This window comes from Harmonia axyridis, chromosome 2, assembly GCF_914767665.1.
Source record: "Harmonia axyridis chromosome 2, icHarAxyr1.1, whole genome shotgun sequence".
NCBI classification, from domain to species: Eukaryota; Metazoa; Arthropoda; class Insecta; order Coleoptera; family Coccinellidae; genus Harmonia; species Harmonia axyridis.
The window spans coordinates 3,119,487-3,180,434 of record NC_059502.1 but is presented as its reverse complement, the minus strand read 5'-3'; the positions used below and the strand labels follow the sequence as shown (position 1 = coordinate 3,180,434).

The 60,948-nt window shown below is 37.8% G+C and overlaps 1 protein-coding gene across 1 annotated transcript; it reads left to right on the top strand.

Annotated features, from left to right (window-relative positions):
• Positions 1-18,291: 18,291 nt before the first annotated feature.
• On the top strand, positions 18,292-19,108 carry LOC123672634 (V-type proton ATPase 21 kDa proteolipid subunit-like). The gene has a single exon (XM_045606821.1). The coding sequence runs from the start codon at positions 18,311-18,313 to the stop codon at positions 18,935-18,937; it is 627 nt and encodes a 208-aa protein (XP_045462777.1). The 5' UTR covers positions 18,292-18,310; the 3' UTR covers positions 18,938-19,108.
• Positions 19,109-60,948: the final 41,840 nt, after the last annotated feature.

The window sequence follows — 60,948 nt, the reverse complement described above, 5'->3', positions numbered from 1 at the left end:
ACAGCATTATTTCCTCTTACATCACAATATACACTGCGCAAAAAAATTAACACATTATGGAAATCTCAAATTCATTCTACAATTGAAGGTGTTCTCAATGATAATTTTTTATCAGGATTATGCATGTATATGTTATCCACTTTCAACGTTTTTCTTTAATACAGATGTTTTTTCCCAGCAGGAATAAAAAAAGATGAGATTATCAGATTTTGAATGTATTGGCTCCATTCTGAAATCAGTTGTTCTCGATCAATTCTAGTGATCAATAGTTTTTCTTTCGTTTGATTTTCTACACTCGATCGCTATGCAACGCGAAACACGCAATTTGACCCAAGAGGAATGTGCCCAAGCGGTAGTTTTGCGAGAAGAAGGGTGGACATACACACACAGTTTCCCATACAAGTGTGTCCAGAATGTTGCAGCGATTCAGGGAGACAGGTATGAATGTCCGAGGACCAGGACAGGGTAGACCACGGGTAACAACTGCCATTCAAGAACGTTACTTGAGAGTTTCTTCGTTGAGACAACGGTTTGCAACCGCTCGCCTCCTCAAAATCAGCTTGAGCAAACTCATGGGGTGCAAATTAGCACTCAGACAATAAGAAATCGCCTCAGAGAATATGATTTAAGGCCTCGTGTCGCGGCAAGAGGCCCAGCCCATCGAAGGGTGCATTTTGATTTTGCGAGAGAGCATATCCATTGGGAAGAGGCTGATTGGGAAAGAGTTCTCTTCACAGATGAGTCTAGATTCTGCCTCTACCATTGTGATCGACGTTCCCTTGTATACAGACGTCCACATGAAAGATATGCTCAGTGTAATTTCCTGAATACTACTGATTTCGGGGGAGGATCGATTATGGTATGGGGTGGAATATCTTTGACTGCTCGCACAGACCTAGTGGTCGTTGATAATGGAGCTATGAATGCTGATAGGTATATAAGGAACATTCTTGAAGAGCATGTAGTGCCATTTGCCCCATACATTGGTGAAAATTTCATTTTTATGGACAATAATGCCAGACCCCATCGTGCGCGCATCGTTCAGGAGTACCTTGAAGAGGTTGAAGTCTCTCGAATGGAATGGCCAGCAAGAAGTCCAGATCTCAATCCGATTGAGCAGGTTTGGGACAACCTCAATAGAAGGCTGAGAAGTTCAGAAAATCATCCAGCTACTCTTAATGACTTAGGAATCCAACTCAGAGAAATCTGGGAAGGATTAGATCAGAACATTTTAAGATCACTCATTTTGAGTATGAACCGTCGTTGCCGAGCTGTAATTAACGCAAAGGGTGGAAATACCAAGTTTTAAATCACTTAGGCTCACGAATATCATAAAAAAACTTACACTCACAATTTTCTGGATGATACTGCTTGACCTTGACCACATCGTGTGGTATTGTTATGGAATGACAAGCACCTTCGCCATTTTGCAATCTGATTTCTCGTTTTCCATCAATTTCAGCATGGAAGTGAATAAAGTTGAGGAGCAATTCTATTAATTGACTCATTTCTATTTCATTTCAGCATGAAAATCCAAAAATTTAAGAAGAATATCGAAAAAAAGTATTGAAAACTCTGATACAACTCTCTTCAATTGCAAAAAAAAAATGATTCTGAAGACATAATATTCTTAAAATTGGAAATAAGCTTTTGAGTGGTTATTTTGCACATACAAACTGAATTTCGACTAACTCGGTTCTTTTTCAAGGCAAAATTGGGCATTTTTTCGATATTTTGCTTCAATATTCAATGCATAATGCACATGGAATAACTTGAACAAAAACGAAACTGTTGAAAATCAACACCAGAAACACAAGTCGTGAAATTATTATGAAAAGCTAATTTTCATTTAATTAATAACAATACCTTCTAGCCCAAAAGTAGGTTAAGGACATAGTTTTATAGAAAATTTTCTTCTAACAAGCACCCAAGAATTTACACCGTCAAGAATCTTCATCTTATTTTGGAACACCTTGTATAAACCTCGTTTAAGTAGAAAAAGTATTCAAAAACAACTTATTAAGTTATTGCAGTAGGTTATCAATACAAAGCCTCAAAACAATGTAATATAATTATCCCTAAGTACTCACTGATGGATCTATTTCATAATGTGAAATTCTGGTCCTTGTAAACTTCTAAAGAAATGATTCTTCTCCGAAAACCTATGAACTTTGATACATTTTGATTCATTTTTCTTCCAGAACTTCGTTGCCTTCAATTATCGTCATCACTGCTAGCAATTGACTGATGAGACATCATAAATCTATAATAAACCACCAATTCAGTATCATCAATACCATTAGATAGAATAAATAATAATATCAAACCAATGGAAAAGATGCATAAAATACCTCAGAAATACCTATCTGGAGAAAAACGCAATAATTCAAGTAAATTTTTACATATTTCTATAAGTCAGTCTCATAGACTACTCAATAATTCAATCTTGTCAATAACCATCGATTAGTGAATATAAGTAGAGAGTTGAAAATCGAAAACATTTGTCACCAGACGAATTTGTGGTTGAATTTCTCTGCTATGTCATCGAATGACTGAATGTGCTATGAAAAGTTGCTCAAAGCATGCGTTGATTTCATGAAATGACAGAGCAGAGAAATTCAACTACAGAATACTGTTTTGGATGTTCATTATGCTGGTTATGGCTCAATCATAGATTGCAGGTTATCAAAACTCCGCCTACCAATCGATGGTTGTTTGTGAACAGAATTAGTCTATGAGACTGACTTGCAAAATTAATTTTCATTCCAGATACTTGCGTTTAAGGTATTTTAGGCATATTTATTGTAGAAGTTACATTTTGTTCTATTATTTATTATCAAACATAGTGTTGATGAGGTCCATATATGTTGTTTGTTTTAGATTTGTGATATCTCGGCAGATTCACTAATTACTAGTAGTGATGTTGAAGATACAACGAAGTTCTGGAAAAAGAATTTATGACGACGGAAAGTCCTACAAGAATACGTGGAGATTTATGTGAATCAATGAGTTAGTCCCCAGATGGATGTTTTTAAGGTATTTCATGAATTTTTTTTTATGAAAATCACGTTTGATAATATCATTTATTTAGCAAATGGTGTTTATGATACTGCAAATATTTTCTGTTATTGTCTCAAACCCCAATATGCAAATTTTCAGCTCAAAATTATGATTAGTTTTCCATAAACGTCTTATATTCAGTCGTTTTCTGTTCAGGAAAAAATTGTAACAACGTGCTATATAATTTTTTCACAATTCCTGTAATTTTGGAATTTTGGAAATGGACGTCGTCAACATCAATATCTTCCAATTCCTGGCGTAAAAAAATCATTAATCATACCTAATTCCCAAAATTGACAAGGAATCGACAAATCTGGGTTTTTATCAACAGTACGAGCTACAGCAGCAATATTCATATTTTTTTTGTGATTTTTAACAATTTTAATGCGTTGTTGAAGCGTGTATTGTTCCATTTTTAGTAATGATGTTGTTTTTATTGAAGTCAAGAACTTATGAGCTTCGTAACATGAATCAATTGTGCCCTTGGAAGCTACAAATACGTATAAACAGTTATTTGGTTTATAATGTCGCATGGATCTACAGGGTGTTTCAAGTAAGCGGGTCACTGGATTTTGTGGCTTATCCTTTGAGCAATATTGAAAAGTGACCCATCACAATGATACTATTTTTACGGGCTATCCAAATCTGTTATCGGAAAAACTATCGATCCAAGGCATGGAAAGTTATTGAGGAAAAACCGTTTTTCAAAAAAAAAAAAAATTTTTCCAAATTTGATTGATATTCAAAATGAGAAGGTCTAAAGACTATTTCTCAGCAATTGTTTCTGCATTTGGATTTCCAGTTTTCGTGAAAACAGAAGATTTTTCTTGCAAAATATATTTCATAATATTTTTCCATTTTTTCTGCATGCTCAATCGATTCTTAATCCGAATATGTAAATATAGTGATAGTTTTATGATTATTTCGAGCAACTCTATTCAAAATTAACCTGAGGAAATTCAGATTCCATATTCGGAGAATATATCCATGTGTCTGTGGTTCAATAAATATTTGGTTGTGAAATTTTGAAGTTTTCATTATCGATTATAATAAAAGCTAAAATTAAAGCTTTTATTATGATCCCTCTCTTCTTCTTCTTCTTTTAAACCATGATAGTTGCTTCTATTATAATCGAGAATGAAAACTTGACAATCAAATATTTGTAGAACTATAGACAACATATGGCTATATTTTCCGAATATGGAATCTCAATTTTGAATGGAATAAATTGAAATAAATAAAAAACTACCAGTATATTTACATATCCGGATTCAGAATCGATTGGCCATTCAGAAAATATGGAAAAATATTATGAAATATATTTTGCAAAAAAAAAATTCCATTTTCTTGAAAACCGGAAGTTCAAATGAAGAAAAAATTGGTGAAAAATTCGTTCTAGAACCCCCTATTCTGGAAACCAAACAAATTTGAAAAAAAAAATTTTTGTTGGAAAAACGGTTTTTCCTCAATTACTTTTGATGTCTTGGTTCGAAAGTTTTTCCAATAACATATTTGGATGGCCCGTGACCCGCTTACATGAAACACCCTGTACCATCGCTCAAAAGCTCCTTTTTTCACATCAGTGGTTTTCAAATTTTTTTTTTAGTTTTGCGAAAGTTGCCCTGAGTTCGAATACTAACATTAAAGTTATCTGAATCCTTAGTCCTGTCATTCTCGGAGGAAACTACCAGCTAAGACATCATTTCCAAATACGCATCCCGCTAACGACGAGCCGAAGTGAAAAAGCGAGATGGAACCTTCCTAGAAGGTGCACCAATATTGCTAGTTATATGCAGCTTAATGACCTGCGCGTTTTAGTACCTGCCTTTGGCTTAAATGGTAAAAATGACAAATACCTTGTCGTTTTTCTACGCGGCAAAACCCGCGTATCATCTCATTTTACGAGACTGGCACTGGATGAGACGCACACTCGAGCGTAGGAATCATTGGAAGCCATAGACAATATAAATTAAGCCAAGTCGGGAAGCGTATTCTCTCTCTGATTGTCATTTCCCGGGTTGACAAACCCTACAGGAATTTCTACGGGGGACGGTCAAAAAAACATAAAACTTTGATAAACAGCAGCTTTTAAAGTATTGGTTTGAGTCAGTCTTTATTTTATTTGAATTTATTTCAAGTCGGGAATGAAATTTAATTCTATAATAGTATATTCTAAAACAAGTTGCAGAATGGACTCCTAGTTCAACATGAATGCGATGAGTGTTTGATTTGCCTTCTGTAACGAGTATTAAACGGTATTTTCTCTATTTCAGTCAATTTCGGTGGAATATTGTCGAAATTCAATGAGAAATTCAGATTATAAAGGGTGTTTTTTTTAGAGCTATAGAACTAAATTGCAATAAAACAACGATGGATTATTCGATTGACATGAATTTTATTTATCCGCAAGATAATCTTGTGGCATTACATTTTAAATATGATTTCTGGCATATGACCGCCACGGCTGGCTCGGATGTAGTCCAATCTGGACGTCCAATTTTCGATGACTTTTTCCAACATTTGTGGCTGTAAATCGGCAATAACACGGCGAATGTTGTCTTCCAAATGGTCAAGGGTTTGTGGCTTATCCGCATAGACCAATGACTTTACATAGCCCCACAAAAAATGGTCTAGCGGTGTTAAATCACAAGATCTTGGAAAACAATTCACAGGTCCAAAACGTGAAATTAGGCGGTCACCAAACGTGTCTTTCAATAAATCGATTGTGGCACGAGCTGTGTGACATGTTGCGCCGCCATGTTGGAACCAAAGCTCCTGGACATCCTATACCGATTACCATTGACTGTAACGTTCTGGCCATCATCGTTTTTGAAGAAGTACGGACCAATGATTCCACCAGCCCATAAAGCGCACCAAACAGTCAGTTTTTCTGGATGTAACGGTGTTTCGACATACACTTGAGGATTAGCTTCACTCCAAATGCGGCAGTTTTGTTTGTTTACGTAGCCATTCAACCAGAAGTGCGCTTCATCGCTAAACAAAATAAAATGGACGTAGTGCGCGATACGTATTCCGCACAGAACCATTATTTTGGAGATAAAATTGCACTTTTTTACAAGCGTTGTTTAGGCGTGAGTCTATTCATGATGAATTGCCAAACCAAACTGAGAAACCTTCGGGTTGTCGTGAAGCAACTTTTCCTTAAGCAGTGGTGAAATTGTTGGAAAATTTGATCTGATGGGAGAAATTAGTGATGTGAAGAATCGAAACCATGTGCGTCGCTCAAGGACAAATGAGAATATTGCTGTTACAACCCTTAGTGTTGGCGAAAACCCAGGTTTGTCGATTCCTCTTCGATCTTGAGAATTAGGCATTCCATAAACGATATAACACCGTATTTTGCCTGATCTTAACGCTTTTAAAGATCATTTAACACAAAAATTCAAGTCAGTCGATCACCAGTAACGCTGATTGCGTCCTTGAAATGCACCAAAATGATCCGGATTTTTTGATGAAAATCCAGTTGAGTTGAGGCCCATTTTTATCTCAGATGGCTACGTTAATAAGCAGAATATCACAAGGCCTACGAAATCCCTAGTCGAATGTAGCTCATTAACGAAGTGAACCTCAACATTTCAAATTTTTGGCCCTTCAATTTGAAAGTTACAGTGTATATGATCGGACATAAACGAATTTGGGAGAGATTCATCATCAGTGAGTTGAACCTTATCGTTTGAAACTGTTCTCGGCACAAAATACGAAGAATACAGATTTTTGTGAGGAAACGCTCAAAAATGAATACTACTAAAACAAACACATTTCCAAGAGAGGAGGTGAGTCAAGTCTCATCTGCCTCATAGAAGCAACCACTGTAACGAAACTGCGAACCAAATCGAAATAAAAACATTCCCAAAACCCTAAAGTTTGCACCTCCACACACGTCCAGATTTCTGGTACCTCAAATCCCCCCGTCCGTCCCCACCTTTATGCCAAGACGGAAACGCGCGGAATCTCCATTTCATAAGACGCATCCAGCATCATCTATACCGCAATTGTTTCCCATATCGATCGAGGCGATAGCGATCCGCCGTTCCGTTACGGAACCCAACCTATAAAAGCCTGAATCGGTTTACGATTCAGGGTCCGGTCATTTCCCCGTTTCTTGGGCGACATCACATCGCCGGAGAGGTCCCTCGCTGAAAAAATCCATAACAACAATCGAATTTATGAGACGCAGCTCTGCGTGTAAGACGGCTACGTGCGCTAAATAAAATATCGAAAATTCCAGTTTTCTGCGTTCGGGATCTCCGTAAAAGCGGATAAATAGCTTTTAATTGTTGTAACGCACGAACGGCGCGTATTTCAGCCGATGTATTATGCATACGGCCAGGCGCGCCGTGTTCGCGGATGTTCCCCATGGGTCGGTACTAGGGCCCGTCTTGTTTACACCCGTCCCGCTCGCTTAGGTGGAAGCGGGAGTGGGGGTTATGGGGATATGTTCGTGGGAAGGATGTATGGGCAGGCTGAAGGTTTTGTTTGATTGATCATTCGTTCGTTTATACAGGGTGGCATAGTGTAACTCGAAGTTTTTATTCGATTGTTGTTGGAGAAGAATTTGCTATCATTTTTCACAAATGTCATCAATTTTTTATTGTTGAGAATGATATTGAATGATGATTATGAAGAATGTTGAATCAAACTTAATAGATACGGTCTTTAGGGAATTGAACACAATAACTTTCGAACAAAATTTGTTGGAATCTTGAGATTTTCAGGGTAGTGTTTAAGTTCGTTAATTTTGGGATAATTGAAGAAAATACCCATTCGATTGAACTCATTGGTAGACATTTGTCGTGAAATAGTTGAAGGAATGTTGTGAGGATCGTAATATTAGCAGGAGCCAAAAAATAAATTTTCTGAAAAATGTCGAAAAATGTTTAATATGTATTTGTTCCTTTATGGTTTTTTTAAATTGCTTGAGAATGTAAAATATGGTGTACAACTTTGCCTCCGACGCTTTACAATAGATTGCTGTAGCGGGTAGTGGTAATCGAAATAAATAGATAGTAGATGTCATACAATAAGCTTAGGTATTTGTAAACATAACGCCATCGGAATATTAGTCGATTTGTGTCTGCATCATAAAGTTATTCTCGGTTAAGCATGTCAGCTTACGAGCCAATTTCTCGTCATTTGCGGGAGGTTTTAATTTTCTGCTTTAATATGAAGTAATCTGCGGCTGAGGGTCATCGAAAGCTCTAATAATCTCTATGATGAGGCCGCTATTAGTGAAAAAACCTGGCGAGAGTGGTTTCAACGCTTCAAAAACGGTGATTTTGACGTCGAAGACCAGCATAGCGGTGGAAAAGGGAAGGTTTTCGAAGATGCAGAATTGTAGGCATTAATTGATCAAGACTCGTGTCAAACGCAACAAGAATTGGCAGGATCATTGGGAGTGACGCAACAAGCCATTTCAAAACGCCTGAAAGTCATGGGAATGATTCAGAAACAAGGAAATTGGGTGCCGTAAGAGTTGAAGCCGAGAGATGTTGAACGGCGTTTTTTTGCTTGTGAACCGCTGCGTGCAAGGCAAAGACGGAAGGGATTTTTTCATCGCGTTGAGACTGAAGATGAAAAATGAGTTCATTACAATAATTCTAAGCGCAGAAAATCATGGGGATATCCCGAATATGCTTTCACGTTGACAGCCAAACCGAATATTCACGGTTTCAAGGTCATGCTCAGTATTTGGTTGGGCCAGCTCGGCGTAGTGTATTATGTGTTGTTTAAACCGACTTATACATTCACAGGTGATCGTTTTCGATCGCAATTAACGCGTTTGAGCCGAGAATTGAAAGACAAACGGCCGCAATACAACGAGAGACATGATTAAGTGATTTTACAGCAAGACAATGCTCGACCCCATGTTGCGGTCAAGACATATTACCAAAATATAAAAGGCAACCCCCGTATTGGGTACCACACTGAGTTCAAACAGACTGTAGTTATCCTTATGATAATGCAGGGAGCTTTTTTGCATTTTTATGCGTCAAGACTCTTTCCCACAATGGAATAAGTGGATCCACTGTCCGTTCTTTGAAATTTCAGACGAAAGCCATTATTTATGGTGCAATATTCGAGTCCACGTTAACAGATTATACGTATGGCGCTCCTCCTATGAGAGCATGAATGATGAAATCTTCAATGCAAATTTTTCGAACCATTACCCTGAGGTACACCTGCCTAATCCTAAATTACAAGACCAGTTGTCCGTTACAATTTCCATACATGCACTTCTTCCTTAATAACATGTCGAATGCTTAAGAAGATGACCTATCAACGTGTTGCAGTGGCGTGGAAATACACCTTGAATGATTTGATGGTGTGTGTTGATTGCAGTTTTGAAGATTTGCCAGAAAATTAAGGTTTTTCAGTCATTTGCAACAATTTTGGTTGATGCTGGGTCAGATATCAATGCTTTAAAGACACGTGAGGATGGAAATCCTCAAAGGTTGTCGAGATATAACAGGCCAATTGAAAAGTCCCCGGTCTACCATAGTAAAACACTTTTTTTTTGGCGAAATTCTATTATTCAACATGGTTGCCTTCGAGGGTGATACAGCGATTATAGCTATCTTCCAACTTTTCGATACCATTTTTGTAGTACGATTTGTCTTTCGCTTCAAAATAGGCCTCAGTTTCGGCGATTATTTCTTCATTGGCGCTATTTTTTTTCCAGCGGGCATTCTTTCGGAGTCTGAGAACAGGAAAACGTCGCTGGGGGCCAGATCTGGCGAATTCGGTGGATGCAGAAGCAACTCGAAGCCCAATTCATGCAATTTTGCCATTGTTTTCATTGATTTGTCACACGGCGCATTGTCTTGATGAAACAGCACCTTCTTTTTCTTCAAATGGGGCGGTTTTTTAACGATTACGTCCTTTAAACGATCCAATAACGCTATTTAGTAATCGCTGTTGATGGTCTGGCGCTTTTGGAGTTAATCAATGAATATTATACCTTGCACATCCCAGAATACTGATGCCATAACCTTGCCAGCTGAATGTTGTGTTTTTCCTCGCTTTGGATTCGGTTCATCGCGTGCAGTCTACTCAGCTGACTGTCGATTGGACTCCGGAGTGAAATGATGCAGCCATGTTTCATCCATTGTTACATATCGACGGAAAAATTCAGGTTAATTGCACTTAAACAGCTTCAAACACTGCTCAGAATCATAAACACGTTTTTGCTTTTGATCGATTGTGGGCTCGAGCGGCACCCATTTTGCACATAGCTTACTCATGTACAGGGCCCCCGCAAGGGTCATCAACGCCCGCGTGCCGAAAATATTTTGGCGCCCCAAAAAGGGGGGAAGTGGAGAAAAACGTCGCAGGATAATCGGCAAAAAATGTTTCAGTTTTTGTTAGGAATTTATTTGTAGAAGGGTCAAAAAAACTATCAGCAACCTTTATTGAATGCCTTAAGAACTTTATGCTGTCAGTTGTTGCATAATACATTTTTCAAATGTTTCATTATTTTATTCAAGCATTCGATCAAAACCACATTTTATTTTAATTTTGTAATGAAACTGCAGAGTTTTCAAAACCTGAGCTTTATTCTTCTTTAAATTATTCATAATATTATATTAAAATATTAATATTATTATTAATAATTATTAAATATTATTCCATACTCCCAGCCATCTTCTCCCTTTGTTGAAGTCTAGCTTTTTTTTGCTCTCGAAATTTTGCACCAGAAGGTCGTTTTCTCTTGTATGGCTCCTAGAATTTAAGAAAAACTTGATCCAAAATTGGTAAGGACATTCACCCATGATTTACTTTGCGCCATCCCTTTGAGAATAACCCGTATGTTTTCATTTTTATGAATTTAAACCTTAAATCCGAGCCTTTAAACCTAAACGGAGTTAATATTAATAATAATAATAAGTTAAGACCGATCTGAAGCACATACCCTGTTCCTGTTATAATAAGTATTTTTTGGCAAAAGTGAAATATAATTTTTTTAGAATGTCAAACGGCTACGAACATCAAATAAATAATACAGATCCAGGGTGCATATTAAAAAAAAAATTAAGTATAATATGATGGTGGCCCCAGGTAACAAATTCAAAATCAATTCAAAGTCGATTCAATTTTTTCACGATTACAAACAATACTTCCCTATTTGAAGCAAATAAAAATAATATTATAGTATATAGGAATGGGCTAATTTAGGATGTGCACCATTTTAAACAGAAAAAAAAAATATCGAATTTTATAGACTAATAGAAATGCTAATACTGTATGTGGATAGGTACTTACCATTTCATAAAATTTAATTTAATCACAACAAGAAACAGTAAAACAAACCACAATTACACAAAATACAAATCTTTCCAATTATCTGAGTATTTTAATTTTTTGCGTCCTGACCTCAACCCCTAAACGTTTCGAAACCAAATAACTATTCTTTTTTCTGCTGTTATAGCATAGCAAGCAGATTTTGGTAGTTTCAGAAATTCTCTGTAACATGTAGTATTTTTCCTACAGATGGTGGCGAAAGTTTCAGTAATTCCCCTGGCTAAAAGCTATCGCTTCGGTATTTATGATTGTTTATGTGTACCATATGCGTTTTAGTGATGATCGAAGAAATGGTGCCCACCGTCCGGTGCAAGGTGGTCCATAAAGAAATCCCGTACCGACAAAGGGATGATTATTTATGATTTGTTTACTCGAAAAGAATCGTATAATTGCAATCTGTGGCCGAGTTTATTTTATAGGGATTGTGACGTTCGGGAACTTATTTGGATGTGTGAAAGATGTCTTTGAACGTTTAAAATTGTTGAAAAAATAAAAAAAAATTTTTTTCAAAAACTTTTGGTCTTTCGGATTTTCATGCGGTCTATAAGAGATTTTGGCGCCCCTTAAGAGTGGCGCCCGCGTGCGGTGCACGCGTTGAACGCGCGGTTGCGGGGGCCCTGCTCATGTACTACTTCGTGAATGGTATGATGTACACGTTCAGATGATATCTTGACAATGTCTGCTATCTCGATCAACTTCACTTTACGGTCATCCAAAATTATTTTGATAAATTTTTTGATTTTTTCTTCGGTGACATCCTCTTTTGGGCGTCCACTGCGTTCGCCGTCTTCGGTGCTCATTTCACCACGTTTAAACTTAGCATACCAATCAATGATGGTTGATTTTCCTGGTGCAGACCCCCGGAAACTCTTCATCAAGCCAAGGTTTTGCTTCAACTGAATTTTTCCCTTCAATATTTTATCGGCACAGGAAATATTTTTTTTTTCAAATAACCAAAGTAGCTATACTCACAACGTAATATCTCACAAACTAATGGTTGGACTGCTGTCAAATTTTGACACGTATCGTTTGAAGGTTGCTACTAACTAAAGATCATATGCATTTAATACTAGCACCGCCATCTGTGTATCAGACCGGGGACTTTTCAATTGGCCTTATAGACCTTATCTTTCACGTGGTCCCAGAGAAAAAAGTCTAAAGGTATTAAATCATAAGATGTCGGTGGTATCTCAAAAAAATATTATTCATTTATTATTACAATTTTTTTCGGAGATTGAATCAAAAATTTTAAACCCACTTATAAACTACGGCACTGTCGCTCCACACTCCCCCTTTCGATATTGCACAAGCTGAGGGGGCCTGATATCAGTAATTCCTCGAAAAATATCGGGTTACGAAACGCGCAATAATTCACCATAATTTCAAGCCCGGCTGGGTGTAACGACGACGGCGTAGGCCAACGGCCAGCCGAAAAAGAAGAAGAAGAAGAAGAAGAAGGGGGCAGTTTAATGGAGGCACTTTCGCGGCGCTGCGAACGCCCCCGGCGCTACCTGCTTTTTCGGCCCGATCTTTACGTTTCGAAGGTTATAATTTCGCGTTAGATCGTTTAAGGGATTTTTAATTCGGGTGGGCGATCCCCGACAAAATTTTTTCGCCCTTTATTATGCGGCACGTGATTTAATTGAGCCTCATTATCCAATTATGACGGTCGTAGCTTTGGGTTGGAGCGAGTTCCTCGAATTGTTGAGAAGAGATAAATCTTATTTGATTGTTGGGATTGGATTGAATGATGATGGGGTGAATTTTGGTTAGAATATGTGTTTGATTTGAAAATTAGGGATTTTTGTAGGTGTAATTGCGGGTTTTATTGGTTTTTTGTTGTGGTTGAATTCCGAATTGTTTCTTTGTTCGTTTTTGTATCGTTTTGTGATGCATCACCTCGTGCATCACATCCCTAGATGTAAGAATGGAAGCTTAGAGCTTAGATATCAAGTTTTGTATAGGGTGCTCTTTTTCGAGGTATATAACTTTAAGTTGGCATTACTGTTTGGTTTGGCAATTCATCATGAATAGACTCACGTCTGAACGACGCTTGCAAATAGTGCAATTTTATTTCGAAAATAATGGTTCTGTGCGCAATACGTATCGCGCACTACGTCCATTAGCGATGAAGCGCACCTCTGGTTGAATGGCTACGTCAACAAACAAAACTGCCGCATTTGGAGTGAAGCTTATCCTCAAGTGTATGTCGAAACACCGTTACATCCAGAAAAACTGACTATTTGGTGCGCTTTATGGGCTGGGGGAATCATTGGTCCGTACTTCTTCAAAAACGATGATGGCCAGAACGTTACAGTCAATGGTGATCCGTATAGAGCCATGATTAGTAACTTTTTCATTTCTGAATTGAACAACCATGATGTCCAGGAGCTGTGGCTCCAACAAGACGGCGCAACATGTCACACAGCTCTTGCCACAATCGATTTATTGAAAGACACCTTTGGTGACCGCCTAATTACACGTTTTGGACCTGTGAATTGGTCTACAAGATTTTGTGATTTTGATTTAACACCGCTAAACTACTTTCTTTGTCCAGATAGGACTATATCCGAGCCAGCCGTGGCGGTCATATGCCAGAAATCATATTTAAAATGTAATGCCACAAGATTATCTTGCGGATAAATAACATTCATGTCAATCGAATAATCCATCGTTGTTTTATTGCAATTTAAAGTTCTATAGCTCTAAAAAAAATACCCTTTACATTCAAAATAATATGGTAAAATTGTGGATTTGAAAATATATCACAATCCGACAACGTAATCTAACCATGTAAAAATTGCCTATACTTCTATCTATGTTTATTAACAAACCGAGTACCATCATCACTATGAAAACAAAAAAAAAATGAAAATATTACAAATATTTTCTAGTGTTCGGCAGCACTGCAAAAAACAGATAACGTGATTGGCCGAGAGCTAAGTAACACGTGCTAACGGTCCGATTCTAATTCGTTAAACGACTGACGTTTCCGTGACTTTTCAAGTCGAAGCGAAATGTAACAGAAATGGGAATAATTGTATTGTGAGGGCTAGGCTCATTTTCAACACAGCTGGATGCCCCGATTGCAAAGACTTTTCTTGTTTGCAATTACCGGACGTTTCTGAAACGACACGAGAATAATTCGAATGACTTAAAGGCAGAAACACACTTGTGTTACGTATATATTCACAAATCCACAATTTCATTATATCCTTATGAATGTATATTATATTGAATGAAATATATTCATTTGAGTGATTCCCGATTGAATATGCAAATTTGAATATTTGGAATCCGATATTTTTCCTAATTGTCGAATTTACAATACGCAGAACATTTATTATATTCTGTATCTACCTGCTGAAATCCAAGGTTTGGCAACTTTTGCTCTCCTAGTGTCATCGGTTGTTTCACGTCGTTTGGCGCGCTTGAAGTTTGTTTTCTGAATTTCTGATATATTGAGGTATTTATTGCAATATATTTTGAGTTAATGTGAAACGTTGTCTCACTATGAGACATAAGAAGTGCGTTCTTTGTGGAGAAACTCGCGAATTGAGTGAAATATCGTATTACTGATATATTTTTCTTTCCCCGCGCTTCATGCCAAATTTGATGGTTCATGTTGGGGACAAAATTTGCTTACTGAAAATGACATATGCTCCCTCTATATTTGTTTATTACTCTGAGGATTCATCATTAGTAATTTCAACTTTATCCTTTGATCATCAGTGTCTCAAAATACGAAAATTACAAACTTTGCAACGAAATAAAAAGATATCTATTTGGAGACGAGCGCTCAAAAACTGATAGGTTTGGCAACACCGATCGTATGGAAGCCTGAACCATACATCCTATGGTTGAATGGATGCCAGGAGGCTCAGCATCAGCGCCGTCTTTGGGCGCACGAAAAAACTATAAACAAATCCAATTACCGGGTAATTTAGTTCTGAATTACCGACCAGAAATCCATGTATTCAATTAGTGGGCGGTGTTTGAGGCTTATTGGTTTCCGAATGGAGAGTGTTAATGTTTTACCGATATCTTAGGGTCAGAGGTCGGGAATTTCGGGTGTTTAGGAGGCGCCTTTCTAATTCTAGAAGATTGATGTAATTGTTTTTGGTCGTTTATGGCATAACACGTAGTTTATCATCGATGGTATTCGTGTCGGTCTATGTTTCAGTGGTAGTCGGTTCGAGCCACAGGCCTGAAAAGAAATTCTCTTAATACAACGTTTAAATTTGAAATTTTTTTTAGTTTTTATAGATAGTATAGCAAGGAGTAAATGACTGAAATTTGGAGAAAGAAAAAACGAAGGGTTTACAAGTTTTTTTAATGAATTTGTTGATAATGTGTTTGTCCACCGTGATTATCTATACACTCCCCAACACGTCTCGGCATTGATGCTATAAGATGGTTTTTTTCTTCTTGAGGAATACTATCCCAAGCTATCTGTACTTCATGTCTCAGAGCCGCCAAAGTTCGTGGGAGCTGGGGTAAATTTCCAAGCCTTCTACTCATGATGTCCCAAATATGCTCTATGCGGCCATGGCAAAATATTCACATAAGTCGCTTTGAAGAAGTTTGAACTAACTCTGGCAATATGAGGTCAGGCAGCATCTTGCTGAAATTTTGGATTATCGAGCCGGTTAAGGTATGGGAGAACATATGGATCCACTATTTCTTGAATGTAACGCTGTCATGTCACCTCAATGAAGACTAAAGGTGACCTACTTGCATGTGCAATAGCACCCCATACCATAACGGCTACTGTCCGGTGTACATGACGCTTAACATCAAACCGAGGTTCACGTATTTCTTCCCGACATCATCTAATCCTTTTTCGGCCATCATGTGCACCCAAGGAGAATCGAGATTCATCAGAAAAGACGACCTGATTCCATTCCACATTCCAATGTTGTAATCGTTGCCGGCGAAGCTCAACCGTCAGAGGTAACAGAAAATGAGGTCGATAATGCTGCAGTCCCAAAAAATAGCTGAATCATAAAACTGAGAAAAACATTGACCCTTTTGAAACACGAAAGAATTTTTATGGAAAAATCACATTGTAATAAACTGTTTTTTAGCATGAATTGATAATTTCGAAATTAATCAAATTATGTTACGCTACTGCTATAGTGTCCCGTCAGATAAGGAGTGACGAATGTTGGCATCAAAACAAATGCATCAGTTACAAGGCGATTTCCGTTAATCTTATTGATGTTCTAAGATATACTCATTCCTAAAGATTAACTATAGGCTACACAGAAGCTTGTTTGGCAAAAATCGAATGAAAAAATATTTTCTGAGACAATTGACTTAAGAAAATGAAGAAAATCAAACCGTGTAGCATTGAGTTAATGAAGAATACTTCTACGATAAGTTGTTGAGGGAATCGGTACAATTGATCATAAAACAAAACGAAAAACTAAATAACCAACAGTTTCCTTGATCGTTATCAACAAACAACCTGTACACATTCTTACATAGTCCGACAAACGTCTTTTAAACGAATACATTGCAGCTCCAACCTACCACGCTTATAAATCTACTCTTCAGCCCATTGATAATGCAAACACTCAATAAAATTCGCAATAAATAAGACTCATTACCAGGGAAAAATACGAGATATTGACAATAAAGCTTATTAACGGCTCGTTTTAGCGCTTAGTATTTTATTGAATCGGGCGTTTATACACCCAATTACATAACGCAGTGTACTTGGTGTTCCGAATAAATTTGTTGCTGTACCAACCACATGGGAACGGTTACATGTCCCATGACGTGTAAACCGTTCGGAACATATGCCGTCCATATAGTTTTCTATGCCCTAGGAGCGAAAATACGCCCAGGCGTATTTTTGCGGTAGATAGTGGGGACAAGAACTGACCCACCCTGGATTCCAATATGAATTCACGTTAAGTCAGTTTGAAACCGGTGTTTTAGATCGTATTCGAGCAGAAATTGAGTTTTGGTCATTATTTTGATGACGTGGTATTGTGATCAAGGGCACAGAGGAATTTACTGAGGCAATAGCATCCTAGACTTTACATTTTATAAACAGCAACAGAATGAACATATTGCATATTAGGTCCCGGTCTGTCGCACAGATGGCAATGCTTGTATTAAATCTATATGATTTTTAGTTATTGCCAACCTTCAAACGATACGTGTCAAAATTTGACAGCAGTCCGAACATTAGTTAGTGAAATATTGCGTCGTGAGTGTAACTACTTTTGTTATTTGAGAAAAGATGGAAAAAAAATTCGTGTGTTTATAAAATATTGCTTTTTGAAGGGAAAAAATACAGTTGAAGCAGAATCTCGGCTTGATGAAGAGTTTCCGGGGTCTGCACCAGAAAATCAACCATCATGAGTATGTTAAGGTAAGACGTGGTGAAATGAGCACCGAAGACGGCGAACGCAGTGGGCGCTCAAAAGAAGCTGTCACCGACGAAAAAATCTAAAAAGTTCACAAAATAATTTTGAATGACCGTAAAGTGAAGTTGATCGAGATAGCAGACATTGTGAAGATATCATCTGAATGTGTACATCATATCATTCACGAATATTTGTACATGAGACAGATGTGTGCAGAATGGGTGCCGCGCGAGCTCACAATCGATCAAAAGCAACAACGTGTTAATTATTCTGAGCTGTATTTGAAGCTCTTTAAGTGCAATAATTTGCATTGCATTTTTGAAATTAATGTATGAATTGATGATTTATTTTAATTGCAATAAATCTACAAGGATCAAATATGCAGATAGTAATCCACTGAAGTTCTGTATTCACCTATACTCATTTCCTTGAATGAAATAATAGGAATGCCGAATGGAACACACTCACACCATCTGGCTCTGTGACCGCAAAACCATAGACAACCCTTTCTAACCTCTACATCTCCCAACCAAACGTCAACAATCCTGAAAATGTCGTCGATACGTTATCCCATGATATGCATCTTTATACTATGCTTAGTTACCTCAGTGACGTTAATATCCTTATTTTATATGCTGTCTGGAAAAGGCAGCCAACTGGACATCGGATGGTTCCTCACCAAAACCTCTCCCTACATGTGGTGTTCCATAGGAGTTGGATTTTCGGTATCCTTATCAGTCAGCGGCGCCGCCATCGGGATTTGGACCACTGGGGTCAGCATAATGAGTGCTGGCATAAGAGCTCCAAGGATCAGCACCAAGAATCTGGTATCCATAATTTTCTGTGAAGCTGTGGCTATTTATGGAATGATAATGGCTATAGTCTTGACCAGCAACTTCGTTGAGATCACGGAAACTTCTTTGAAAAATCCGGAGATAATGCAGAATAATATGATGGCTTCCTATTGTATATTTGGAGCTGGACTGACTGTAGGTTTGGTTGATTTTTTTTGTGGAGTGTGTGTGGGAATTGTGGGTTCTGGGGCTGCTCTTTCGGATGCTGCCAATAGGACTCTTTTCATTAAGATTCTGATAATTGAGATTTTTGGCAGTGCTATAGGGCTGTTTGGATTGATTATAGGGATTTATCTGACTTCGAGGATGAATATGATTTTGTAAGTTTGATTGATGTAGATTTATAAGTGTATTTAAGGTGAAAAATGTGCAATTAAGATATCTGATAGTGAATTTTAGTGAATTATTTCCCTCAAAAATTCATACTAGTCTGTATGAAGATTTTTCAATGTTAATATCGAATTATTACACTATATGTTGAATTTACTTTCGATGTTGTGAATATTTGCCCAGAATTAAAATAATTTCAACTATGACAATCAAATTACTACCTTTGTCAACCACAAGTTGAAGAAAACTGTGATAGTGAGGCAAAAAACAGAACACTAAAAAGTTTTCATACAATCAAGATACTCTATGGAATGATATTGAATTGAATATTTATTTATTCATTCTTTGAAACCACATACTGTAAAAGGTATAGGATATGTCTCAAATTAAAGGGAAATAAGTAAGAAAACATCTTATGTAAATTGATTGATCACTTAGGTATTCCCCAACACTGTAAAAAGCTTTCTGTCTAATTGATCTCTTGATCTGGTTTATGACAGAAACTTTATTCATTCAAGAGGATGCATTCATTATTTATAATTCCCTCCATAAAACTCTTTATACACATCAATATGACCTCAGCGAAACCGAAATTTGTTGCTTTCTGGTGAGATAATTGCAAGGAGCACAATACGATGCGTTCTGCAACAAAGGTGAAGAGAAAGTATGAGGGAATATCTGCCAATAACAATAATTGACCTCCTGAGAAATTGAAAAAAGTAATAACAGGTCCGTCCCAATTATCGCTGTTAAAATGAAAACTTCGTGATACAATACCCATATTTTATTATGAAGGGTCGTACGTGAAATGTCATGTCAATACTGACTCCAAGAAATAACAGGATGAAGGATGTTATTTGGGATTTTCAGCTAACTTAATCAAATACACTTTCATTCTTGGTAATAGTGGAAAGTTTGAGTGTGTTGGGAGCTTGTTAAAAATGAATTTAATCCAGAACTTGTAATGCAGAATGAAAAATACCAGACTACAATACATTATCAATAAAGTCATCAGTCAATATTGAGAAAATAGTTCCACTTACAGAGCAAGACAAATAATTTTTTATAATCAAAATATGTCAGTCACCGGAATAATTTAAACAACACTATTAGGCCAATTGACAATTGAAAAGTCTCCGGTCTGATGCACAGATGGCGGTGCTAGTATTAAATAAATGTGATTTTAAGTTAGTACCAACCTTCAAACGATACGTGTCAAAATTTCACAGCCGTCCGACAATTATTTTGTGAGAGATTGCGTTGTCAGTGTAGCTACTTTTGTTATTTGAAAAAGATAGAAAAAAATAATTTCGTGTTCTGATGAAATATTGTTTTTTGAAGGGAAAAAATACAGTTGGAGCAAAATCTTGGCTTGATGAAGAGTTTCCGGGGTCTGCACCAGGTAAATCAACCATCATTGATTACTATGCTAAGTTTAAACGTGGTGAAATGAGCACCGAAGACGGCAAACGCAGTGGACGCCCAAAAAAGGTTGTCACCGACGAAAAAATCAAAAAAGTTCACAAAATAATTTTGAATGACCGTAAAGTGAAATTGATCGAGATAGCAGACATTGTGAAGATATCATCTGAACGTGTACATCATATTATTCACGAATATTTGTACATGAGAAAGCTGTGTGCAAAATGGGTGCCGCGCGAGCTCACAATCGATCAAATAATGATTGTTAATGATTCTGAGCAGTTTTTTAAGCTGTTTAATTGCAATAAACCTAAATTTTTGCGTCGATATGTGACAATGGATGGAAGGCTTCATCATTTCACTCCAGAATCCAATCGACAATCAGCTGAGTAGATTGCACACGATGAACCGAATCCAAAGCGAGGAAAAACACAACAGTCAGCTGGCAAGGATATGGCATCAGTATTCTAGGATGCTCAAGGTATAATATTCATTCATTACCTCCAAAAGGGCCAGAACATCAACAGCGATTATTATAAAACGTTATTGGATCGTTTAAAGGATGAAATCGTTAACAAACGTCCCATTTGATGAAAAAAAAGGTGCTGTTTCATCAAGACAATGAACCGTGTCAAAAATCAATGAAAACCATCCTCAATTTGGAAACATTGTTCTGGCGTTAAAAGATTCATGATTAATTGCAAAACCTTATTGAACAGAAATGTCAGTTTGACATTCTCAACTGTCAACCATAGACAACAACCATCGAAACTTTTCTTAATTTTGCCATTGCCTGCTACGCCGAGTTGTGCTACGCTCGGATCGTTCACGAAAGCGCAAATTCTCCCGACGCTCATAACTCCAGTCACTCTGTTTGAGTTGTTAACAAACGCAATCCGTTTCCTGCCTCTTCTTTCTCTCCCGTATAGCGCAATTATCGTACTGCAAACGGCATCGGCGATCGCGTCCATTCCGTTAAGTTATCGGGCATAAAGCATCTATAATAAGAAACGTTACGATATCATTACCGACGATAAGATGAAATTAGTTTTCGATGTATCATTATATCTAAGTCGAGATCATGTTCTGCGATCGCAACGCAGAGGTTAGCACCGGTAATTATCGTGCGTGAGCTCGGTTCACTTCTCGCTTATGATGGATGCGGGGAACTGGAACAGAGGCGTTATGGGCGCTACCATCTCGTGGTGCCAGGTGAGACGCCAACTTTTGTTGGGTGTTTGACGGTGAGAATCGAATGCGAGTTTCGAGAATTTTTCGTTTTTGGATGTTCTCGATAGTTCCCGAGAACTGTGGGTTGTTATGTGTTCTCGCAAGTTCTCGAGAACTTTTGGTTTTACTTGTTCTCGCAAGTTCCCAAAAACTTATGGTTTTGGCGAGTTCTTGGCAGTTCTAAAGAGCTTTTGGTACTCATTTGTTCACGACATTTCTAGAGAACTGTTTGTTCTCAAGTGTTCTCGGAAGTTCTCAATAATTATTAGTTCTCACATGTTCTCGGAGTTCTAGAGAACTTTTGGCTTCCACTTGTTCTCGCAAGTTTCCGAAAACTTTTATTTTTTACGTGTTCTCGGCAGTTCTAAAGAATTTTCGGATTCCATATGTTCTCGTCATTTCTAGAGAACTGTTAGTTCTCAAGTGTTCTCGAAAGTTCTCGAGAATTTCCAGTTCTCACATGTTCTCGGAGATCTAGAGAAATTTTGTTTCACGTATTCTCGGCAGTTCTCGATAACTATTAGTTCCTATATTTTCTCGGCAGTTCTCGAGAATTTTGGTTCTCACGTGTTCTCAGAATTCCTCGAGAGCTCAAGTATTTCGGAAGTTCTCGAGAATTTTTAGTTCTCACATGTTCTCGGAGTTTCAGTGAAAATTTGATTTTCAGGAGTTCTCGACAATTCTAGAGAACTGTTAGATCTCTAGTGTTCTCGGAAGTTCTCAAGAACTTTTAGTTCTCACATGTTTTCGGAGTTCCTGAGAACTTTTGGTTTTCACTTGTTCTCGCAAGTTCCCAAAAACCTTTAGTTTTAACGTGTTCTCGGCAATTCTAAAGAACTTTTGGTTCTCATGTGTTCTCGACATTTTTAGAGAACTGTTAGTTCTCAAGTGTTCCGGAAATTTAGAAGAACTTTTAGTTCTCACATGTTCTCGGAGTTCCAGAGAACTTTTGGTTTTCACTTGTTCTCGCAAGTTCGCAGAAACTTTCTCGGCAGTTCTCGACAACTATTAGTTCTCATGTGTTCTCGACAGTTCTCGAGAATTTTTGGTTTTCACGTGTTCTCAGAATTTCTCGAGAACAGTCATTTCTCGAGTGCTCTCGGCAGTTATAAAGAACTTATAGTTCTCATAAGTTCTCGGAGTTTCGTAGAGAGAACTTTTGGTTATCGCTTGTTTTCGGCAGTTCTCGACAACTATCAGTGTTACTTATTCTCGGCAGTTCTTGACAACTTTTGATGTGTCGTCTCCATGGAAGTTCTTGAGAAGTTTTGGTTCTCACTGGTTCTCAGAAGTTCTCGAAAATTTTATAAGTATTCTCTAGAATAAGATTAGTATTCAAGAGAGCTTCTGGTTTTCGGTCGCAACACTTATTCATTACTTTAGTGATGATAAGTCAGGTATTTATAATTGATCTGAGTTTTGACATTATTTTGGATGTAGATGAATATCTATAATAACAATTTAAAGCTCGTCGAGAAATTTCATGTGACCATAGAAAATCAAGAAAGAATATTGAAAATAGGGAAAATACTGAAGTAGCAGCGGGAGCTTTTGTCTCGAAAATTTCAAAACAAAATTCAATTGATCGACTGTGCCAGCACAAGATCCCTTCAGAATAAAGGTCAAAACCGCCATAAAACCTGCCAAAATTGCAGATATCTTTCGATCGCCAAAATTGATCTCGTCCTAGGCATAATTTATTAAAACGTGACGGTGTTGACCCAAATAGGCTCCCAGATGAACAGCGGCGTCCAAGGGCTCAAATTATCGTAATGAACTTTAATGATTGGACGTAGCCTGTTGCTTCGGTAATCCATGTAATAAATATCAGCGGGGACAGCTTAATTAAGTAATATGATCACCGGAATTGGAAATTTGGCAAAGAGCCATTATCCTGCGAAATAATCCTTGTATACCACCGTATATTGCACCTGAAGTTTGAGGGGTTAATAACTAATTTCACCGAAGAAGAATGATTGAACTGGCAACGCAGACTTGTTGAAGTGAAATTATGTTGAACAGTTCTCATTTTGAAGGGTTTTCCAATAAGAATGTTAAAATTTGATAGGGTTATATTATAATCGAAGGGCGAACAGCTTTGGGAAGTCATTGTACATTTCATGGAAAGTCCTGTCAATTTGTGTATGATTTATGTAACTTTTATTTCTTTTTTTATATCACCTGGATGCAAGACGAAACCTCATCATGTTTCTAGTCTAGATCAGAATTTGATCTTCAGGAAACGTTTGTATTCGTTCCCGCCCGAAAATTTTTATGTCCAAAATTTTCACACAAATTTCAAATGCCTAGACCAAAAAAAAAAATAACAAATTAAAGCTCACATGTATGGGGAGTTTATACCATTCTTTCAATTGATATGATTACGTAGATCACTGAAAGGCTTGAAGTTGGGCAAATAGTACACATTATTTCAGAAATAATTGGTTATAAACTGATATTTTGGAAAAAAATTTCGATAATTTTCTCGAGGCTGTCTTCTCTTCTGGACTTAAGATACGTACTTGAAACCTCATTATGATTTAGATCATAACTCGATCATCAAAAAACGTTTTTATTTGAGAGGTCGGTGACGAATATTTTAAGAGATAAAACTATTTTAGTGTAGATATTGAATTTTTACTGATTTTTTAAAAATTTCGAGTTGAGTTTTCTCTCAAACTGTGAGTTCTACGAAAACTCGATAGGTTGTGTGGAAATTGACGATCTCTCATTAGCCAAATTCCATTAGACAAGTTATCACCCAAAAATTTTTATGTCCAAAATTTTCACACAAATACGCAATAATAGAGCTTGATAAATCAAAAAAAGTTAAAGTTCCTTCATGGGGAGTTTATACCCTTCTTTCAATCGTAATGACTACGTAGATCACGAAAATGCTTGAAGTTGGGCGATTAGTTCAGAAATAATTGGCTATAAACTGAAATTTTGGAAGAAATTTCGATAATTTTCTCGAGGCTGTCTGCTCATCTTCATTCAAAATACTCTATAGTTAAAAAGCATTAACTTATCCTGTATGAGGACAATTTTCATCATTATCTGCATCAGAAATGACCGTTTAACGCATCCTCAAAGGAAAAACTGGCCCTTAATCCGACCCCTGTCGAACACCACGACGCGACGTCCATAATCAACAGCGAAAAACCAGGTCTCAATCCAATATGTAACGCTCACATTCTCAGCATTTTCGTTCCGCGTTGCTATTATTGAATACCATCTGAAATATTCGTTTTTTTCCTCGAAAAATCAGAAAGTTACGCTCCATCCAGATAATCGAAATTCCATAGGCGCATTCATTAGACGCGACAGTTTTTGCCCGAGGAATTAATGTGCGAATAGGAGATTTCTCTCTAACGAATGAAGCCACATATCGTCATCTAATGACTGTCAATAACTGACATCACTCTGAGACCAGTCCGAGATTTATTGGCGTTTTTCGATCGATTTAGACACGGGTAATGGTCCGATCTGAACGGAGATGATCTCCGAACACGAGTTTATCGTTTCGCGTTGCATTATGGTGCAACGTTCCCATGGCTCGTAGACGACGATGATGCGATCGTAAAGTTTCTCTATAAATGAGCGTTTTTAATTAGCCGGAAAATACGGAGTTTACGCAGGGGCGGATCGATTTATCTAACTGCTATTTAGAAAAAATGTGTTGCGTTTACTAGAATCCGGTGAAAAGGAAGAAGATTTTTCCATGAGCTTAATTTTTTTAATGCACATATAGAAAAAGGTGCAAAAGGGTATAATGACTTGAGAAATTCAAGAAAAACACTGACCAAACACTTAACTCGATGAATCTCGGGCTCAACCAGTAGAAACACATTTTGTCGTAAAAAATCGATAGCATATCCAGTCCGAAAATTCGTTGGAAAAAACTCCTTAAAGTTCATACTCTATGATATACAGAGTGATTCACCGGGATGGCCTATTAGAGATTTATGGAAAACTGATCATAATTTTGAACTGAAAATTTCCATATTGAGGTTTGAGACAATGATCTTTCTCTCTAAACAGATCTCTACAACTCCCGGTTATACCGGAAACATTCTACTAAAGCGTGTTTTTTTAGAGCTATAGAACTTCAATTGCGATAAAACAACGATGGATTATTCGATTGACACGAATGTTATTCATCCGCAAGATAATCTTGTGGCATTATATTTTAAATATGATTTCTGGCATATGACCGCTACGGCTGGCTCGGATGTAGTCCAATATGGACGTCCATTTTCAGATGACTTTTTCCAACATTTGTGGCCGTATATCGGCACTAACACGGCGAATGTTGTCTTCCAAATGGTCAAGGGTTTGAGGCTTATCCGCATAGACCAATGACTTTACATAGTCCTACAAAAAGTAGTCTAGCGGTGTTAAATCACAAGATCTTGGAGGCCAATTCACAGGTCCAGAACGTGAAATTAGGCGGTCACCAAACGTGTCTTTCAATAAATCGATTGTGGCACGTGCTGTGCGACATGTTGCGCCGTCTTGTTGGAACCACAGCTCCTGGACATCATGGTTGTTCAATTCAGGAATAAAAAAGTTAGTAATCATGGATCTATACCGATCATCATTGACTGTAACGTTCTGGCCATCATCGTTTTTGAAGAAGTACGGACCAATGATTCCACCAGCCCATAAAGCGCACCAAACAGTCAGTTTTTCTGGATGTAACGGTGTTTCGACATACACTTGAAGATTAGTTTCACTCCAAATGCGGCAGGTTTGTTTGTTGACGTAGCTATTCAACCAGAAGTGCGCTTCATCGCTAAACAAAATTCGCTTATGGAAATCGGGAACAACGGCAATCTTATTTTGGGCCCATTCGACGAATCTACACCTTACTTGATGATCGTTTGGCTTCAATTCTTGCACTATTTGTATTTTGTAAGCACGCAAACCAAGATCCTTCCGCAAAATCTTCCATGAAGTGGATGGACACAGATTCAATTCCTGTGCTCGATGGCGGATAGACTCATTCGGGTCTTCCTCAATGCTACGCTCTACAGCAGCAATAGCTTCTTCTGTACGCACCGTACGGCGTCTCTGGGGATGCGAGTTATCTATAAGAGTAAACGTGGTGCGAAAACGTTCCATGGTTAATCGAAATAACTGCTCTGATGCACGATTTTGTCGACGATAAAATGGACGAAATGCGCGATACGCATTCCGCATAGAACCATTATTTTCGAAATGAAATTTCACTATTTGCAAGCGTTGTTCAGGCGTGAGTCTATTCATGATGAATTACTAAACCAAACTGAGAATAAATCACTTGACAGATGTTATATCGGTCGCCATCTTAAACAGTAATGCCAACTTAAAGTTATATACCTCGAAAAAAAACCACCCATTATATCGCAAATTGACTACTTTGTAAATTCGCCCAATCACATGATGGAAAATATGAATTATTCGTGTTTTGAAGCCTTGAATGAAGAATTGAATATCATATTTCTTTCTTCAAATTAATCATTAATCATTACTAAAACAATATTTTATAAGGAACTAAATACATAGAACAAATAGGAGCCTATTTTAGGGATGACGCTGCACCTCGAGATACATCTCACGACATATACACGTCCTTGCCGCTTGTAGCCGTACCCTAGTATACAAATACCCAGCAATTCCACGAACACTTTCACCACCGGTCAAAGACGAAAAACGCCGGTTTCTAATTGGGTCACTAGTGCCGACGATACAACATAAAGTGCCCACATGGTATCGTGGGCACCTTTCCTATATTTCTTCCTACCAAATGGGCATAACTCAACGGCTTTAACCAGCTAAATGATTGCATACAGGTGCATTATTCACAGATAGATGCAAATTGAACCCACTATCGAAGGAATATTATTATTATAGTGGGACGGAATTATTGCGGCAATGTAAAGATATAATCCAACAACTTTCAATAACAGCTGCAATGAGAAATGAATTATCGTTAAGTGGCGATTTTTTTTTAGCTTGGCGAAATTTATGAACAAGTTTATGTTGGTTGGACAAGTAGAGAGGTTGATTGATTGTACGCCCACGTGTGACGGTGGTAGATTGTCTTGTTGACTGTTTTATACGTTTGTCGTGGTTTCTATAATGTTGTGTTTGGAGGGTTTTTGGTCGTGATGCAGGGTGTGGGATATTGAGGACAATGAGGTGCATTCAGTGCCATTCTAAATATCTTGATAATAAGATAAGCGATGTATTATTCGTGAAGGGTTTTCTAATAAAGGTTTTTATTTTGATATTGGATAAAAAGAGTATACTTTAGGGGAAATCCATTTTATTGTAAACAGAATGGTATGCCATTAACGATTAAATTAGATTAGGATTCAATTAAGGAAGACCTAATGGTCCATTGTGCCCTCATCGGAGCTATTTTTTCCATAACGTGATTTACAGCTAGCCTTCCAGTTCCAGATTTCTAATGAACTCCAATATCTGGGATGGCTCCAAGAAGTCCAATTCCTCACTTCTACAAGTTTCGTGTCCAGAGCAGGTTTTGCGTTGGCTAGCGATGGAGAGGCATTCCGTCACCAGGTGATCCGGAGTTTCTTCCTCCTCCCCACAGAATCTGCACTCGTCATTTTCTGTTAGACTCATTCTCATGAGGTGTTTCCTAAGGCGACAATGCCCTCTGAGGAATCCAGTGAGGAGGTGTAGCATAGTTTTACTAAGATCCAGATACTTCTTGGATCTCGTAAAGACAAATTTTCGAAGAAACTTTTCGGAGTGATCCAAACCAAGAATCACATTTCTGATAGTTTCTTGATAGGTTAATTTCTACACATCTTTCTATTGCAAGTATCTCTGCCTGAAAGACAGTTAGAAGCGGCCTAGTTATATTGAACATTTGGTACCATTAATGATGGAAAACAATATCAGCCAGATCGTAACCACTGCAACAATCAACCCACCAATTCATTCCCAAAAGAAATCATTTATTCATTATTATTTTTTGAACAAAGAATTGATATATATATCGGGTGTCCCAAGGTAAGTGGCCTATTAGATTATTATGGAAACTATTGATGGTAAAGATTTCAAATTTTGTGGATAGATATTTGGCCATGTAAGGTACATTTTTAAAATAATTTCACATTTCCAGTGTTGCCGGATGTACGACAATTTGGCAACAACTTTGTTATTTCAAAAGGGAAATCCGGTATTTCTATTTTTTTTATGATACTCCATGAAATATTAAATCTATTCACTCGTACTTTTCCATACCTATCTTTAACGGTTTTTGAGTTATCAATTATTTTTCGAAATTTTAAATCAAATTGGCGTATTACGAAAATGACTCTAGTTCGCTCAATATTTGAGATTTAAGTCAAAAATTTTGCAAGTCGTTAGATATTGATCTGATCTGTGTCACTGTTTTTGAATTATGGTTGTCAATGATACAGGACGGACCAAAAAAAATCATCATTTGCCAAGTTACAAAATTTTAAAAAAGTCTATTTTTTCAAATTAGACACCTAGTATATTTTTCAATTTTTGGAACCAGTACAACACACTCTACAATTTTTCTATTCACGTCCCTATACCTATCTCAACTGGATTCCGAGTTATATGCGTTTATTAGATTTCACATTGATTCAATAAGCGTTAATTTCTTTTGCATTGTTATTTTCTCTTGTCGTTCATGGATCGATATATCAATGAATCAGTTCAATTCATAAATGTCAAAATAAACAATTATTGCCTAACAGGTGTTTTGTTCCGAGGTTTTTCTATAAATAATGGCTCAAGAAAGATATACACATATAACGCATATAACTCGGAATCCAGTTGAGATAGGTATAGGGACGTGAATAGAAAAATTGTAGAGTGTGTTCTACTGATTTCAAAAATTGAAAAATATACTAGGTGTCTAATTTGAAAAAATAGACTTTTTTACAATTTTGTAACTTGGCAAATGATGATTTTTCTTGGTCCGTCTTGTACTATTGACAACCATAATTCAAACGCAGTGACACAGATCAGATCAATATCTAACGACTTGCAAAATTTCTGACTTAAATCTCAAATATTGAGCGAACTAGAGTCATTTTCGTAATACGCCAATTTGATCTAAAATTTGTAAAAGTAATTAATAACTCAAAAACCGTTAAAGATAGGAATGGAAAAGTAAGATTAAATAGATTTAATATTTTATGGAGTATCATAAAAAAATAGAAATACCGGTGTCCCATTTAAAACAACAAAGTTGTTGCCAAATTGTCGTACATCCGGCAACACTGGAAATGTGAAATTATTTTAAAAATGTACCTTACATGGCCGAATATCTATCCACAAAATTTGAAATCTTTACCATCAATAGTTTCCATAATAATCTAATAGGCCACTCACCTTGGGACACCCGATATATATCAACTCTCTATGACACGCCACTGAGTAAATTATTCTTTCGATTCTGGTGAATTGATTCCTTCATTTACAATCGTCACAAATAGTATTACCTACTATTTCTTGGTAAAGAATTTCCTGAATTTGAATGAGTATCGAAAAATTTTTAAGATCTTTCATTAATTTTAGGAATGATAATAGCAGATGGATATTCATATCACGTAGCAACATGAATCTGGTACTTTCACTAGTCTGACTGATCCTGATTCTTTCTGAGAGAATAAGAGAAAAGAATGAATCTGAATATATCTGGATTTTTGTAGAGTGTAGAGGAGGGTAAAGAAGGATCTGACAATGTAAGTAATTTCTAAACTTATTCTGGTGTTAGGTTTGCTTTTATGAACTATGTGTTTCACTTTTTTCGTGAACAAACAATATCACCCCAAGTAACTGTAATTTCAAAGAAAGTCTCGAAAGATTCATGAAAAATTCGAGGTCAGAATCAATTCTGTTCACCCGGCCGCCGTCTATACAAGTTTTTAGGATAGGTTCACGGTCCGAATTCTCGGTTGAGTTCGTTATTGGTCGAATTTCGCTTGAAGTTTCGAAAAATATTCACGTATGGAATGATTTCATCAATAATTGAAAAACTATCCGTCCGATCGAACTGAAATTCGAAAATCAGTTATAAAATCTTGGAAAAAATGTTCATACTTTGGTTTTTGTTGTGTGGTGAGTATCTTAGAGTAATAAATATAGTTAGAGGAAGCATATGCCATTTTCAGTAAGCGAATTTGGCTCCAACATGAACTATAAAATTGGACATGAAGCGCGCGGAAATGAAAACATATCAGTGTTACGATATTTGACTCAATTCGCAAGTTTCTCCACAAAGAACACACTTCTTATGTCCCATAGTGAATCAACGTTTCATATTAACTCGAAGTATATTGAAATAAATACCTAAATATATCAGAAATTCAGAAAACAAACTTCAAGTGCGCCAAACTACGTGAAACAACCGATGACACTAGGAGACCAAACGTTGCCAAACCTTGGATTTCAGCAGGTTATAACAGAAAAAAATGAATATTCTGCTTATCATAAATTCGACAATTAGGAAAAATATCGGATTCCAAAAATTCAAATTTGCATTTTTAATTGAGAATCACTCGAATTGATATATTTCATTCAATATAATATACATTTATAACGATATAGTAAAATTGTGAATTGGAAAATTTATCACAATCCGACAACGTAATCTAACCATGTTGGGGTCATGTAAAAATTACGTATACTCCTTCTATCTATGTTTATTATTCTAGGGGCTCGATTTTTGGGAAAATTGATTTCGAACTGTCTAGTAAGACATTGAAAAATTCACTCGGTATAACCGAGTACATCCAGAATCGAATAAACGCTCATTTTCCGTACGACTGCCCTCAACAACACGAAACGAAAAGAAAAAACGATACGCAATCGCGCGATAAGCGAACGGCGCATAAAAACGCATAAACGCGAGTCTTCGAAAACGCCGTTAAAAATCTAGATCCAATTTCAGATCGGATCCAGCCCATAACGGGCACCATTCGCAGAATATACGGGCCGGGAGAGATACGGCAGTTTTTCGAAAATATCAATATCAATTAATTAGAGCGGGGAGCAGTTTTAATTAAAATCGAATCGAATTCAATTTCGATCGCTCGGCGAGCGTTATAAACAAATAACGATTATAAACGCAGGTGAGAGCGCGCGAATGAATAATTATTTCGCGATAAAAGAATAGGATTATAATTGCGTTTGGTAGGTACGTGCGATTCGACTCGATCATTCTCCACGCTACGGGCCTGCAGACGGTAGGCTGTTGTGGGATGAGCAGTTGGATTTGTTGGAAGAGGATCGAGGAAGGCACCTCGGAAGGCACTCACCTTAGAATATAAAGGGTGTTTTTTTTAGAGCTATAGAACTTTAAATTGCAATGAAACAACGATGGATTATTCGATTATTTGAATATGATTTCTGGCATATGACCGCCACGGCTGGCTCGGATGTAGTCCAATCTGGACCTCCAATTTTCGATGACTTTTTCCAACATTTGTGGCCGTATATCGGCCATAACACGGCGAATGTTGTCTTCCAAATGGTCAAGAGTTTGTGGCTTATCCGCATAGACCAATGATTTTACATAGCTCTACAGAAAGTAGTCTAGCGGTGTTAAATCACAAGATCTTGGAGGCCAAATCACAGGTCCAAAACGTGAAATTAGGCGGTCACCAAACGTGTCTTTCAATAAATCGATTGTGGCACGAGCTGTGTGACATGTTGCGCCGTATTGTTGGAACCACAGCTCCTGGATATCATGGTTGTTCAATTCAGGAATTAAAAAGTTAGTAATCATGGCTCTATACCGATCACCATTGACTGTAACGTTCTGGCCATCATCGTTTTTGAAGAAGTACGGACCAATGATTCCACCAGCCCATAAAGCGCACCAAACAGTCAGCTTTTCTAGATGTAACGGTGTTTCGACATACACTTGAGGATTAGCTTCACTCCAAATGCGGCAGTTTTGTTTGTTGACGTAGTCATTCAACCAGAAGTGCGCTTCATCGCTAAACAAAATAAAATGGACGTAGTGCGCGATACGTATTCCGCACAAAATCATTATTTTCGAAATGAAATTGCACTATTTGCAAGCATTGTTCAGGCGTGAGTCTATTCATGATGAATTGCCAAATCAAACTGAGAATAAATCACTTGACAGCTGTTGAATCGGTCGCCATCTTGAACAGTAATGCTAACTTAAAGTTATATACTTCGAAAAAAAACACTCGTTATAAATCTGAAAAATCTCCCGTTTTGTCTGAAAATTTTACAGGTATAAGTAGACACACCAGGATTTCTATGCATCTCAATATTCTCAATAGGTACAGAGTAAACTCTTAATCCCAAAATTTTGACACGCATCTTGGTATTAATGAGAAATGAAATGGTATGGCAGTGGCAGCGCCATCTGTGCGCCAGGCCAGGGACTTACTAAATGATATGGTATAGCTGGCTTAATATCCTATTCCCATAGTATACCGTTTCACACGTATACCAAGCATCACTCCAATAAATCCTGTTTCTTTTTACAGATAAATATCCTATTTATAGTTAGATACCGGCTCATAATCCCAAAGAAACCGCTTATTTCTAAAAGGTTTTATCGACTCCGGAGGAACTTATAACAAAGAGACACCGAAGGAATAAAGCAGAGGAGCTACCGAATAGAGCACATTTATATAAATAACGAAGGACAGAACGGCATTTTATATGTTAATGGTTCCCCATAGTTTCCCATATGTTTTCCTCGATCGATTCCTCGAGAGTCATCAATCTCAATTTCAGTCGGAGGTTTTTTTCCTAACGTTGCGTTCAAGTCTCTCGACTCTCCGAGGATCGTCTCTAGACCACAAGGGGTTTTCTTCGGTAATTTATGACCTCAACAATTCTTAAAAACTGAAAATTTTTCTCTGAATTTGTTTTCAGTTATTGAGCAATACTGTGATCCATAATAAAAGGGGTATTTTTTTCGAGGTATATAACTTTAAGTTGGCATTACTGTTCTAGATGGCGACCGATTTAACAGCTGTCAAGTGATTTATTTTCAGTTTTGTTTGGCAATTCATCACGAATAGACTCACGCCTGAACAACGCTTCGAAAATAATGGTTTTGTGCGGAATACGTATCGCGCACTACGTCCATTTCATTTTGTTTAGCGATGAAGCGCACTTCTGGTTAAATGGCCACGTCAACAAACAAAACTGCCGCATTTGGAGTGAAGCTAATCCTCAAGTGTATGTTGAAACACCGTTACATCCAGAAAAACTGACTGTTTGGTGCGCTTTATGGGCTGGAGGAATCATTGGTCCGTACTTCTTCAAAAACGATGATGGCCAGAACGTTACAGTCAATGGTGATCGGTATAGAGCCATGATTACTAACTTTTTCATTCCTGAATTGAACAACCATGATGTCCAGGAGCTGTGGTTCCAACAAGACGGCGCAACATGTCACACAGCTCGTGCCACAATCGATTTATTGAAAGACAGGTTTGGTGACCGCCTAATTTAACGTTTTGGACCTGTGAATTGGCCTCCAAGATCTTGTGGTTTAACACCGCTAGACTTCTTTCTGTGGGGCTATGTAAAGTCATTGGTCTATGCGGATAAGCCACAAACCCTTGACCATTTGGAAGACAACATTCGCCGTGTTATTGCCGATATACGGCCACAAATGTTGGAAAAAGTCATCGAAAATTGGACGTCCAGATTGGACTACATCCGAGCCAGCCGTGGCGGTCATATGCCAGAAATCATATTCAAAATGTAATGCCACAAGATTATCTTGCGGATAAGTAAAATTCATGTAAATCGAATAATCCATCGTTGTTTTATTGCAATTTAAAGTTCTATAGCACTAAAAAAAACACCCTTTATCTAGATATTGATGGTTAGGTGGCTTTATGTTTCTCGTTGTTTGAAAAATGAATAAAACGAGTTTAATGTATTGATAAAACACTGTTTTTTTATTGAAAAATACAGGATTAGAACTATTTAGACGGGCACTACAGGTATATTAAAAACCGTTAGAAATACAGGGTGGCTTAAATTTAAAAAAATGTTGCGTTTTTTAGAGTGTGTTGGTGTGAACAGATCCAAAATACTTCCAATGATTCCCGAGATTTCTCGAAAAAACTAAAAATCGAGATTTTTTTTTCTGTATAACTCATTTGTTTTTGGAGATAACTTCACGAAATTTGGTTTGTAGTCATTATCCAAGAGATTCTAATGATGTCTTCAGTTTTTTTTCCGGTTTCCATTGTTTCATTCGAAAAAACCTTTAAAATTTTTCATTCATATGTTCAAAATAACAACTTTAGCGTGTTCGCAAGAAAGCGGTACATACACATAAACGTATTAAACCTTTTTTTTCATGAATCCTGGATCTCCTGCTTTGGCGCTAGTTAACAAGTCGTTTTTCACAAATGATACAGAAAAATGCCAGGAGAATAAAGTATCGATAAGCAGGCACTTCTGAAACAGCTGGCAAATGGGTTTGCGGCTGTAGCACTGATAAATCCTGTCCTGACTATGTTCTTTTCTAACCGGACTATTAGTGTAGAGTTCAATCTGTTCTTGCTTATCGGGCGTATTCCTCTGGAAGCGTCTAATGAAGTGTTACTTATTCACCTTATATGTAGGAGAACATCATCCTTAAAACGCTCCTTCATTAGTGACTATCGACGCTGCTTAATACAATTTAACCATGTTCGAATGTTATTGGAATGTTGTCAACCTATCGCCATAGGTGCGTATGAGATACGTGACTAAAATTCAGAGGATTCCTGCCAATATCCGGGTGACGTTCTGAAAAGTGATGCCCTGCCATTTCAACCACTCTAAACCGTGAATAATATGAAAATGCATCAAGCTTATTTTCCTTACGTGACGATTTATGTGGGTTAAGCTTTATCCCAAACTTTGTACATAGACGTACAGCTTCGCTTCCACGGTTTTTTCCTGGAATTCGAGGTTTTATTGGTTATACATTTATGATTCAAAGTATTGTCCATCGCTGGCCACCAGTTTCTTCCATTTTTCAGGTAGCGTACGAATTCCGCTTTGAAAAAACTGGTCATCTTTTGAAGCGATCCACGAATCGATCCAATTTTTACTTCTTAAAAACACCGGAAGTGCTGGTCAGCCAGGCCGAGTGCCATTGATCGAAACAAGTGATAGTCCAATGAGCAATGTCTGGAGAATAAGGCGGGTATGGTGGGACTTCCCATATCAACGTTTCCAAATAAGTCTTGAATACTTTCGCAACAGGAGGTCGAGCATTGTCATGCTGTAAAATCACTTTATCATGTCTCTCGTTGTATTGCGTTCGATAACGATTGCCTGTGATTTTTTCCAGTCGGTTTTAACAATTCTTAATATACTACACCGAGCTGGTCCCACGAAATATCCGTGAATATTCGGTTTGGTTGTCGACGTGGAAGCATGGCCGGGATATCCCCAAGTATTTCTGCGCAGAGGATTATCGTAATGAATCCATTTTTTGTCTCCAGTCAAAATGCGATGCAGATATCCCTTCCGTCTTTGTCTTGCAAGCAGCTTTTCACAAGCAAACAAACGCCATTCAACATCTCTCGGCTTCAACTCGTACGGCATCCATTTTCCCATGACTTTCAGGCGTTTTGAATGGCTTGTTGCGTCACTCCCAAGTATCCTGCCAATTTTTTTTGCGTTTGACACGAGTCTCTCGGCAGGTTCTTCCACCAATAGCGGCCTCACCAAAAGCATTTGAGAGTTTTCGATGAATCTCAATCGCAGATTTCTTCATATTGAAGCAGCAAATTGAAACCTTTCACGAATTACGAGAATTTGGCTCGTAAGCTGACATGTTTAATCAAGAATAATTTCATGATGCAGACACAGATCAACTAATATTTCGATGGCGTTATGTTTACAAATACTTAAGCTTATTGTATGACATATACTGTCTATTTTTTCAACTATTATTTACCGCTACAGCAAAATGGCGAAAGCAAAGTTGTACATCTAATAAAATAAAATCTATCAAAAAATATTTGTAGTGCAATGGGTTTCATTTGAAAAAAAAATACTTTGAAAAAATCAAAGCATGCTTATTTTATAGTAAAGAGGAAGGTATCTATGCCATTAATGATGGAAAACGATTTCAGCCAAATGGTCGCCACGGCTACGTATGTCGCCGATAACTTCACGAATTCCATCTTTAGGTTCTTAAATCGATAGTAGAGCATTGGCGTACACCTCATTTTTCACGTGATCCCATAAAAAGTCTATGAAAAGGTCCCACATCTTCCACTTTAAAAAAGAAAGTAGGCGTGACTCAACCAAGCTGCATCACAGCGACGACGAGTGCAGCAGCAGTAGCAGTTACATAACCCCCATCCTACCTGCTACGTAACAGTTTTTCCATCGAATGAATAATCGCATTAATAACCGTGAACTCACTGATGAGACTCTAGACGTGGTCAGATTCGACAATCGAGACGCTTTCTATATACGTAGCAGTTTTTTGTGCGTTTCTTCTGCAGTCTCATTAATTATTACCGAGGCAAGCCTTATTTGGACCAGCGTGACTGATTTGATTTTGATTGGGATTAAGTAATGAGATGGGCGCAAAAGGACGATAGGGAGCCAGTATTTGTTGTGGTTTTTCAGCGGTCTTGCTAATCAGAAATTGTTATTCGTTATTCGATGCTTTATTGATGTGAGGTAACAAGGAGTCGCGCAGTTGGATATTTTTTTAGATTTTGTAGGATTTTGCGTTTATCACTATTGCTGATGAACGCTGTAACGGCCAGATTGTTCATTAGAGGTTGCAGATTGTAGTTCTATGCATGTCTCAATAAGTCTTAGACCTAACCAGTAAAAATTTGGAAAGGAACGGAAATCGCCTTTCTTTTGATGCCAACATTCGTCACTCCTTGTCTGACAGGACACTATAGCAGTAGCGTAACATAATTTGATTAATTTCGAAATTATCAATTCATGTTCAAAAATAGTTTATAATGTGATTTATTCATAAAAATTCTTTCGTGTTTCAAAAGGGTCAATGTTTATCTCGGTTTAATGATTGAGCTATTGTGAAGTTATGAAAAAAAGATTCCTGATAAATCATTCAACTATCAAATCAGGATTATCCACGTCTATGGCTCGCAAACACAATCGGCTAGCTCGATTGTGATTGGTGACACTAAACTTCCATCTCTCTTGTATTCGGGATCGAGCACAAATGTTTACTTTCCGTTCCTTCTATCTATTTTCTAAGTTATTCGTCAACATCGTTAACTATCTGGACTGATTTATAGGATGTTCCTTAATTGGAGGTACAAATCAAAATTACAGCTTCCTGGGGATCATTTTAAAGAAGAAAAAACCCTAGAAACAAGGGCCTACAAAAGCTTTGTTTTCGAGATGAAGGGTATGTTCGTTTTTTGAAGTTTTTCTTCACAAGATATTCAACTTCAATTTCGATAAGATATTCCGATTTAAAGTTTTCATCATGTGCTTTTCTAAGTACTAAGAACATTACAATGGAGACCTCATGAAACCAAGTGTAGTAGAGGCAGACCACAAAGAAGATGGTCTCAGAGTTAAGCTCCCAATAAGAGACAGAAGGGCAGACAGAATCTCCAATAGAGCAAACCAAGCACTTATAAGAGAAAGGCTCAACTACCACAAGTTCAACAAGGCTAACCTTATACAAACTTGTGAGAGCATCAGGACACGCATATGAGGCAGAACAAGCGCAGAGGACTATGAAAGAATCATGGAAGCAGTTAAGAGGAGTTATGAGAGCACAAACGAACAACAAAAGAGACACAAAGGAGAAAAATGGAAAAGCTGATGAGAGACTCCAAGAAATATACATCATTAGAGCATACAAAAACGGTGATCAACTTGTTTTGCAGAAAGCCACTGAGGACCAGATCTGGAGAATAAGCTAGACCAAGCAGTTGGAAGCGCAATTCGTTCAATTTAATTATGATTTTAATCAATTCGTGAGCAATATTTGCTTTCAATCGATCCAATAACGTCATGTGGATCTTAGCCATTACAAACCCTAGAGGAATCGGGTGACTAGTTGCATAATAAAGATCCGGAAACTGAACGGAAGCAACGCCTCCCGAAAAAAAGTTACCATTCGACAATAACCAAATCCCACCGACCGTGAAATGTCCCAGGACAGATGAATGCATAAGCAACAATAAATCTGTCCTCGAAGATCGTATTCGGATCGCCTTGCATCACTGGAACGCATCGGATTTGCATCTTCAATGACTAAACGCGTCAAATTTGCATTTTCAATGTAGGGTCATTGTTACACGGGTGCCGCCAAAGTTTATTGCCTAGTTGAGATTCGAGGTCGAATCAGAACTGATTGATTTGTCTTCTTCTTGTCGAGAAACAATCGATGGGCGTGACAGTTCGTCATAACCACCCTTGATGACGCTTTCAGATGAGATCATTTCTGGGGAGAAGAAAGATTTTTTCAGAAATAATACAGAAACCTTTGAAATAATTTATTTTTCGGTTGTAGGGATTCACGGCTTGACTTGATATTTAAGCTACTTGAGTTGAGCTTGACTTGTTCAAGTCAAATAGTAGTTTTTCAATGTTGAGTCAAGTATTTAATGAATAGATACTGGACTTGACATCGAAAAAATACAACTTGACTTGAACTCGAGTTGATTTCTAGTCAAGCTCAAGTTGAGTAGTTTGAAGTGTTAAGTGCAATAAACCTAAATTTTTGCGTCGATATGTGACAATGGATGAAAAATGGCTTCATCATTTCACTCCGGAGTCCAATCGACAGTCAGCTGAGTAGACTGCACACGATGAACCGAATCCAAAGCGAGGAAAAACACAACAGTCAGCTGGCAAGTTTATGACATCAGTATTCTGGGATGCGCGAGGTATAATATTCATTGATTACCTGCAAAAGGGCGAGACCATCAACAGCGATTATTTTATAGTGAAATTGGATAGCTTGAAGGGTGAAATCGTTAAAAAACGGCCCCATTTGAAAAAAAAAAGTGCTGTTTCATCAAGACAATGCGCCGTGTCACAAATTAATGAAAACAATGGCAAAATTGCATGAATTGGGCTTCGAATTGCTTCTGTATCCACCGTATTCGCCAGATTTGGCCCCCAGCGACTTTTTCCTGTTCTCATACCTCGAAAGAATGCTCGATGGGAAGAATTAATCGCCGAAACTGACGCCTATCTTGAAGCGAAAGTCAAATCGTACTACAAAAATGGTATCGGAAAGTTGGAAGATCGCTATAATCGCTGTATGGCCCTCGACGGCAACTATGTTGAATAATAAAATCGGATTTTTCCAAAAAAAATGTGTTTTCCTATGGTAAACCGGGGTCTTCCCAATTGGCCTGTTATGGATGAATGAATGGATTAGCCACATAATTAAAGTAAACAAGAATTCCGCTACACATATCGAAGAAACACCCTGTTTATTCCTGCTGATTCGTCAGTCTCGTACCGATTTCTAGTTCCCATTTTCCCACAGATACCAGATCTGATCGACCAGAGAGCCAGCGGTCAGCAACGTTGGTTTATTAACATGTTAAAACCAACATGAACACCTCACAGTCGACCGTTGTGTATGCAGAGATTATTTATCAATAGGAACGCACGGAGCAACACCCACGACCTGCCTAATCTCAAGCTACGACTGTTACACAATCCGAAATGGCCTTAATAAATACTGAAGGTGAAAAATGACACGTCCTGTTGTTAAGGCTGCCGAGTTATGAGGCCTATGGCGATCGGAAATTATGCTTCTATCGGGGATTTTACTTCTTTGAATGAGTTGAAAGGGATTTGTATTCTTCGGTTTATTATCTGTACATGTTATAATGAAGCATTTTGAGCTGGAAATGGACTGAAACGATAATACATAGGCGTGCAACTTTGCTTCCGCCGTTTTTTCCGAAATTGGAGGCTTTATTTTAAAAAACTGGTTATAAATTTATGACTCAAAGTATTGTCCATCGCTAGTCACTACTTTTTCCCATCTTTCGAGCAGTGTACGAATCCCGCGATGAAAAAACTGGTCATCTTTTGAAGCGATCCACAAATCGATCCAATTTTTCACTTCTTCACAACACCAGAAGTGCTGGTCAGCCAGGCCGTGTGCCATTGATCGAAACAAGTGATAGTCCGAGAGAGCAACGTCTGGAGAATACGGCAGTTGGGTGTAGGACTTTCCATTTCAACGTTTCCAATTATCTGTCTTCACCACTTTCGCAAGATGGAGTCGAGCATTGTCATGCTGTAAAATCATTTTATCAAATGTTCAGCTCAAACGCATTAATTGAGTTCGATAACGATCGCCTGTGATTCTTTCAGTTGGTTTTAACAATTCATAATACACTACATCGAGCAAGCCCCACTAAATACTGAGTATGACCTTGTTACCCTGAATATTCGGTTTGGCCGTCGACGTAGAAGCATGGCCGAGATATCCCCATGATTTTGAACCCATTTTTCGTTTCCAGTCACAATGCGATGCAGAAATCTTTTCTGTTTTTGCCTCGCAAGCAGCTGTTCACAAGCAAACAAACGCCGTTCAACATATCTCGGCTTCAACTCGTACGGCACCCAATTTCCTTGTTTTTGAATCATTCCCATGACTTTCAGGTGTTCTGAGATGGCTTGTCGCGTCATTTTCAACAATCCTGCCAATTCTTGTTGCGTTTGACACGAGTCTTGATCAAGTAATGCCTCCAATTCTGCATCTTCAGAAACTTTCTCTCTTCCACCGTCATGCTGGTCTTCGACGTTAAAATCACCGTTCTTGAATCGTTGAAACCACTCTCGGCACGTTCTTTCCCTAATAGCGGCTTCACCAAAGGTATTTGATAGCATTCGATGAGCCTCAGCCGCAGATTTCTTCAAATTAAAGAAGAAAATTAAAACCTGCTTGTTGTGTTAATTGTTTTGTGTTAACTCAAGACCTAAGTTTTAATGCAAAATAGGTAATTTCCAAGATTGATGAGGAATCGAAGAGCCTTGGTTTTCTTCAATCGCAGCAATATTCCTCATTTATTCTCAATCGACACACACGGTTTCGATTTTACACTACACTAAAAAATTCCTAAAAGCTTAAATTTTTCCTCCAGTTGCCGGCCGAAAATTCGGTTCACGACGACCCAAAAGTGATTTAGGTTTGCCAACTGCGACTGCCAAATTTTCTCCATATTTGTAGTGAATTTCAACAATTTCAATTCGTTGTTGAAGCCTGTATATTTCAATTTTAGTAATGGCGTAGTTTTCACTTGTCAAATGTTAAAAAAATGACAGCTATTCAAAATGAAAACCACCAAAAGCAAACGTCAAGGTGTAAGATCAAATTAAAATAGCTAAAAAGCAACAATTAGAAGATCATTGATCCGAAAAAACACATGAGAAACCCCTGCGCGTAATTTTTCCAAATATTTATCCGTTTCAATAAATCCCGGCGTAATCTCCAGAGCGATCTAGACAGTAGTTAATATACAGGCGTAGTTTATTCTAGCGTTCTTCGCCACGAATCGAAAATGCTCACACTGTGTATGAATATTCATGGAATTCCAATCATTATGCCTCCCACCACACCAACACGAACACCTGTACACAGCCGTCGATTCCTCATATATATATACAACGGTAGTACTTTTTCTCAATTAATGTTTGATTCTGATTTATATCGCCGTCGATATCGCTGATTGAACTTTCCCTCCAATTAAACCTCAAGGTTGAGCAATACAGAGGAACATAATGACTGAAAATGGACCAATTTAACTTATTGGCCGGCGCGTCGATAAAGTCCGGACCAATTTAGATAGCGTGTGAGCGGGGCATTAAAAAATTGAGCGTATTATGAGGTCGGACAGGAAGTGTGGACTCGTAGAGCGAATTATACATGTCCGCCATTATTTGTGGCTGAGAGGGGCGAGATTTGAATTTTCTATGGTCGGAGGCGGGCCTAAGTTTCGAGGTGCGGTTTACAATTTGCCTATTAATTGATAATATGTTAATTATCTTGGAATGGACTAGTCTGATTAGCATACGTTCATCTGGGATTCGGCAGTGATGTTCCAAAAGGTCATCAGGTGTAATCAATTGATTTTATAATATCCTTCTTTCAAACAAGGAACAAGATGATTAATTAAACAATAAAGTAGTAAAATCTTCTCATCAAATGGTAGATTTCATCAAAATAGATGAAGATTGGAGAGAAATGATAATTTCAGAATTGCGACTAGTTTGATCATTCATAGGATATCTTCCGTGACATTTGCCAAGAAGATTATCTAACACATGAGCAAATTTGACATTGCTTTTCGAGTATTACTTAGGGGTTTGTGTACTGGCTTTCTTAGAAGTGTGCTTTTTCAGTCTGTAAGCGACACACAGTATGTAATCAGCTATTTCCATGTCCAAGGTGCTAAGTCTGCAAATTACATCTGCTGGAAAGAATTACAAGGTCTGTGTTCCCAGTCACTCAATACTTGAAAGAAATGAAGAGTTCAACACACTTGCCAGAGAAGGAGTACAAACTCCTTTCTTTGCCCTAGAATCTTTCTCTGGTATAGGCAAATGTACCTACAAGAAAGAGTTTCAGGGGAAGGAAAAACTGAAAGAGAAACACTCTGGACGAATCTTTCAGAGTTGGATCATTACCAAAAGTTTCTTCGAAACTTTGATACCACGAGATCTGAGAAGTATTTGGATTTAACAAGAAGCACCTCCTCACTGGATTCCTTACAAGACATTGTAGCCTCAGGAAGTACCTCATAAGAATGAATCTAGCAGAAAACGATGGATGCAGATTCTGTGGGGAAGATGAAGAAACTTCGGATCACTTGGTGACGGAATACCTCGCCATCGCTAGCCAAAGCAAAAATGCTTTGGATAAGAGACTTGTAGACGCGAGGAAGTAGCAAAGATAATTCTGATGAGGAACAATACTCATCTCTTATCAGCCACAACAAATTCGTTGTGTGGAATGTAGAAAATTGAACCAATTATTGGTCCTAGTCTGAGTGTATTTCTTCACTTATTCCTGAGCTCCTATCAAACCAACAAAAAGGTTCAGGTCCAGCCAGCAAGTGTTACCATTGATGCACTTCTTAAAAATTTCAGTTTGATCATTGCCTTCAATGCTACTATACCCTGGTATCCAGAGAAGAGTCAGCAAACAGCATTTCAAATTCTTCACCGCAACTTCCAAAGTGAAGCCTTCAAGGTTTCTTGAGACATACAGAGAGCTTAAGTTTGTGAAGTGACTTATCGACGTAAATAGCTTTAATTTAGACCCATTCATCCCAGCATCGTCTTCTTCTCATTTCGTTTCATTTGTGTAACCAATGAATGACTTCAGTTTTGGAAATTTTTTCTCTTTTCAAGTCGCTGGTTAAAGTGTACACATGGCACATGCTTGAAGTATAGATCTCTTACCGAGACTCACGACTTTCTCCAATATGGGGGTGTAGACGTGCAAAGTCTAGCTGATGATTCCACCAAGATTCTTTTGTGATGCAACACCAAACTCCGATATCAGCACTTCAAAATATCATCAAACAGCCATCATTTTAACCAGATCTGACTCCGACTGACTGCTTATGAAAATTTGCAAAGTAGCAAAAATGTATAATATAATAATAAGATCAATGACACATATTTTATGTTCAATTAACCTATCAACATGCTGTCATACCAGTATATTTGGCAGTAAAAATGCCGAAACCTAGAATTTGACTAGACCCATTCTGAAACGTTCAGGAATTGGAAATTGAACAAATAACGATAAACAAGCTTGTCGCGAGCTCGAAATCATGACGGCTGTGGCGGGGAAATCAATCACATGGCTCCGCATTCCTCGGCAAACGTAAACGGCCAGCGGTCTTCGGTTCCAAGCAAACACGTGCCTTACCGTCCCTCCTTAGAGGCGGCGACACAAGAAGAATTATAGCGAAAGAGCAATTCCATGCGATATCGATCGACTTCTTTGCCATCTCTAAATCAATTGTTATTCAAGATGTTCCGATGGTTTGGTCCAACGGTCTCTGACTACCTAATGAAAAATGCCCTCATAAGGCACTCTGGTGGTTGAAGAAAATAAACAAACAAGGGGCCACAAAGATGCAGCAGATGAGAGGAAAAAGCCGCTTTTTCTCTTCCGCGAGTGGATAATTTTTTTGTTGGCAAGCGTATAAAAAAACAATGAGATCCCAAAATGTATCCATCCTAGTGAAAACCGGTAGTGTTGTCGGTTCTGAAGACGTTGGCTTTTTGCACAACGCAACGTATCTCAATGGATAAGGTACCTCACAACAATTGTATTATCATAACTTCTTGAGAATTCCCAATTGAAATGAATATCATAGTTGCTTATATCGCAAATGTCAGAAGAAAGGTGTAGATGAAAAGCAATCTCCAAAGATTCAACTTTCTTCTACAACAAGAGCCTGGCATGGTTATGATCACTTCCTCCTGTCTCATATGAATTATTGGCAATTAATGTGAAGCATTATTCATGGGATGTCATGTTCGAATTTTCTGTCTTCCCGCCTCTTTATAATAACATCTTGGATTCGCTGGCGGATAATTAGAGTGTAAAGGAAGTGTTGATACCAATCTACCCTGACAACCTTAGGTGTAAACAGTGTATCCGATGTTCAGCAAACAAAATTACTTCTGTTTTTGTGTTGCATGCCGTGTACGATAGTAGGAAATGAAGTTATGTTTCTTCCTTATTTAGAAGATCTCACTCTCTCCTATTAATTCCATTTTCAGTTGGTATTCCTGCGTTCTACTTCATAATATTTTTGGTGTTTATATCATTCTTAAGTTTAAAAGCTATTTGCAAGCCAGGGTAAAGCAATGAAACATCTGGCTAGAGGTAATGCGTGCTTTGGTATAGTGCAAACTTGCAACCCCGTGTGGGGTTGCTAGTCCTCCATCGGGCGCCTCCCCAGGTGGCGGATAGGGGAACGCCTCCCAGATATGGGTGGTACCGGGAAAATTAAATACCCGGGGTGGACCAAAACTAGCACTGAACAACGGCAGCTGGTTGTTCAGCACTGACCTCAAGCAAAGTACTGTTGAGTACCGTTGATTACTATTGGTTGAGAATCAGACACTAAGCGGCGTGGTTGAAACAACTGAAGCGGTGCTTACACAGCGATGAGGAAAGCAAGGGGAAACTACCTCATTAAGACTCCCTAGAAATCGTCATGGCTCAGAGAAATGACAGTCAACAGTTTACTAATCATGGTTTTCGGATGCCAAGATTCGGCAGGGGAAGAGATTACATAAACAGCAGGGCTTCCCAGGTCGTCAACCAGCGAAATCCCTGTTTGTTGAAAATATACAAATCTACTCTTAAAATTACGACATGGAACGTAAGAAGTATGTACGAGCCTGGAAAGTTAAGAAACATAGAGCAGGAGATGGTGCGACTAAAGATTGATGTTGTTGGAATAAGTGACACAAGATGGATTGGTTCGGGTGAACTTAGTACAGAAAATGGACGAGTTTACTACTCTGGCAATGATGACACTCAACACCGCTATGGAGTGGCCGTAATTCTTGACAGAAACGTGGTAAAATCAGTAACAGGCTTCATACCAATGTCCGAAAGAGTTATGTTGCTACAACTGATGACAACTCACGGAAAACTAAACCTAATACAAATTTATGCTCCTACAGCTGACAAAAACGAAGAAGAGTTAGAAAACTTTTATAGTGACCTTCAAAAGACATTACGACTAACTGCATCTAGAGATATAACAGTAGTTATGGGTGATTTTAATGCTAAAATCGGCGAAGGAAGATGTGACTCTACAGTAGGGCAGTACGGACTTGGTGTACGCAACGAGAGGGGCGATCGTCTTGTTGAATTCTGTCAAGAAAATAATCTTGTGGTAACGAACACGTTTTTCAAACTTCCCAAGAGACGTCTGTATACATGGAAATCACCAGCTGACAAAGACAACAACATCGTCAGAAATCAGATCGATTACATCCTAATAAAACACAGATATCGAAACGCAATAAAAACGGTAAAAGCTTACCCTGGTGCGGACGTATCATCTGATCATAATCCTCTTATTGCTAGGTTTCAGTTACAGCTAAAAAAGATGCAAAACAAGCATAAAGTTGATAAACTAGACATAGAGAAACTAAAATCAGAAGAAATCAGAGAAAAACTTAAACAACAGATCAACGCAAACTTAGAAAAAGCCACCACCAAATCTCAGCAAAATGAGGAAAGCGCAGAACAACAATGGCAGTTCCTTAAAACAGCACTTATAGAACCAAGTAAAAAAGAACTTATAACAAGCAAACATAAGAAAGAAGATTGGATGACAGACGGAATCTTGGAGTTAATGGATGAAAGAAGAAGATGCAAGTCAAATAACAACATTCGATACAAGCAGCTACAGATCCAAATGAGGCGAAAAATAAGAGAAGCAAAAGAAACATACTTCTCTGATAAATGTAAGGAGATAGAAGATTTACAAAACAAGTATGACAACTTTAATCTAAACAAGAAGGTCAAAGAGCTCGCGGGAATGAATAAAAGAAATACTTCAAATATACTCCTCGACAAAGAAGGAAATATCATAATGGAAACTGAACAAAAACTAGAGCGATGGAGGGAATACATAGAGGAATTATTTTATGACCAGAGAATGGAAAATACCCCTTCAGAACATCAAGATGGAGATGTGGGACCTGAAATAACTAAGTGCGAGGTTGAACATGCAGTGGAATCCATGAAAAATAAGAAATCGGCAGGCCCAGACGAGATACCAAGTGAGTTACTTAAATTAATTAACGACAAAAACATAGATATTTTGGTGAGTTTATACAACACAATTTACAATACAGGAATTATACCAAAGGAAATGTTAACATCAACATTCATATGTCTACCGAAAAAAGTTAATGCCAGAGAATGCAGCGACTACCGAACCATAAGCTTAATGTCACATACATTAAAAATTCTCCTTAAAATTATACATACCAGAATACGTTCCAAACTAGAACTGGATATAAGTGAGAGTCAATTTGGCTTCCGAAATGGGGTTGGCACAAGAGAGGCATTGTTTTCTCTCAATGTGTTGACTCAGAGATGCCTGGATGTTAATCGCGACCTCTATATCTGCTTTATAGACTATAATAAAGCTTTTGATAAGGTAAAACACGACCAACTTATAGACCTTCTTAAGAACAAAAACCTGGACAAACAAGATGTAAGATTAATTTCAAATCTGTATTACAACCAACGGGCCACAGTAAAAAATGGGCAGGAAAGATCTGAGGAAGTGGAAATAAAGAGAGGAGTCAGGCAAGGTTGCATACTGTCGCCCTTGTTGTTTAATGCGTACTCGGAGCAAATTATACTGGAAGCCTTGGAAGGTGAGACGGCTGGTATAAAGGTGAATGGAGTCTTGGTCAACAACATCAGATATGCTGACGATACCGTAATAATAGCTGACTGTCTGAAGGATTTAGAGAGAGTTATGGACAAGATATTAAGATGTAGCGGGAAGTACGGACTTTCTCTTAATGTCAAAAAAACCAAGTTCATGAAAATCAGCAAGAACAATGACACAAACGAAATACTGCTGGTTGGAGGTCAGCAGGTCGAAAGAGTAAAAAGATACACTTACTTAGGAACACTTATAACAGAAAACAATGACTATACCGCAGAAATAAAAACTAGAATAGAAAAAGCTCGTTCCAACTTTATAAGAATGAAAAAAGTCCTGTGCAGCAAGGATCTGACATTGCATCTCAAACTGCGATTGGCAAAATGCTATGTACACAGTGTGCTCTATTATGGGGTGGAAGCATGGACGCTAAATGCAGATGCAATGAGGCGTCTTAACTCTTTCGAGATGTGGACCTACCGAAGAATTCTGAGAGTTTCGTGGAAGGATCGTGTCACCAACATCGAGGTGCTAAGAAGAATCGGTAGAGAAAAAGAAGTTGAACGTACCATCAAGGAGAGAAAGTTACAATATTTGGGACACATAATGCGAGGCGAGAAGTACAATATCTTACGATTAATAATGCAGGGGAAAATAGAAGGCAAAAGAGGCGTAGGAAGAAGACGAATCTCATGGCTGAGAAATCTGAGAGAGTGGTTTGGATGCAGCTCAAAACATCTCTTTAGAGCCGCTGTCTCCAAAGTCAAGATAGCTATGATGGTTGCCGACATCCGCCGCGGATATGGCACTTGAAGAAGAAGAAGAAACTTGCAAAGGGCATCAAGGGTAGCACCTACTGGAGTTCAAAAAGACTATTTTGATATTCTATGTTCTGTACAAAGAATCCATTCAACTTTAGTACCGCATGAGCTAATCAGCAGATGAAAATTGTAAATAAGACTTGGAAACAACTGTGAAAATGTCCAGAAATGGCCAGTCTGAGAAATACAGATCTTGGACAATCCATATTTAAAGCTTCACAATGTGATGGCCAAGGTAACCAAGTATTTTGTCCAATTAGCCAATATGGTAGCATCCCTGAAAGTCTGCCTCATCAACCCCCAAATTCAATCTATCTATTCCATAGTTTTGGTGAATGACTCAGCAAAATGAATAATTTTGTAGAATTGAACGAAATAGTGAAGAAATCAGTACACCGTGAAGCAAAATGTCTCCCAATTTGAAGAGTGAATAGACAAAATTATTGTTGATAGCAAAATTGATTATGATTTGTGCAGACAGATGGCACTCGTGCATACTTCTACTCCAAACTGCGCAACCATTCTCTCTATTCCTAGATATATCGTCTTGGGTCATTCAGACCAACTTCTGAATGGTATGTATATAATTGGCCATTATAATTTCCTGGTTTGCACCGATCAGATAATAATCAAAAGCGCGTTATCCGTTTGATTTATGTTAGCGGCTTCCACGCGAACAGCCGCAGCAAAAAAGACAGCCCAACCCTCAGCATCGTCTTGGCAGTAGAGGAGGAGAGGACATCTCATGTTTATTAATGGTGCACAAACAGTCCGTTTGTCAATTTAATGAATTTATTAATTATGAGGTGCATGTTTTGCAATAACGTTAACCTCTACACGGGTGTAAATCATGCGATGGGAGCATAATGAGACACGTGCAGCGCACTGCTGGAGGTGTGGTCGATGAACAAGCTGATGGTGTCGCACGCTTTTGGTTATCAGGATGGGGATCCTTGCTTTGCTGAATTTGGAGTTTTTGAGCAATTATTTTGATGAAACCGATAGCCTATCTTAACTTGAAATGATCCTGTGAAGATTGTTGTATTTTCACAGACCCTTACTACTTGCTGAAAACTGATTTAAAATTTGAAATCTTATTTCAAAATGTTTAAATAGCACTTGAATCTCTAAATAGCACTTGAATCTCTAAATATACCTTGAATCTCTAAATAGCATTTGAATACTGATAGGAAGCAACCTAAATTACAGCAATGCTGCACTTCTAGTAAAATTTCATGGAAACAAATGTCAACTAACGGGTGTTTTTTTTCGAGGTATATAACTTTAAGTTGGCATTACTGTTCGAGATGGCGACCGATTCAACAGCTGTCAAGTGATTTATTCTCAGTTTGGTTTGACAATTCATCATGAATGGACTCACGCCTGAACAACGCTTGTAAATAGTGCAATTTCATTTCGAAAATAATTGTTCTGTGCGGAATACGTATCGCGCACTACGTCCATTTGATTTTGTTTAGCGATGAAGCGCACTTTTGGTTGTATGGCTACGTCAACAAACAAAACTGCCGCATTTGGAGTGAAGCTAATCCTCAGGTGTATGTTGAAACACCGTTACATCCAGAAAAACTGACTGTTTGGTGCGCTTTATGGGCTGGTGGAATTATTAGTCCGTACTTCTTCAAAAACGATGATGGCCAGAACGTTAAAGTCAATGGTGATCGGTATAGAGCCATGATTACTAACTTTTTCATTCCTGAATTGAACAACCATGATGTTCAGGAGCTGTGGTTCCAACAAGACGGCGCAACATGTCACACAGCTCGTGCCACAATCGATTTATTGAAAGACACGTTTGGTGACCGCCTAATTTCACATTTTGGACCTGTGAATTGGCCTCCAAGATCTTGTGATTTAACACTGCTAGACTACTTTCTGTGGGGCTATGTAAAGTCATTGGTCTATGCGGATAAGCCACAAACCCTTGACCATTTGGAAGACAACATTCGCCGTGTTATTGCCGATATACGGCCACAAATGTTGGAAAAAGTCATCGAAAATTGGACGTCCAGATTGGACTACATCCGAGCCAGCCGTGGCGGTCATATGCCAGAAATCATATTTAAAACGTAATTCCACAAGATTATCTTGCGGATAAATAAAATTCATGTCAATCGAATAATCCATCGTTGTTTTATTGCAATTTAAAGTTCTATAGCTCTAAAAAAAAACACCCTTTACATATGGAAATTACTGGCAAAACTGCGATAATATTCAACAGAAAATGCAAGAAATTTCAGTTGAATACTAGGTAACTACAGAAAATTCCTGTTCTCCAATTCAACGGAAAATTCCTGTTAAATCAATACTACAGTTCCGTTATAAGTAAAAAATTCCTGTTTAACTTTGGTGTTCATTACTGGAAATTATCGTAGATACTGAAGTTTGAATGTTGGGATATCACTTTCTAGTTTGTTTATTGAACAGGAAATTCTTGTTGCTCCAAGGAAATGAATTTGGCACCATTGAAAATATGATTGCTGTGGTTGAAGACTATTTCGAAAGCAAAGATGAAACCTTCTACTAAAAAGGTATGTATCACCCTTGAAGGTGGCGATTTTCGAGACAAAATATGTTTTAACCGGTTATAGACCCGTGAAATGTTTTATTTCGAAACTGTTTTTCAGTTTCTGAAAATGTGACATTCTCCAACTGCTGGAATTCGAATTTAAATCGACCTCTTCTCGTCCACTAGATAGACACAATTAGAATTATTCATCAACGAGTCGAAAACAAACATCGGCAACTATTTTTAGGTCAAATTAGGAAAGTGTAGACGTCGTTGTTCACTACAGGATGGTCAGGGTAAGAGACTCATCGTTAATTCCTTCTTCTAGGTTGTTGTTGATGTTGTTCATTCATCGTTACGCGAAACGCACTCCGATATACGTTCGGCAAACATTACTCATCGCATCGATTAACGACCGTTAAGTAGGTACAAACCCGTCGATGTTTACGACCACACCGCGGCCGTTACGACGAGAGGCGGCCTGAGTTACGACGAGGCGGGTACCGAGCGCGTCATCCGGGGGCCTTTCCGCGCGTCCGCCGCCGCCACAGCCACATCGAAAAAAATACAGGGGATCGTAGATTTCGTTTTAATTGGAACAGCGGGCATCGCCCATCCCTGTCCGTCCTGCGGGCCTGTTTACGACCACGCTCGGTTATATGTAATATTCAATATTGTGATTGTGTATTTATTGGAGGCCGTTATGGGGCATAAACTATGGATTATAGGTGGGCATAAAGTAAGCGTATTATGTACCACTTAGTCGTCGCTCTTCGGCTCCCTGCGAATGCCCGGACTGTTGGGTTCCTTTCTGCGGGAACCCGACCGTGAAAGTGTTAAGGGGGTCGCTGGGTTGAAGAAAAAAACGTTGTTCGTTAATTGAGACGTGATTCTGGGATTGTTGTTGGGTTTTGGAGGAGATGGTGATGTTGGGCAGAAGAAGGTGGTTTCAGGTTTTGCTTTTTTTTGGCAGAGTCTTTCCAAAGTGACTTGACTAGTAAGGGAATATTTCAGACAAAGAGTGACATTGATACTCTATACAAGATTTATTATAAGTGAGCAGTTCCATTCTCAAAAACGCAGTGTATCTTCATACAATCAAATGCATCAACTGAGAACTGCCAATATTAAAATAGTTATACCAACATTTCTCAATATAATCCAAATATCCGAAGCAAATGGCAAATCAATAATAACAATAATAAACGAATCAACACCTTCACAACTACACAAAGAGCAAGTTTCATACAACCACCAGACAATGGCAGAAAAACTGTGAAGATGGGGAAGAAGCTACTGTAGAGTTTTCAATAACAGATTTCATCATGAATAGACCACCATCTGGGCAGCTGTCCTCTTTTGACATTTGACAAGTTAAAACTACGCCAATACTAAAAATGAAACACACGCTTCAACAACGCATTGAAATTAACCCAATACACTACAAAAATGGTGAAAACTGAAGCACTTTTGGCCGGTAATAGTGAAACTATTGCTCTTGGATAACTTAGTGATGTGAAGAATCGCTTCAGCTCCTTGCGAATGCCCCGACAGTTGGGTTCCTTTCTGCGGGAACCCGACCGTGAAAGTGTTAAGGGTCGAAGAAAAAAACGTTGTTCGTTAATTGAGACGTGATTCTGGGTTTGTTGTTGGGTTTTGGAGGAGATGATGATGTCGGGCAGAAGAAGGTGGTTTCAGGTTTGGCTGAATTTGTTGGTATGACAATATTCAGTCAGATAGCGATGGAGTCGGAAGGCAGTGTATTCACTATTCTGCAGGAATATTTGTAAAGGGTGTTTTTTTAGAGCTATAGAACTTCAAATTGCAATAAAACAACGATGGATTATTCGATTGACATGAATTTTATTTATCCGCAAGATAATCTTGTGGCATTACATTTTAAACATGATTTCTGGCATATGACCGCCACGGCTGGCTCGGATGTAGTCCAATCTGGACGTCCAATTTTCGATGACTTTTTCCAACATTTGTGGCCGTATATCGGCAATAACACGGCGAATGTTGTCTTCCAAATGGTCAAGGGTTTGTGGCTTATCCGCATAGACCAATTGCACTATTTCCAAGCGTTGTTCAGGCGTGAGTCTATTCAAACTTACTAGTATTAACCTCGTTCCTGCTGTCTATCAATTTAAATACTCTAATTTATGAAAATAAGGCAATTCGTTCAACGACACCGTACTAATTTGAATGACAATTTGTTTGTTTGTTGGATTCCGAACACTGACAAGAGAACCAGAAATGGCAGTGTGTGACGTCACACTAATAGGGCGTATCAACGAACCCAACCAGGACAGAAAATTTCATAGACTCTAACATAATCCACTCGAGAGTTAACAAGCGAGCAGAAAGCTGCCAAGCCCGTATTAGAGATCAGCACTAAAGCTGCAGGCAGCCATAGAGATTCCTTGGCCCGTGCACGATCGAGCTCTATGCGCGCTCTGCCCGCCATTCAATGCAAATTAATTGAATGTTTCTATTACTCAGCAGTTAATTAGATAGCCAGATACGAAATCAATTGTCGTTTGTTAGTCGAAACAAATTAGATTCGCTATGGAGCCCTCTTGTTCTTCGCTCGCATTGTTCGTGGGTTAATTATTGATGATGGGAGGCTGCGGTTTCTTTTTGAAAGCTATTCTGTTGTTGATCCTGATGCCAGAGCTTTGCGGGTGTTATAGGATCGATAGGGAATGTTTAATTCTCCGAGTTAGATTTTTGCAATTCACTAATTTGGTGGATAAATAAAATTCATGCCAATCGAATAATCCATCGTTGTTTTATTGCAATTCAAAGTTCTATAGCTCTAAAAAAACACCCTTTAGTTGTGACTTTCTTTGGGCAATGGCTCCTCATTCGAGAAAACCATAAATGTCCAGTGATTTTGCTCATTCACCTCGGACTGCATGCGAATTAAAAATTTGGACAGACATCCTATTCAGTATCATTAAAAATATATTAGAAAAACTAAAGTGGCCATTAACGTCTACACTTCTTTCCAGGTAGCCAGAATCTCTGAAAACTCCAGCTCCTGAACAAAACACCTCCAATTGTTTTCCTGCAGCAGTTTGAGAAAAAAAAAACAACTCAACATGATCAACTCTTCTGAATCATTCTTGAAGAAACAGGCCCAATGATGCCACAGGCTGGTATGTATAACACATCACAGTAAATAAAAGTCGATTACATCTATTTGGAGCAGTAATACCCTCACTATAACATAAAGGATTTCTAAGAAAAACTTTTCAGAATTTATCCTTCTGCTAATCTACAAACAGTATAATTTAAAGCGATAATAATCGCTGGTAGTCGCCTGCCTGCAACTTCTTGGGAAACACACCGTAAGGCAAACCAAGCTGGGAGTGATCCATAAACACCCAAGACGTTGGAAAACCTAAAAACCGATATTGAATAAACACAACAAGTGTTTTCTCTCATCAGACCAATAAAGCAAGTCAGAAAGTGTTACACCCGAAGGTGCACAATCTAGCGATACCATCAGACCCGGTATCTTAAGATCATTAAACCAATAGACGTCGATAGAAAATAAGTGGTTGCAACTTGTCAAGAGTTGTTTTACGATGAAAGCGGCGACCGTGCAAGGTCGTCCAATATACCACACCTGTATTTATTCATCATTTTTACTGGGCATATACACGCGCGTTCTGGTAATGTCTAGATTCCAGTGCATTGTTTGGTATGTAAATACAAGACGCGATGGTGCAATAGTGGATAGAACGACCTCAAGAATGCCGTGGCTGCGAATTCCAACTGTACCACCAGTACAGGATAATTTGAGAGAAATTTCAGGTTTCGACATGGTAGGGATTGGCAGTTATAGTCTGATTTTTCTCGGATGATATGGTGGAGTTAAAGGCGTGATGCTGGATCGAGTCAAATATGAAATTATTCAGATGCCTATTATTAACATTAACCGGATGTGGTACTATGGAGTCTACCGAGGGTGAAGGGAAGGTTTGTGATCGCCCTTTGGATGAAAAATATTTTGAGACACTTTAAGGTGTAACTTCTAATCGATCAGATTATAAAAAAAAGATGTCCACATAAGTTTCTATGACTCTTGTAGTATTGAATACTGGCTTCATACAGATGATGATTCCAAGAAGGATGTAATGTAGCACCTCTTCGACTGTGAAATCTCTTACATTTATAAAGGGTGTTTTTTTAGAGCTATAGAACTTTAAATCGCAATAAAACAACGATGTATTATTCGATTGACATGAATTTTATTTATCCGCAAGATAATCTTGTGGCATTACATTTTAAATATGATTTCTGGCATATGACCGCCACGGCTGGCTCGGATGTAGTCCAATCTGGATGTCCAATTTTCGATGACTCTTTCCAACATTTGTGGCCGTATATTGGCAATAACACGGCGAATGTTGTCTTCCAAATGGTCAAGGGTTTGTGGATTATATGCATAGACCAATGACTTTACATAGCCCCACAGAAAGTAGTCTAGCGGTGTTAAATCACAAGATCTTGGAGGCCAATTCACAGGTCCAAAACGTGAAATTAGGCGGTCACCAAACGTGTCTTTCAATAAATCGATTGTGGCACGAGCTGTGTGACATTTCGCGCCGTCTTGTTGGAACCACAGCTCCTGGACATCATGGTTGTTCAATTCAGGAATGAAAAATTTAGTAATCATGGCTCTATACCGATCACCATTGACTGTAACGTTCTGGCCATCATCGTTTTTGAAGAAGTACGGACCAATGATTCCACCAGTCCATAAAGCGCACCAAACAGTCAGTTTTTCTGGATGTAACGGTGTTACGATATACACTTGAGGATTAGCTTCACTCCAAATGCGGCAGTTCTGTTTGTTGACGTAGCCATTCAACCAGAAGTGCGCTTCATCGCTAAATAAAATAAAATGGACGTAGTGCGCGATACATATTCCGCACAGAACCATTATTTTCGAAATGAAATCGCACTATTTGCAAGCGTTGTTCAGGCGTGAGTCTATTGGTGATGAATTGCCAAACCAAACTGAGAATAAATCACTTGACAGCTGTTAAATCGGTCACCATCTTGAACAGTAATACCAACTTGAAGTTATATACCTCGAAAAAAAACACCCGTTACTTACAACTATTTAGTTATATTGTTGAATTCTCAAATTGTACACTACACTTGTCCACCAAGTTCATTTGACGTTTCCTCGCGCATTTAATTCTGGAACAACCAATTTTGAATAACTTTCGTTGACCTATTCTCACCCAGCTTTCATCAATATATTCACTTTTCTCTATATAGAAACTTATCACCGAAAAGAATCAGGTTCGGAAGATTCGAATAGTAATGAGGTCACTGTCCTATAATTACATATCTGGGGTAGCTTGAAGGTACTTGAACAGGCTTCAGCAACCCTTTCGTTTTGACACCTGCTAGGACTAAATGGGAACTTAAAACATTAATGGTTCTGAATATGTAATAGAAGCATGACGCAATGCCTGAAGTGAACTTCGATGTTCTGTCAAAGACGATGTTGAACAGCTGAACCTGGAGATTATATTGATTTGGACAGCGTCGTCTCTTGACAACGGATTCGCGAAATCTAGGCCTTAGATTGGATCTTTAAATTTTCATAGACAGCCCAGCAGAGTTCGAGTTTTCAAATATTAATCTGAGAGGTTGGTGAAGTGTTATCTTCCTCAATACTGAGCAGTTTATACATTAACTTTGGTAATGTTTCAGGTTGTCTCAAATTCTATGCTTACTGAAAGCATCTCGAGAACTATAAGACTTAGATGAAAAATCTTCAAAAATCTCGATTTCTATTTTTTCGGAATAATAAGATATCAGAAGATCACAGATCACAAATATCATGATTCTTTCTCGAGTTACAGTGCATTTCTTAAAAATTACTGTTTAAAATATTTTACAATATCTTGGTTTCTGTTCAAGATATTCCAAAGATTTTAAAACGTTTTTTTTAGTAAGTTTTATGGTTCATGTTTATATAATACTCATAACAAATCAGTTAAATTAATTACCGCTTTACAGATATTGAGGCGAGATGGATTTTTCAACAAATTTTTAGCCGCAGTGAAATGAAAGTTAATGAAAAAAAGTTTAGATTTTTTGAATATTTCGAATAGATACCAAGATGAAAATATTAGAAAAAGTCATCTTTTAGAAACACTTGTAAGTCGAGATAGGAGCAAAATATTTACGATCTGATTTTTGATTCTATCATATTATTTCGAAAAAAGATATCCTTGAATATTTTTTCTCTTAGTCTTAGTCCTCGAGATGTGAATGAGTGAGCATCGTATTTGGGACACCCGGTACAAATAATTTATTTATGATAACAGATGTGAGTATTTGAGAATTTAAAAAACAAAAGATCAATTCAGATATACAAAACTACAAAAAACATAACTAATATGCATAACTATCAACTTGACTTCCACTACGCCACTGGAATTTATCTGGAAATCAATAATGTAAATAAAAACTAGCCGTAGAATGAGGAAGGAAGGAAACGAATAAAGAATAGTTACCTTTGGTAGGAAGCAGGGGACATAAACAAAAGAAGCGGGTCCAAGCCACCCTTACAAAGCAAGTTGCAAGATGTTCCGCTTATCTTGGGTGGAGATTTCATCTCGCTCAGTGGATCTTATCGATGACAAAAGAATGGGAGATTACGAACGGTGCTGAGGTGAATTGAGGGGAAATTCGTAGAATGGTTTTTCTTTGATGGAGTGCCCGGATTTGTTCAGGAAATCATTTGAATATGTTCGTTGACCTTTTTCACGGTGAGGGGTTGTGTCATTGTTCATATTTGGCGTTGGGGAATGCCTACAGAGTGTACAGCTACTACGCGTACTATACATAATTTGAATTCATGGTAAAAGTGGGTTGATTCATTATTTTTGATTGGAAAACTTCCAAATTAAAAAAAAAATTTGATAAGAAATACAGAAAAGATTTTATTTGACGGTTTTCTTGCAGAAAAATTAAAAAATTTTGATCTGAAATCTTAATTGGTATTCGTGTAATTCTTCCACAAACATTCGCTTGACCCTTCGAAATGTAATTATAATTACCTACTCAATTAAACTACAATGATAGATGACAAGAGAATATTGACCGGTACTTTCAGCTGGGGATTCATCAAGCCAAGTAGCTAGACATTTTAACCAACTACTCCACTTGAAAATCAAGCTCGTGAAAAATTACATATTTGAGCTTGACTTTTCTTGATTTTAGATATTTATTGCTTGACTTGATATCAAGCTACTTGATATTTCTTGAGCTTGATATGCACGCATCGCACGGCATATATTTCTACAATCTCGTGTGCGCTTAGACTAAATAAGGGGATTCCTCAAGCGCCAAGAGACTGAAGCATTCGCCAGTGTGACTTTATTAGTAGTTTTCTCACATTTCTAAGAAATCCATTGGTAGATTTCGGTAGTTCCAGAAATATCTTCACAAACTTGGCCAAAATGGTCAGGGATTTTTTATCAACGCCAGCTACTTCAGGTCCTGTTGAAAGACAATTTTCAGAGCTGCTCTTACAGTTACAAAAACCCGTAATTGGTTAGGCGTCAAATTCATAAGATGCCTCATGTGTCTTAGATCCTGGATGGAAAATTATGGAATCTAACAAAGCCTGGAGGTTTCTCAATATCAAGAAACTTTATTTTTCTCTTATTTTTCATTTTGTTATGATTTATAGTGATTTAATTTTTGTTTCTATTTCAAAAAAGTTGATATTTTCGTTCCTTTTAACAATAAGTGTAATGAATAAAAGTGTTTTTTGCAAGGTTTCTTCTCATTTCATCATGTTTCTATTGATGTGACACTACACAATAAAACTGCTTAAAATCAAGTAGCTTGATATGAAATCATGTCAAGCTCAAGCCAAGTAGCTCGAAAATTAAGTCAAGCCGTGTATGACATAAGAATATTGAACGATATTTCCGACACAAATCTCATTTTGTTGGAATATATAGCATTTTATATCGGAAACAAATCATTGAAGAGCAATAATATAATAGTGGACGAACTGTATGGATTTTGGCCCCCCCTCTTATCTCATTCAAATTATTCTCGAGATTGAATATATCTGTTTGAAAAAAACCATGAAATTCATTCATATACCAGTGAATAAGCGTATTATAATCAGCAGTTATACATTAGGTTAATTGTTGCTCAAAATGATAAATTGTGTATTTTCTACTCCGTTGATCCTAAATGAATTCAAGGTAACGCCTACACTTTAAAATTCAATATTTAAAGTGTGAAGTACAGGGTGGGCAAATTTCGATGTTTTAGCACTACAACTTTTGAACCAGAGGAGATAGACAAAATCTGATACCCACTTCTCGATCTCTTTTTCTGAGAAACTAAAAAGAGTAGTTTTCGTTTTTGGCCACCTTCTTTTGTTTTCGAGTTATAAGCGAAAATTGGAAAAATGGCGAAATCGAAAAACATTTATATCTCCGCTAATACTGATGATAGAGCTCTGAAATTAAAACATTATACAGGCACTCTTTTACGGGGAATCCAGTGGCGTGCTCGTCTTTTCAAAAGGGTTTCTAATTGCGAAGCTATGACCCAAAATTATGTTTTTTCAAATGGAAACACTAGATTTCTGTGCTATTTTTTGAAAGCTTAATTTTTCCTGATTTCAAAAATATATAACATCGTATGATTCGGATCAATATAAATAATAGAAAATGGCCAAAAACCTCTTTTCACCAAAGAGTCTCAATATTTTTATGGTTTAAACTGTTGATGAACACAGAAAAATTGAGTTTTCTATAACAAGAGCAGTGTCCTTCCGTCAATCTGATTATTTCTATGCTTTTCACTTATTTCTACAAAATTCGAATCTAGATATGTTTTATAAATTTTTTATCTAAAAATTGATTTGGAAATAACGGAGACACCACAAGATCGAATTTTTCAATCGAAAGAGTTGTATTGAGATGCATGTATCAGGAGATTATTTACATAGATCTCCAGAATCAATAGGCACAAGTACCAATCCATTTTAAACAGCATATGAAACAATGCATATCTGATTGAACTCAACATTTTAATTACGAAGGGACAAACAAGAAATAATATTTAACCTAATAATGACAACAATTGCACAATGCAAAGTCGACACCTCTACTCGATATTTCAATAGATGAATATTTGAAACTGTGTTCAAGCTACCTAGGAAACTTTTTCCAAGTTCGTTTATCTTTTCGAAACTATTTGTATAAAATAAATATAGATTCGAATTTTGGTGAAATAAGTGAAAAGCATAGAAATAATCAGATTGACGGAAGGACACTGCCCTTGTTATAGGAAGGCTCATCAACAGTTGAAACCATAGAAATATTGAGACTCTTAAGTGAAAAAAGGTTTTTGACCATTTTCTGTTATTTATTCTGATACAAATCATACAATGTTATATATTTTTGAAATCAGGAAAAATTAAGCTTTCAGAAAATGGCACAAAAATCTAGTGTTCCCATTTAAAAAAACATAACTTTGGGTCATAGCCTCGTAATTAAAAACCCTTTTGAA

Excerpts from the sequence above, each read along its gene's own strand:
- LOC123672634 (XM_045606821.1), top strand. The coding sequence starts at position 18,311 with ATGTCGTCGATACGTTATCCCATGATATGCATCTTTATACTATGCTTA.